This window comes from Salvelinus fontinalis, chromosome 32 (assembly GCF_029448725.1).
Source record: "Salvelinus fontinalis isolate EN_2023a chromosome 32, ASM2944872v1, whole genome shotgun sequence".
NCBI classification, from domain to species: Eukaryota; Metazoa; Chordata; class Actinopteri; order Salmoniformes; family Salmonidae; genus Salvelinus; species Salvelinus fontinalis.
The window spans coordinates 33,956,683-34,028,771 of record NC_074696.1 but is presented as its reverse complement, the minus strand read 5'-3'; the positions used below and the strand labels follow the sequence as shown (position 1 = coordinate 34,028,771).

At 41.2% G+C, this 72,089-nt stretch overlaps 2 protein-coding genes and 1 long non-coding RNA gene across 3 annotated transcripts; 1 reads left to right on the top strand and 2 right to left on the bottom strand.

The window, feature by feature from the left end:
- Positions 1 to 26,087: 26,087 nt before the first annotated feature.
- LOC129831132 (cytosolic non-specific dipeptidase-like) lies at positions 26,088 to 53,048 on the bottom strand. The gene is made up of 11 exons (XM_055894203.1): positions 52,918 to 53,048; positions 50,519 to 50,662; positions 49,445 to 49,607; positions 43,204 to 43,292; positions 42,235 to 42,435; positions 36,382 to 36,466; positions 35,905 to 36,065; positions 35,427 to 35,591; positions 30,558 to 30,699; positions 30,297 to 30,444; positions 26,088 to 26,960 (listed from the first exon to the last, which is right to left on the bottom strand). Exons 1-11 carry the CDS (start codon positions 52,975 to 52,977, stop codon positions 26,894 to 26,896), a joined length of 1,425 nt encoding a protein of 474 aa, XP_055750178.1. The 5' UTR covers positions 52,978 to 53,048; the 3' UTR covers positions 26,088 to 26,893.
- Positions 53,049 to 58,148: 5,100 nt separating this feature from the next.
- Positions 58,149 to 63,248, bottom strand: LOC129830555 (zona pellucida sperm-binding protein 4-like). Its single transcript, XM_055893126.1, has 12 exons — positions 62,737 to 63,248; positions 62,552 to 62,658; positions 62,238 to 62,454; positions 60,725 to 60,847; positions 60,476 to 60,648; positions 60,288 to 60,385; positions 59,802 to 59,950; positions 59,490 to 59,667; positions 58,769 to 58,904; positions 58,547 to 58,626; positions 58,329 to 58,385; positions 58,149 to 58,237 (listed from the first exon to the last, which is right to left on the bottom strand). Exons 1-12 carry the CDS (start codon positions 63,077 to 63,079, stop codon positions 58,228 to 58,230), a joined length of 1,671 nt encoding a protein of 556 aa, XP_055749101.1. The 5' UTR covers positions 63,080 to 63,248; the 3' UTR covers positions 58,149 to 58,227.
- An 822-nt stretch (positions 63,249 to 64,070) lies between these two features.
- Positions 64,071 to 65,096, top strand: LOC129830554 (uncharacterized). Its single transcript, XR_008755550.1, has 3 exons — positions 64,071 to 64,328; positions 64,411 to 64,634; positions 64,752 to 65,096. It is a non-coding gene; the product is annotated as an uncharacterized LOC129830554 (long non-coding RNA).
- Positions 65,097 to 72,089: the final 6,993 nt, after the last annotated feature.

Below are 72,089 nucleotides of genomic sequence, written 5' to 3'. Positions count from 1 at the left end.
CAATTCTGAGGATTTCCTCAGCTCAGAGCCTTACCCCGAACATTGATGAACTTGTGGAAAAGATGGGACACCACCAAGTATCACCCTCAACCTCAAACAAGTGAACATTACTGTGCAATCACATATTTAGAGTTTTTACTCAGTTCAAGTTTAAAAGTTAAAGTTTAATATTTGTTTTCACTGCATGTTACTTCTCCTTAAACAAAGTGTTGTTTTTGATTAATAGATTTTTGCACTTTATTTTATTGTATTTCAATCCAATTATATTTTAAAAATATTTCAGTTGAGTGGATGATAGAAAATTGCTATTATTGTTTTTTTCTTTGAAGTAAATTTAGCCCACTTTTGCTAAAATAGAAAATATAGGCTACTGATGGTGCCTTGAATACCGGTTTCTTTCATTTAATGTTCATGTTATGGGGATTTTTATATAAAGGAAATTTGTCTTTTGTGTCTGTTGAAAATTAAAGATTACTGACAGAGCCATAAGAAAATATTGCTTTATTTATCTGATCATATTGGAATATATTTGTTAGGTTTTCAGTAGGTTCAATTAGGTTCACTAGACTATATGCGTCATTTAAAAAATTTTCAATGAACATTCGAACAGTCCGGCCCTCGGCTTGTAGCTGTCCATTTGACTTTGACACCCCTGCCTTAGATGAACATGGATTTGGGAGGCTCACGGGGATATTGGTATCCACAGTACTCCATTAATTATACTTTTTTTCCAACTCAATTGTTCTTATATTCCCTAAACAGTTGTTTTGAAAATAAATGCACTGTAATTTCAGCTTTAAAATTACAAAATTATCCCTCTGCCCCTTGGCAAAATGTGTAGAATTGCAAAAAAAAAAAAAAAAAAAAAAAGGGCTTTAAAACTGCAAAAATGTTCTCTCTGATGCCAGGAGGGAAGACTTAATGTTCTTTCCCAGGGGCCGAGACTTTATTAGAAGTAAACTGTTTGTATGCTATTTTTAATCGCACTCTAAAGGAGATGTGTTCTAATATTATGAGAGAGGCCCTGATGAATTTTGTATATCACGAAAGGGGCCCCGACATAAAACAGTTTGGGAACCCCTGACTTATTCCTTAGAGCTGGCATAGCTATGACATTACCATGGGACTAAATAACCCTATGAGCTAAAGTCAAACAAGTACAGAAACACATATTATTGACTTGATCTTTACTGATTAGAATTTGATTTAGACCTCCATTACAGACAGTGTACCACACATTCAGGGGTTAACGTTTGGCAAGAGTTTTCTTTCTGTCATTCCATGACTTTAAAAAAAATCTTTAAAATAAATCAACCTTAACTTCTCTTTGTCATCACACACACGTCACGCCCTACCGCTAACCTTCAATTACAATCAGTGAGCTTAGCTGATTCGCTGAGACAACAGTAGTTAGCATGTGCATAGTACAGTATGTGTCCCGTGTAAGAGATGCTTTAATGGCTAATGAAGTGTCTGGAAGATGGTGATTGGCGGCTACCTGTACTATAAGTGCAGCAGGGGGGAAACGAAAGGTGTTTCAATTCTGAAGGAAAGTCTTCTAGGGTGCCCATGCAGGCTTTCAGGAAAGGGAAAATACAGCAGGTTTGGAAAAATAACAGAGTTAGACGATATGAAAGTGAAAATTCTCTCTCTCCAAACTAAATCTGCATTCCATTCCAAGCTTGCAACATTTGGCTCTTGAGGAATCGTACAGAGAGATACAGTCTTTAACAGACAATGTTTAATTGTAACAGAAACTGTTTTATCATTGTGTAAGTTAACCTACTTTCCATGTCATCCTAGGGGGGACACAGACAAGAGCACCAGGGGCTGTGACTTATTGGGATGTCAAACAGTTGAATATAATGGATGCAAGCAGGAAAACCCATATGGTGAGTTATCATTGGAGCAGTTACGAGGGCATAAATTATTACGTGATACACTTTTCTCCCGTTCTCCCAAGAACTGCGATGAATATCAAAGCTACATCAAATTGTTCACACGATATAAGAGAAATGTTCAATGTACTGCTCCAGGGCATAAAGCTGAATTAGGCCAAGGGACAAGTTAAGTGATTGTGAGATAATTTGAATTCTAACAAATCTTGTAGCTCAATCGTATTTCCTCCAATTGGATAATAAGAAGCTGAATAAGACAAATTGAAGGACCTATTTGTATTGCAGCTGGGAGGGGTCTTTTGTAGAGGACCTATCTTAGATAATGCATGCCACAAAGCTTATCATAATTACTTATTTATGTGATCTTCGATCAAATGAGTGTATGGTAAGGCATTCAAAATAGTATTTTGTTTTTATCATATAATGTTTCTCAAACATTAACACACTTACCCAAGTGTCTATCAACTCTTCACAAAATGAAACATATGATACAATATCCCAAGCTGACAAAATATTTGCCCTGTCCTGAAATAACACCATGTTTGGTGCAAGAAAGGGGCACTTTTTCATTACCAAAAGCATGTGTCTCATCTCTCTTTTTAAAAGGCGAGCAAGTGTCGTCTGTTTCGGTCCTAATGAGCAAAAATGAAACGATCCCTTCCAAAGCCAAAAGTTAAAGCTTTATTAAAAACAGACGAGTAGGTTTACTAGTCAGAATGTAACCTCGTTTGTATGGATAAATTAATTATGCAAAAAATGGTCTCATCTCCTTGCTGGTTAAAAGTAAATATTTAATATCTCCTTTAAAATATTCAGCAAAATGTAGCGTTTCCCAAGCCAAGGAAATTTGCTATTTTTAACAATTTGGTTTATGTGCTTGATTGACTTTGGATGCTGTTGACTTTTAAGAATTCTGTGTTCGACAAAAACCTTGCTTGTTGTAATGTAACCCAGAAATAAATTGCTTTCACAATAAGAGGTATTAATAATGCAGTCTGTTTCATATTCATCCTTAAGCAGGATTCCAATGATACCGCTAATGCACATAATGATTAAGTGTAATTCCAATACCGACTGTGTTGTTCAAAATCTAACAGCCAATAATTTGGTCTATTATATTTTGCCATTTAATTGCATGCTACCGACATCCTTTGACACACCATGAGGCCATGATTTACAATTAAATGGGCGCCGAGGATCATTGGAGTGACATTATAATCGTCTAACAGGGCGATTATAATGTAAAAATAGCCAAAAGTAAAAATAGTTTCTGCTGTACTTTTAACTAGATTCCATTTGAGGATTATAAGATGGTACAGTGGAAGGTCCAAACAATATAGGCTGAGTTAAGTGGCGACTGCTCTGGGAGAAGAAGCTAGTGAGATGTGGCCCTTTGCTGTCAGGACTAGGCTTCTCACACAGACACACACACATTACAGACAATGCAGAATTGACGGTTTAATCTGAACAGGGCAAAGAAGGGAGATATCAAATGCAGGCTTGAGTTGAGACGTACATCCTTTAGGCTTTTAAGATGCAGGGATATCACAATACATTTGAGATTAAGAGAAAAAAAAAATACTATAAATTCATACGTTTAGAGAAAGTTTAAGAGTTGCATGAGGTCGTTAAGGCGCCCACAACATCCAACAACTCCCATGTTGGAGAGAGAGAGAGAGAGAGAGAGAGTAGAAGAAGAAGCCAAATGCAAATGAGAACTTCAATGACTCTACGAGGCTGTTTATGTGTGGTGTGTCCGTATTAAACCAATGTTTCACAGAATTTTAAGACCTGATACATAATTTAACGAGTGCAGAGAAACACAGCGATTGAGGAGGATCATTTGGGCTGCTGAGTACTCATGATGGAAGAGAAAAGAAACGCTCTCATTAAGTGGCTTTGGTCCAGTGTGAGTGGCCGTGCACCGTTGGAAGAGCCGTGCAAAAATCACCATGCAGCCTCGTGTTTTCCCCCATTAAAGATGAAGGATTGGGGTATTATTTGCCTGCTGGCAGTTTGCTGTAGGTCGTCCCGCCAACTGTTTCTGCCACTTCTGCAGGTCATGTTGTTTGGAGCAACTTTATGGGCCTTTGATCAGACTCATATTTTGGAGAGAACAAAAAAACAAGAGATTTAATGAAAGGGAGAGTCATTAAATTCAGTGACACAAAATTCACTGGTCGACTTAGCCTTGGCAACCACAGCATTGTCCTGGCATAGCTGTAGCGTGCTGGGCTTCGATGTGTGCTGGTTTTATTCAAGCTACCTGGGGCGGCAGGTAGCCTAGTGGTTAGAGTGTTGGGCCAGTGTTGCTAGATCGAATCCCCGAGCTGACAAGGTAAAAATCTGTTGTTCTGCCCCTGAACAAGGCAGTTAACCCACTGTTCCTTGGCCGTCATTGTAAATAAGAATCTGTTCTTATAACTGAATTGTCTAGTTAAATAAAGGTTAAAAAAAAATACATTTACTGCATTGGTGTCAGAAGTGGAATATACACTACCGGTCAAAAGTTTCAGGACACCTACTTATTCAAGAGTTTTTCTTTATTTTTACTATTTTCTAAATTGTAGAATAATAGTGAAGATATCAAAACTATGAAACAACACACTTGGAACCATGTAGTAACCAAAAAAGTGTTTTTTTATAAATATACACTGCTCAAAAAAATAAAGGGAACACTTAAACAACACAATGTAACTCCAAGTCACATTTGTGGCCTGCTGGAGGTCATTTTCCAGGGCTCTGGCAGTGCACCTCCTTGCACAAAGTCGGAGGTAGCGGTCCTGCTGCTGGGTTGTTGCCCTCCTAAGGCCTCCTCCACGTCTCCTGATGTACTGGCCTGTCTCCTGGTAGCGCCTGCATGCTCTGGACACTACGCTGACAGACACAGCAAACCTTTTTGCCACAGTTCGCATTGATGTGCCATCCTGGATGAACTGCACTACCTGAGCCACTTGTGTGGGTTGTAGACTCCGTCTCATGCTACCACTAGAGTGAGAGCACCGCCAGCATTCAAAAGTGACCAAAACATCAGCCAGGAAGCATAGGAACTGAGAAGTGGTCTGTGATCACCACCTGCAGAATCACTCCTGTTTTGGGGGGTGTCTTGCTAATTGCCTATAATTTCCACCTTTTGTCTATTCCATTTGCACAACAGCATGTGAAATTTATTGTCAATCAGTGTTGCTTCCTAAGTGGACAGTTTGATTTCACAGAAGTGTGATTGACTTGGAGTTACATTGTGTTTTTTAAGTGTTCCCTTTATTTTTTTGAGCAGTGTATTTTATATATTTGAGATTCTTCAAATAACCACCCTTTGCCTTGATGACAGCTTTCCACGCGCTTGGCATTCTCTCAACCAGCTTCCTGAGGTAGTCACCTGGAATGCGTTTCAATTAACAGGTGTACCATGTGAAAAGTTAATTTGTGGAATTTCTTTCCTACTTAATGTGTTTGAGCCAATCAGTTGTGTTGTGACAAGGTAGGGGGGTATACAGAAGATAGTCCTATTTGGTAAAATACCAAGTCCATATTACATCAAGAACAGCTCAAATAAGCAAAGAGAAACGACAGTCCATCATTACTTTAAGACATGAAGGTCTGTTAATATGGAGAATTTCGAGAAGTTTCTTCAAGTGCAGTCGCAAAAACCATCAAGCACTATGATGAAACTGGCTCTCATGAGGACCGCCACAAGAATGGAAGACCCAGTTACCTCTGCTGCAGAGGATAAGTTCATTAGAGTTACCAGCCTCATGAATTGCAGCCCAAATAAATGCTTCACAGAGTTCAAGTAACAGACACATCTCAACATCAACTGTTCAGAGGAGACTGTGTGAATCAGGCCTTCATGGTCGAATTGCTGCAAAGAAATCACTACTAAACGACCCCAATAAGAAGAAGAGACCTACTTGGGCCAAGAAACACGAGCAATGGACATTAGACTCAAGGGCGGTAGGTAGCCTAGTGGTTAGAGCGTTGGGCCAGTAACCAAAAGATTGCTAGATCACATCCCTGAGTCGTTCTGCGCCTGAACAAGGCAGTTAACCCACTGTTCCTAGGCTGTCATTGTAAATAATAATTTGTTCTTAACTGGCTTGCCTAGTTAAAAAAAATATATATATTTTTTTAAATAGACCGGTGGAAAATTGTCTTTTGGTCTGGAGTCCAAATGTGCAATTTTTGGATCTAACCACCGTGTCTTTGTAAGACGCGGTGTGGGTAAACGGATGATCTCCGCGTGTATTTCCCACCGTAAAGCATGGAGGAGGAGGTCAAATCAAATCAAATGTATTTGTCACATACACATGGTTAGCAGATGTTAATGCGAGTGTAGCGAAATGCTTGTGCTTCTAGTTCCGACAATGCAGTAATAACCAACAAGTAATCTAACCTAACAATTCCACAACTACTACCTTATACACACAAGTGTAAAGGGATGCTACGGGGCGGTAGTCGTTTAGCTCAGTTACCTTAGCTTTCTTGGGAACAGGAACAATGGTGGCCCTCTTGAAGCACGTGGGAACAGCAGACTGGGATAAGGATTGATTGAATATGTCCGTAAACACACCAGCCAGCTGGTCTGCGCATGCTCTGAGGACGCGGCTGGGAATGCCGTCTGGGCTTGCAGCCTTGCGAGGGTTAACACGTTTAAATGTTTTACTCACCTCGGCTGCAGTGAAGGAGAGCTCGCAGGTTTTGGTAGCCGGCCGTGTCAGTGGCACTGTACTGTCCTCAAAGCGAGCAAAAAAGTTATTTAGCCTGTCTGGGAGCAAGACATCCTGGTCCGCGACGGGGCTGGTTTTCTTTTTGTAATCCGTGATTGACTCTAGACCCTGCCATATACCTCTCATATCTGAGCTGTTGAATTGCGACTCTATTTTGTCTCTATACTGGGACTTAGCTTGTTTGATTGCCTTGCGGAGAGAATAGCTACACTGTTTGTATTCGGTCATGTTTTCGGTCACCTTGCCCTGGTTAAAAGCAGTGGTTCGCGCTTTCAGTTTCACGCGAATGCTGCCGTCAATCCACGGTTTCTGGTTTGGGAATGTTTTAATCGTTGCTGTGGGTACGACATCGTCAATGCACTTTCTAATGAACTCGCTCACCGAATCAACGTATTTGTCAATATTGTTGTTGGACGCAATGCGGAACATATTCCAATCCACGTGATCGAAGCAGTCTTGAAGCGTGGAATCAGATTGGTCGGACCAGCGTTGAACAGACCAGAGCGAGGGGGCTTGTTGTTTTAGTTTCTGTTTGTAGGCTGGAAGCAACAAAATGGAGTCGTGGTCAGCTTTTCCGAAAGGAGGGCGGGGGAGGGCCTTATATGCGTCGCGGAAGTTAGTATAACAATGATCCAAGGTTTTACCAGCCCTGGTAGCACAATCGATATGCTGATAGAATTTAGGGAGTTTTGTTTTCAGATTAGCCTTGTTAAAATCCCCAGCTACAATGAATGCAGCCTCAGGGTGTGTGGTTTCCAGTTTACAAAGAGTCTGATAAAGTTCGTTCAGGGCCATCGATGTGTCTGCTTGGGGGGGGAATATATACGGCTGTGATTATAATCGAAGAGAATTCCCTTGGTAGATAATGCGGTCGACATTTGATTGTGAGGAATTCTAGATCAGGTGAACAGAATGACTTGAGTTCCTGTATGTTGTTATGATCACACCACGTCTCGTTAATCATAAGGCATACACCCCCGCCCCTCTTCTTACCAGAAAGATGTATGTTTCTGTCGGCGCGATGCGTGAAGAAACCAGCTGGCTGCACCGACTCCGTTAGCGTCTCTTGAGTTAGCCATGTTTCCGTGAAGCAGAGAACGTTACAATCTCTGATGTCTCTCTGGAATGTTACCATTGCTCGGATTTCATCAACCTTATTGTCAAGAGACTGGACATTGGCGAGTGGTATCCTAGGGAGTGGAGCGCGATGTGCCCCTCTCCGAAGCCTGACCAGGAGACCGCTACGTTTGCCCCTTTTACAGCGTCGCATAGGGTCGCCGGCTGGGATCAGATCCATTGTATTGGGTGGAAGGCAAAACACTGGATCCGTTTTGGGAAAGTCATATTCCTGGTCGTAACGATGGTGAGTTGACGTTGCTCTTATATTCAGTAGTTCCTCCCGACTGTATGTAATGAAACCTAAGATTACCTGGGGTACCAATGTAAGGAATAACACATAAAAAAAACAAAATACTGCATATTTTCCAAGGAACGCGAAGTGAGGCGGCCATCTCGGTCGGCGCCGGAAGTAGTGGTGTGATGTTGTGGGAGTGCTTTGTTGGGGACACTGTCTGTGATGCATTTAGACTTCAAGGTACACGTAACCAGCATGGCTACCACAGCATTCTGCAGCGATGCACCATCCCATCTGGTTTGGGCTTAGTGAGACTATCATTTGTTTTTCAACAGGACAATGACCCAAAACACACCTCCAGGCTGTGTAGGGGCTATTTTACCAAGAAGGACAGTGATGGAGTGCTGCATCAGATGACCTGGCCTCCATAATCCCCCGACCTCAACCCAATTGAGATGGTTTGGGATGAGTCGGACCGCAGCGTGAAGGAAAAGCACCAACAAGTGCTCAGCATATGTGGGAACTCCTTCAAGACTGTTGGAAAAGCATTCAAGGTGAAGCTGGTTGAGAGAATGCCAAGAGTGTGCAAAGCTGTCATCAATGCAAAGGGGGGCTATTTGAAGAACCACAAATATAAAATATATTTTTATTTGTTTAACACTTTTTTGGTTACTACATGATTCCATGTGTGTTATTTCATAGTTTTGATGCCTTCACTATTATTCTACAATGTAGAAAATAGTACAAATAAAACTCTTGAATGAGTAGGGGTTCTAAAACTTTTGACCGGTTGTGTATTTAGCCTATTTCCTGCATTATTGTTCGAATTGGAATACTAGAGATTTTTCTACAGTATGTTAGTGTCAGACGTGGGATAGTAAACACTTTTCTACATTGGTATTAGAAATGGGATACTAACGTGGGATCAGAAGCATGCCTAGGAGTGATAGGCTACATCAGATGATGAAATTAAAATGTAAAAGAGTGAAGGGATATGAACAGGTATATTTTATTTAAAGACTTGTCACCTTTTGAATCGCCACACCATCACATGGGGAATGATTGCACCACTCTTGATATTCAACCACAGAAAACAAGAGGCTCAGACGCTGAGAAAAAAAAAATCTAAGAACATGAATTGGGTATATTTGAGTGGATATTAAATATTTTAAGCAGGGGAAAATCTCATGTTTGTATGAAATACATCAGTTTCATTTGAGCCAAAACTTGTCATGACAAGTATTTGTCTACATTGACCTAATTTTACACTAGCACAACATCACTGTTTTCGTATTTCAGTTTCTAAACTATGAGAAATCTGTCATACTCTCTTGATAACCCACGCCAGTTACATTTTTGGCTGTTGTCAAATCCAACCACCATAGATTGTGTTGTGATTAGTGAACAGCTTTATCCCACAGATGGAGTACACTGATAAAGTCAGTCCTAGTCTAATCTGAAGCACCATAAAATGGACACCCATAGTCCTCCTCACTTTGATCTCCATTTTCTCTAGTTCATTAGATGCCAGCTTCTCCAACTCAAGCCTGACCCAAATAAAGACTACGACCTTTATTCTTCTTCACAGTTAATCAGCCACTGGATGCTGCCTTTTATGAGAAGGGGGAGCATATGCCCAGTTATTGCACAAGTGATATGGGTTTGACCAAGCTTCTGTTTCACTGAAACTGGTGGCATTGCTTTCTCTTTTCTAACTTGTGAACATTGTGATTGACTTGCGGAATTTAATTGCGTCTCTTCACCTACTGACACTGTATCTCAACTTAAGTTGTTGTTCAGCTCGTCCTCAATTCGATTCCTAATTATTTGAGTTGGGGGATCTGTCAGCTGCTTTTCAAATCTGATTTAACCATTACTTAAATCTGCACTGCAATAAGAAAGTGAGCACCCTGACACTGATTTGGTAAATAGCTGAAGGATGGGGCTGGAGAAATGTAATGACTCAAACGCATAGACAGTGGATGCAAGGATTGACCATCCCATGAGATCAAAATGATAGTTTTAACCATGTTTTGAGACTATATAGTGTATGTTACAAGTATATTGTTTACAATCAAAGGAGTTAAACAAGACTATATTTTTGGTTCTGATGGGGTAAGACGATTGAACTAGGCTCACTAAGGCATTCATTTATAAGTTCTATTCCCAAAGAATCAATGGCTATATCAACCTGTCAAACTACATTATACAGTACTAATGAAGCAAAAGTAAATATCACACACATTTTGCAGAGTTGAGTGATGTAGTAGGAATAGACTTACAATAACCTCTCAGTTTAAAACTGAAGATAGTGACAATGAACACCCCTTACTCGTAGCGGACGTCTTCAGTGTTCTCCTCCTCTTCTTCTCATCCTCCACCTCTTCTCCGCCTCGCTCTCTAACTCTGCAAAGGCAGAATGCAAAAGGTCAGGATGGTGAGCATTAATCAGGTTTCCCACACCACTCCCCTCCGTAATTAAGACACTAATCACTCTGGTTTGGTTGTAGAGGTTTACGCCTAATTATTGTCATTAATAAATCAGATAGCCGGCGGCCTGTCAGGATGAGAGGGAGTGCGTCCGAGCATGCCATCCATCACCAGGGGCACAGAGACTCATTATCAGGCCACTGTCAGCTATCTGCTACTGGGTTAGCATGGTTAAGGATAAACCACAGGCCTAAGAGTGTCATAGCTGCTAACTAGTGTAGCCTAGCTCCTTGTTATTGGGGTAGTATGGCTAAAGATGAACCAGAGGCCTGAGGGTGTCATTGCTGCTAACTAGCCTGTAGCCCAGCTACTTGCTATTGGGGGTAGCAATGGTAAGAATGAACCACAGGGCTGAGAGGGTCATTGCTGCTTACTAGCAGAAATTCCTCGGACTGTACTAGCTTGGCCTGACTAGACTCAGCTCTTGTCATTAGACTACAGAAACTAATAGGGCTAGGCGGAACTGACAATGTTAGCAAAGCCAGACTAGTCAAGCATTAGCGGGCTATATAGCAAAGCATGATTGGGGCCTGCATAATACCAGTTTAGTTAACCTGTCTAGGACTGGGGTGCCGCCCACCCCCACTGAAAAGGCAGAGCCGCGAAATTCAAAAACATTTTTTTTTTTTAATATTTAACTTTCACACATTAAAGTCCAATACAGCTAATGAAAGACACAGATCTTGTGAATCCAGCCAACATGTCCAATTTTTTAAATGTTTTACAGGGAAGACACAATATGTAAAGATGTAAATCTATTAGCTAAACACATTAGCATAATCCACCATCTTTTCTTTGTCCACCAACACCAGTAGCTATCACCAATTCGGCTAAACTAAGATATTGATAGCCACTAACCAAGAAAAAAGCTCATCAGATGACAGTCTGATAACATATTTATGGTATAGGATAGGTTTTGTTAGAAAAATGTGCATATTTCAAGTAGATGTCATAGTTTACAATTGCACCCACCGTCACAAATGGACTAGAATAAATACAATGAGCAACGTGTTTACCTAACTACTAATCATCAAATATTTCGTAAAAATACACAGCATACACTAATCGAAAGACACAGATCCTGTGAGTACAGACAATATTTCAGATTTTCTAAGTGTCTTAGAGCGAAAACACAATAAATCGTTATATTAGCATAGCACATGTGCAAACATTACACTAGCATTGATTCTAGCCAAAGAGAGCGATAACGTAAACATCGCCAAAATATATTAATTTTTTCACTAACCTTCTCAGAATTCTTCAGATGACACTCCTGTAACATCACATTACAACATACATATACAGTTTGTTCGAAAATGTGCATATTTAGCCACCAAAATCATGGTTAGACAATGAGAAAAGTAGCCCAGCTGGTCAGAAAATGTCCTGCGCCACATTAGACAGTGATCTAGTCGTATACATAAATACTCATGAACGTGACTAAAAAATATAGGGTGGACAGCGATTGATAGACAATTTAATTCTTAATACAATCGCGGATTTACATTTTTTTAATTATCCTTACTTTTCAATACAGTTTGCGCCAAGCGAAGCTACGTCTAGCAAGATGGCGTCATAAGCGATTAACAATTTGACAGAAACACGATTTATCATAATAAATTGTTCCTACTTTGAGCTGTTCTTCCATCAGTATCTTGGGCAAAGAATCCTTTCTTGGGTCTAATCGTCTTTTGGTCGAAAGCTGTCCTCTTGCCATGTAGAAATGTCCATTGCGTTCGGCATGAACTGGAACCGTGCCCAGAGATTCACAGTGTCTCAGAAATAAATGTCCCAAAATCGCACTAAACGGGTATAAATTGCTATACAACGGTTTAAATTAACTACCTTATGATGTTTTTAACTCCTATAACGAGTAGAAACATGACCGGAGAAATATTACTCCCTACACTAATGCTTGGAACAAGTGCGGGTCGGTGGCCACCGCGTGCCTGACGCACCTAGAAAAGAGTTCCTACCTACAGGTTTTTTTCATTTATAGTGGCTGTGATTGGGCAATCGACACCATTCAAATCGTCATCACGTAAAGGCATCCAGGGGAAGACATAAGCAGTGTCTGTATGCCCATAGCAATAACAGTGGCCTTAAAACTGACTCCAGATCAGGGGCCAAAATGTGTGAAATCTGACTCCATGTCAGGGAAATTGCTGTAGAATGAGTTCTGTTCCACTCAGAGACAAAATTCCAACGCCTATAGAAACTATAGACTGTTTTCTATCCAATAATAGTAATAATATGCATATTGTACGATCAAGAATTTAGTAGGAAGCCATTTAAAAAATTACACGATTTACATAAATAGTGACAACAGCACCCCCTAGCCTCAACAGGTTTTAAGGTGCTATACGAAAAGCAAAAAGGTTTTAACAACTACTCAGACAATGCTGGGAGACATGCTGGAAGACAAACTCTTTCTGAGGAGAGCTGCGGGCATAGTGGACTGCTAATACATTTATGTACTGCAAGTACTTACTGCAAGTATGGAATGTGACAAATCAGATCCTGAAGCTCTAACCGAGAATGAATGGCAACTGTTGCCAGGACAACCACCTCTCCCTCAATGTGAGCAAGACAAAGGAGCTAATCGTGGACTACAGGAAAAGGAGGGCCGAACAGGCCTCCATTAATATTGACAGGACTGTCGAGAGTTTCAAGTTCCTTGGTGTCCACATCACCAACAAACTATCATGGTCCAAACATACCAAGACAGTCGTGAAGAGGGCACGACAAAACCTTTTCCCCCTCAGGAGACTGAAAAGATTTGGCATGGGTCCTCGGATCCTCAAAAAGTCCTACAGCTGCACCATCAAGAGCATCCTGACCGGCTGCATCACCGCCTGGTATGGCAACTGCTCGACATCTGACCATAAGGTGCTACAGAGGGTAGTGCGTACGGCCCAGTACATCACTGGGGCCAAGCTTCCTGCCATCTAGGACCTATTTACTACGCTGTGTCAGAGGAAGGCTCCAGTCACCCAAGTCATAGACTGTTTTCTCTGCTACCGCATGGCAGGCAGTACCGGAGCACCAAGTCTAGGACCAAAAGGCTCCTTAACAGCTTTTACCCCTAAGCCATAAGACTGCTGAACAATGAATCAAATGGCCACCCAGACTATTTTATTTACATTGAACCGCCCCTCCCACCCCCCTTTTTTTATACTGCTGCTACTCGCTGTTTATTATCTATACATAGTCACTTTACCCCTACCTACATGTACAAATTACCTCGACTAACCTGTACCCCCGCACATTGACTCGGTATCGGCACCCCCTGTACATAGCCTTGTTATTGTTTTATTGTGTTACAATTAAGAGTATTTTTTACTTTAGTTAATTTAGTAAAAATTTTCTTAACTCTATTTCTTCAACTGCATTGTTGGTTAAGGGCTTGTAAGTAAGCATTTCCCGGTAAGATCTACACCTGTCGTATTCGGGACGTGACAAATAAAATTTGATTTGAAGGGTCTAGAAAACCAGGTGTGTGTTTCACAGTTGAGTGGTGGGATCTGGAATACTGATGTATCTTCATTGTCAGATACTCTGACACACACATGCACACAGGCGCACACACACACAGCGGGTCTAGCCCCCAGCATACGTCCCATGCTGGGACGCCTGCTTTCATTAAACACGCCAAAGGGAGAGAGAGGAAAATAAAGAGAGTAGAGAGAGACATTACAGCTCAGCCATCACATCTCATCAAATTAAGGGACTCCAATCCACTTAAATGAGTTCCGTGAAACTGAAATTGACCATTAATGCAGTGTCATGTTAAATTAATACTGTCATCTAAATTGGTGGTATGAATCTTTTAGGTTTGAAATTAGACCAAGAATGACTTATTCATTGCCTCGATTCCCCTCTGATGTAATCTCCATTAAATATAAGTCCCTGCGTGCCATCTCGCCTACACAGATTGATACTAAGAGTGTTTAGAAGCAGCCAATCCAAGATGTCTGGTGGTTACACACTGAAAGCCCAAACAGTAGATTATGTGAAATAAAAGATCTTTGTGACTTTTTGACCCCTAAAAGAAAAAAAAGAAATGGAGCCTCCAAAAAAACAACCACAAATAGGTACCTCCCCCGCGAACCATAAAGCGCATGCATCTCAGATTTTTATTTTTGCATGTCTGTTGGTATGTGCACATGCTCCAGTCCAGGGAGTAGCTACTAGCTAGCTAGCTAGCTCGCTCTGGTCCACATTAACTAGCTCTGGTCCAGTGCGGACCAGAGCTCCTAACTACACCCTGGACTAGAGCTAGCTAGTGCGGACCAGAGCTAGACCAGAGTTAGTGCGAACCAGAGCTAGTTAGCTTCTAGCTATGCCCTGGACCAGAGTTAGTTCGGGCCAGAGCTACTACCTATGCCCTGGACCAGAGCTAGTGACAGATTCTAGCTCTGGTCCAGGGCATTAGAGCACTGCATGTTGAGTTTGAGTTTATTTTTACACAGACAGTGCACATTAATCAACGTTTCAGTAAAAGTGACGGTTTTAGCCAGCCGGCTAATTTTCAACCGCAGTCCCTGGGCAGGTTATATTCACATACCAACTGTGACGTAAAAATACAGTATGAGACGCATGCGCTTTGAGTTTGGCAGACCAGGTGGCCTTAGCACACAATCTGCAGCTGGATGCTTCTCATTGTTTGTGGTTGTTTTGGAGTGCCCGTTTATGGTTGTTTTGGGGTGCCTGTTTGTAGTTGTTTTGGGGTGCCTGTTTGTGGTACCAGTTTGTGGCTGTTTTTGGTTGGTTGTGTTTGCTTGGGGTAGCTGTTTGGGGTTGTTTGTGGGTGTTTGGGGTGCCTATTTGTGGTTATTTGTGGTCGATTGTTTGGGGATATTAGTAGGACGCATACATTGCAAACGTTTGTTAGCCTAAAACTAAGCATTGTGGTTTAATGTGGAAAGTAATTAAATAACATTATGACATACAGTATGTGTACATAAAATATACAGTCGACCCTCAAGCCAAAATTGCATGTAAATAATTCACCACAAAAATTCCAGTTTGCATTAAAAAAATGTTTTTAAAATAAGCATTTTGGCAACAGTCTGCTAGCCAATGCTCCCTCTATAATGAGGCTTAAGAGGTAAGCTTTCCTATATCAGAGGAAGAATAATGGTGTATGAACACTTAACCTGTCCAAGTGTCTTGAATAGCATCTCTAATTGGCGCAGAGCTATTTTGTTTTAGATCCAACTGAATATATATTTAATGGAAAGCACACACACACACACACACACACAAATTAACCGTACTCAGCCTTCTGCATTGATTATTTAGAATTATTAGACTCTCTTTTGGGGATTTGGTATGCTTTTAGTGAGCTTTAACCCATTTACATGACTTATTGACTATAATTACAGCGAATTCTTCACGTAATGGACACATCAATTACACGTTGAACGTCTTGAGTAGACATTACTTAGGGAATCCTAAATCCCTGACCATTAGTTTGGAAGCATTAATCTAGTTAATTTCCTTTCTTTAACCTTCATAACAAAACACTTTTACTTAAAAATATATACAAATAACTAAATTCTTATCAACAAAGGATATTTTAAACATATCAAGTAAGAATTACATTTTGTAACGAACCTGGCGTTGACAAAACAGACTAAACAGATTACCACTACCCCGCACATTCATTTTTCACATTTATGGGTCAGGCTGCCTTTGTTAAAGGGTAACCATTGTCATTAAAGGAGGGTGATGATGGTACTGGGGGGTTTCTAAACATATTTTAGGAGTTCTCACATGAATTGTTAACATTTTCATGGGAATGGGGGGGACAACTAACTGTAAATATTGGCTACAGAGTAGTTCAATGTTAGAATAAAATGTAGGCCACTTACATCACACGACTATGAATAAAATAGAAACCTTCACAAACAGCTGGCTGATTTAAGGGAAGCAATTTGACAACTTTGGGCAATCCTGCATGACTGATTTGAAATGATGTTAGAAATTCCACAATTTAAATAGCATTGATCTAGATCAGTGGTTCCCAACCTTTTTCGGTTACTGTACCACCAAGTACATTTTGCTTTACCCAGAGTACCCACTCAAGTGCATTTTACCAGTATGCCTATAGTCTCATGAGTCTTCAAGTACTCCCTGTGGATAGGCCAAGATCCCCCAGGGTTCCTAGTACCACTGATCTAGACAAGATTGCCTACTCTGGTAGGCCAATAGCTTTGAACACCAATTGGTATAGCAATACCAATGCAATATTTGTACCAGCGGCCTACTCAAAATATTCCTGGAGTTTATAGTTCAGCTACCGACTGGGCCACAACACAACCCCTGGTGAACTCAAGGAAAATACATGGTTTTGTGTCGCCCTCTGGTGCCCATAATGCAACAAGGTTATCATTCCACAGGGTGAATAGCTGGGTTGTTTTTGCTACCTTACATTTTCCAAATGCATATCCATGATAGTACCATAATTAGCCTACATGGGTCATTTGCAACCAGCGTTGGCCAGTGTACTAACACAAAGTAATCTCTCGTTAAACCATCAATTGCAAACATTATTGACCAATACAATTTCGCAAATACAAATTCTTAGATTCATTCTGGGGATTTTGAGGAAGTGAAATATGCTATAGTGTCTCATGGGGGACAAACATAATTAAACAAATGTGCCTCTTGACTTTTTCCACATGTTGTTGTATTACAGCTTGACTATTGTTACTGGTCTACACACAATACACCATAATATCAAAGTAGAATTATGTTTTTAGACATTTTTACAGTGTTTAACATGGTTTTTGAATGACTACCTCACCTCTGTACCCCACACATACAATTATCTGTAAGCTCCCTCAGTTGAGCAGTGAATTTCAAACACAGATTCGACCACAAAGACCAGGAAGGTTTTCCAATGCCTCACAAAGAAGAACACCTATTTATTGGTAGATGAGTAAATACAGAAAAAAGCAGACATTGAATATCCCTTTGAGAATGGTGAAGTTATTAACTACACTTTGGATTGTGTACAGTATCAATACACCCAATCAATAAAGAGATACAGGCGTGCTTCCTCACACCATGAGGCCAAAGGTGACTTTAAAACAGTCACAGAGTTTAATAGCTGTGATAGGAGAAAACCAAGGTTGAATCAACAACATTGCAGTTACTGCACAATACTAACCTAACTGACAGTGACAAAAAGGAAGCCTGTACAGAATACAAATATTCCAAAACATACATCCTGTTTGCCATAAGGCACTAAAGTAAAACTGCAAGAAATGTGGCAAATAAATGAACTTTATGTCCTGAAAACAAAGCACTATGTTTGGGGGAAATCCAAAACAACACATCACTGAGTACCACTCTTCATATTTTCAAGCATGGTGGTGGCTGGATCATTTTATAGGTATACTCGCCATCAGCAAGGACTAGGGAGTTTAGGACAAAAAGTAACCGAATAGAGCTAAGCACAGGCTAAATCCTGAAGGAAAACCTGGTTTAGTCTGCTTTCCAACAGACACTGGGAGACAAATTCACTTTTCAGCAGGACAAATGCTTACAAAGACAACATTGAATTGTCCTGAGTGGCCTAGTTAGTTTTGACTTAAAATTAGCTTCAAAATCTTTGGCAAGACTTGAAAATGGCTGTCTAGCAATGATCAACAACCAACTTGACAGAGCTTGAAGAATTAAAAAAAATAATGTGCCAATATTGTACAATCCAGGTGTGCAAAGCTCTTAGAGACTTACCCAAAAAGACTCACAGCTGTAATTGCTGCCAAAGGTGATTCTAATGTATTGACTCTAATGTAAATTTCATATTTCTGTATTTCATTTCAACAAATATGCAAAAATGTCTAAAACATGTTTTCATTTTGGGGTATTATAGGCCGTCATTGTAAATAAGAATTTGTTCTTAACTGACTTGCTAGTTAAATAAAGGTTAAATAAAAAAAATGTAAAATGAAAAAAAGTGTGTTTAGATGGGCAAGAAAATAATATATTTAATCAATTTTGAATTCATACTGTAACAACAAAACGTGGAATACGTCAAGGGGTATGAAAACTTTCTGAAGGCGCTGCATTTTATTAATGGAAAACTCATGTTTGTGTAGCCAAATCAGATTACAGCTGGCCTGGAAAGCATGGGGGGATATCCCTGCATTGACCATATTTGAAATGCGTAACTAAATCAACCCAATTGTGAATGAGTTATCTAATTTTTATCAAATGTAGTCTAATAAAAGTTTAAGATTAAACATTTGACTGAAGTATAGGCCTACTACTCATATTCTTATGCTGTATACGTCTACTAGTATTTTACATTCATCAGTTTTGGATGTTCCTGGTAGATTGTCATTTCATTGGGGATGGGAATAGAAAACCTAGATAAATAAAATTGCAGCGGTCTAGTAGCAACATGAGATCAGCTAAATCACTGGTTAAGTCTTCTGGGTTTTACGTTGCAATCAATTGCAATCAACTATTTTAGCACAACGTTCTCTCCCGTTAGTAGTGTTTTAAGAAAACCAGCGCTAACCGCATCCTCATGCTCCGGCCACGTTCAGCTTCTCCGTTGCAAGCGAACACATCTGAATAGTAATGTCTATGGGAATGCCACAAACGCAGGAGACCTTGGGAAAGTGAGGACGGTCTTGTTTTGCACGCTTTGTACAAAATAATAAAACGCAGTACTACAGGATATTTCTTAACATAGCTCTTTATTAGCTAGCTATAACTGGCATGTTAACGTATCGCCAAACAGGATCAAACTGACATGACCTAACCATTTGGGTGGTCTTAACCAATCATAGCACAGTATGATATGGCGGTAAAATGCATCCAATTACAATTCAGTATGTTGACACATATGAATATTACATCCCCGTCTTTTAAAAACAAAAGAAAAATGTTTACATATTCTAAGCGTTTCATTTGAATAAATGCTCTGTAGTTTGAATTTAAGGTAAGTAACCATTTATATTGCATACTATACCAACTGAATCAACATAGACTCTGAAACAATAATCCAACATACTGTTACCTTTCAAACAAGGGATTCTCAGCAACTCAGCTTTCACTGTAGAAATAACATCTTAACATTTCAAACAAATACAATACCAAAGCATTTCAAGTGAACTTTCAATAACAAGTTTACTGTCTGGAACTCTTTTAGGGCAGCGATTCGCCTACACCCTTTGACATTTCACAGGTCTAGGACAGCTCTGGGCTTGACCTCTCTTCCTGACCTTGTGCGATATGATGCTGAGCATGCCTCTGTGTCAGTCAACAGTTCTCGTGGTGATGCAGGTAAGTATGGTGTATGTTGTGCTGTGTGTGTGTTTAGTCCATCACGTTCTCTTTCAGGGGAACAGTTCATCTCATCAGTGTGTTGTTCTTTTGTGTTCAGTAGGTGACGACGATTGCGGCGGTACACTGCTCCTTCTGTGGTGCGGACATGATATGAACGTTCAGTGTCAGCTGGCTGGATGACGACTGCTGGCTTCCAGAGGCCATGCTCCTGGATTCTAACTGACTCTCCGTCAATCAGTGGTGGCAGTGGTCTAGCTGACCTGTCGTAGTATCGCTTTTGTTGTTGTTGTCTCTGTGCACGTTTTTCATGCATTTCCTTGTAGCTGATGACCTCAGGTTGCAGCTGCTGGTTGGTGCTGGGAAGGTTTGAGCGAAGTCTGTGGCTCATCAACAGCTGGGCTGGTGATTTGAAGTTGTCAACTGGAGTGTTGCGGTATTCAAGGAGACTGAGGTAGGGGTCTCTCTTGTCTGCTTTTCCTTTATCCATGAGTGATTTAGCAATCTGCACTGATTTTTCAGCAAGGCCATTACTTTGAGGGTAATGTGGGCTTGTGGTGACATGTGTAACTCCCATGCTTTTGTGAAGGATTCAAACTAATTTGATTTGTAACAGGGCCCATTGTCAGATATTAAAGTCTCTACAATGCCATGCCTGGCAAAGGCTGCTTCCAGCTTGTGTATAACAGCTGCAGATGTGGTGCTGTGAAGCTTGTCGAGTTCGAAGTATCTGCTGTAGTAGTCCACTGTTACGATGTAGTCCTCGTTGTTCCAGGTAAACAGATCGGTTGCCACGACCTGCCAGGGTCGGTCTGGGATACAGTGAGGTCACATTGGCACACAAAATGTCCCGTGCTCTCTGTTTGCACTTTTCCATGCCCATGTGTCCAGCATGGATCTTTGTCAAAATCTCTTCTCTGAGACTGGTAGGAATAATGATTTCCTTTCCTTTGAAAATTATTTCGTTGATCTGTGATAGTTCATCACGATGGTTCCAGAATTCTGAGACGCTCTGAGGGAATTTTTTATCCTCTCCTCAGGCCATCCATCCTGTATGACTTTCATCAGCTGTGCGAGTTGTGAGTCCTTTTCTGTTTCTGCTTGGATCTCCTTCAGTTTTGTGTCACTAACTGGTAAGTTGCTGTACACAGTGTACACTTGCATGTCCATGCCTTCACTGAGGCTGCTGTCCTTATAGGTAAGAAACTTCCTGGAGAGTGTGTCTGCGACAGGGATGTCTTTACCTGGACGGTGAGTGATTGTGAAGTCGTATTTTTGTAGTTGAAGGATCATTCTCTGTAGCCTTGGCGGGGCTGCGGCTAGTGGTTTCCTCATAATTGACTCAAGGGGCTTGTGGTCGGATTCCACAATGACTTGTCGTCCATATATGTCCTGATGGAAACGTTCACATCCGAACAGAATTTGCGTAGAGCTCCTTTTCAATTTGAGCGTAGTTGATTTCACAGTCTGTGAGAGATTTGGAAGCGTAGCCGATGGGCTTTCCTTCTTGCAGTAGCACTGCACCTAGTCCATACTTCGACGCGTCCACTTGGAGTCTGAGCTCTTTGTCGGGGTCGTAGTAGGCAAGGATTGGTCCTGGTTCTCTCGTGATCAAGTCTTTCACATTCTGGAAAGCAATGTTGTGTTGCTTGTCCCAGAGAAACTCACTGGACTGCTTTAGCAGTTGACGCAGGGGTGCATTAGCATTGGAGAGGCTGGGTGCGAACTTGGCTAAGTAGTTGACCATGCCAAGCACTGTTTCCAGCTCTGCACAGTTCTTTGGTGGCTCCATTTCTTTTATGGCTGAGATCTTCTGTGGATCTGGCTTGATTCCAGTCACTGTAAGAAGATGTCCGAAGTAGCTGACCTCTGTAGCGCCGACTGTGCTCTTCTCTGGGTTGAGCCGGACTCCTCTCTCGCGGGACCTTTGCAGCATCGCGCGGAGGTTTCGGTCGTGCTCCTCTTTGGTTCGACCATAGACAAGGATGTCGTCCACAATTGCCACAACTCCGTCGAGGCCTTCGTACACTTTGTCGATCTTTCGCTGAAACTCGTCTTGGGCTGAGATAATCCCAAAAGGCAGGCGACGGAACCTGTAGCGTCCAAACGGTGTGTTGAATGTTGTGAGCTTAGATGACTCTTCTGTGAGCTTGATAGCCCAGTAGCCTGATGTAGCGTCCATGACACTGAAGTAGTGTGCTCCCGCTAGCTTGTGTGTGATGCCATCTAGCGTCGGTAAAGGATAATGGGGGCGTTTGATAGCCTTGTTCAAGTCTCTTGGGTCGAGACATAATCTAAGCTTGCCTGTGCGTGGTTTCTCCACCACCACTAAGGCGTTTACCCAGTCAGTTGGTTCTGTAACCTTGGTGACTATGTCAGATTGCTCCATGCTCTCCAACTCTTTCTTCAGACGGGCACAGAGAGCAAGGGGAATCTTTCTCGGGGGGTAGACCACAGGGATTGCGTCTGGGTCAGGTGAATGGGTCAGGTGAATGGTACATTCTCCTGGGAATAATCCTATTCCTGTAAAAACATCAGCAAACTCCTCCAGTACATTGTCTGTCTCTACTGGTGCTGTCACTGATAAAACTAGCTTGATGAGGTCCATGTCTAAACATGCTTTAAGACCTAGCACTGCAGGTGCTCTAGTGTCAACAACATAAAAGTCCAACATCATGTCACTTTCCTTGTATTTGCATTTGAAAGTACATGTGCCTTTTACTGGGAGCTGTTCAGCACCATAACCAGTCAGTCTGCGTGTGGTGGGCTGTAGCTCGCACTCAGATGTCAAGCTGCAGTACTTATTCAGAGGAATAATGTTTACTTGTGCACTTGTGTCTAATTTGAACTTTAGCTTTGTGCCTTGTGTTCCTATCTCAATGTCAGCAAAGGTTTGCTCTGTCTCTGATATTTGACTTTTTGTGTCATGTTAGGATTTGTGTTTATTGCACTATAACCCAATGCTATATCACATGTGTTTGAATATTAGCAACTGTTGGCCTGGGTGTCTGTGTGTGTGTGCTGGAAGTAACAGTTAGCCCCAGATAAGTGTGCTGGGAAGCTGTGGTTAGCCTTTAGCGAGAACAGTGTGCTTTTGTATACAGGTGCAAATAGTGCAGACAATGTTGCAGAGCTGTCTGACCTCAGTCTCTGGGGTGAGGGAGCGTAATCTACACAGCAACAGCACCGGGACACCAAAGAGCCCAAAGAGGCTAGGACTAGCCTGAGCGACGGCGATAGGCTGAGCAAAGTTTAAACCACGCTCAGCCTCTACTGTGATAGGCCAACAGACGGGTTGGAACTAGTCTGTCACAGTATAAGAACAGCTGTTTACTTACATCCTGCCAGTTCTCTGTTCTGACCTGCGAGGTGATACAGAGAGCCCGTATATACGAAAATTGCATTTACCATTTATCGCTCGAGTTTAATAAAAATACTTAAAGTATATTCGGTGACTCTGAATCACATTTTGTCCTGATACCAGATTTGAATTGAGCAAATCCCTTATAGTCACTGAATCAATAAACAGTTCATCAGCGTTTGACTCTTTGATTGACATTTCATCTTCACTCACTGTGTGTACTGTTTTTCCACGGTAAGCTCTGCACACTTTTGCAAAGTGATTCAATTTTCCACCTTTAGTACACTGTTTGCCTTTAGCTGGGCAATTTCCTTGTTCGCCATGCACTTTGTATCCACAATATCCACATATTTTGAGGCGTTTTGAGTATGTGTCGCTCTGTTCTAAAACGCGCTCTCTGCGCACCGGAGGTGTGCTTTGACGTCTGCCTGACTGCGCGCACTGCTTGTTCACGTGATGCGCTCGTGCTGACGCGCGAAATGGTTTTCATCTGAGCCTGTGCTAGCTCGTGAGATCTGGCTATGCCGATAGTTTTGTCCAGCGTTACCTCAGACCCAACATTCAAAAGTTTCTCTCTCACTCGCGGTGAGTGTATTCCAAATACAATACGGTCCCTGACTATCTCATCCTTGTTTGCATAATCACAGTCTTTCACAAGCAGACTCAGTTCTGTCACAAACTGTTCAAAAGACTGCTAGCTCCCTGTACTTTCTCATGGAATTTGTACCTAGCGAAAATCGTATTGGTCTTCGGCACAACATATGCTTCAAAACGATCGTAGTATGTTTTCAGTACCTTTGATTCAGCCTCGGTAAGTGTCCATGTGTTGTAAATATCTCTCCCTTTTTCACCGATCCAGAGGAGCAGGTAGCTGCACTTTCCCTCTTCTCCTTTGTCCTTCAGAGGACCCGTGAACATCAGTGCCACATGCTGTTTGAACTTACCCCATGCATCAGGTAAGTTTGTAGACTCCCAGTCCATTCGAGGTGAAGGAACTCCAGCAAAATCCATATTTTAAGACCTTTTACTCAGACACCATGTCTTGTTTTGCACGCTTTGTACAAAATAATAAAATGCAATACTACAGGATATTTCTTAGCGTAGCTCTTTATTAGCTAGCTATAAATGGCATGTTAACGTATCGCCAACCAGGATCAAACTGACATGACCTAACCATTTGGGTGGTCTTAACCAATCATAGCACAATATGATATGGCGGTAAAATGCATCCAATTACAATTCAGTATGTTTACACATATGAATATTACAAGGACCTTGGTTCTCTTAGTTATACAAATATCATGACAGGTACTGTCATTTTTCCTCCTTCTAAAACACTTGTTGGTAGAAATTGCCCCAAACCACTGGTCCAGGATCAGATTTTTCTCTACCTCCTAGTGGTCAAGGATGGGATTTGGGGCTGGTCAATCTGATTCTAGATTTTCAGTGGCAACTTCTACTTTAAGCAACAACAAAAAAACACTGGCAGAGATATGAGTCATGCTCATTAGGGCACACACTAGCAAAATGTTTGGTAAATGAAAAACTCTTGTTATTGGACAAATGCAGACTGTATCTCTGCATTTCAGTTGTTCTTCCATTGGGGAGATCAGAATGGATATTCTGTTTTATGTTGATATTGTCAAGTGCTAGCCCGTCTCCAGATCGAACCTGACAGCAGGGTCGTTCTCATTAGGCACCAAACTCCTCTCGCAGTATGGTTTCTGCACCTCTGGGGTGTGGAGGATCCTACTGGGCAAAAACTGTTTGAGTCAACATTGTTTCCACATCATTTCAATAACACACAAAAAAATCTGTGTTATGTTGAATCAATTTGGAAAACTGATTGGATTAACCCAAGTTTTTTTCTTCACCCAACTTTAAACTTAATTCCAAAACTTTCAACCAAATGCAAATCAAAACAAAGACCTTAAAATGACGTCTGTGCCGAGTGGGATGCATCTGACCACCTGTCTACAACAGGACAACTACTGGTTACATGTCATTCCACTGGTCAGACACACACAGTGGTGTAAAGTACTTAAGTAGTACTTTAAAGTATTTTTTACTTAAGTCGTTTTTGGGGGTATCTGTACTTTACTATTAATATTTTTGCAAACTTTTACTTTACTACATTCTTGAAGACAATAATGTACTTGTCCCTGACACCCAAAAGTACTCGTTACATTTTGACAGGAAAATGGTCCAATTCACACACTTATCAAGAGAACATCCATGGTCATCCCTACTGCCTCTGATCTGGAGGACCCACTAAACACAAATGCTTCATTTGTAATTTATGTCTGAGTGTTGGAGTGTACACCTGGCTATCCATCAATAAAAAAAACTGTGCTGTCTGGTTTGCATAATATAAGGAATTGGAAATGGTTTATACTTAAACTTTTGATACTTAAGTACATTTGAGCAATTCCGTTTACTTTTGATACTTAAGTATAAATAAAACCAAATACTTTTAGACTTTTACTGAAGCAGTATTTTACTGGGTGACTTAGGTTAGTAGAAAATGACTCAAGTAAAAGTATCTTTAATCCCTCCACTGTCCTTAGGCCCCTGTTGACTCCCCGTCATGATGACTGTCAAATAAAGGGCCTAAAGGAGGCGGGATCGGTTTGGGATTGAGCCTCAGCCCACTGAACAGACATTTCATTGATATGACGTGGAAACGTTGATTAAAAAAATAACCATCACACTCTCCCTGAAGCTTGGCTAGTGCGTAAAACCTGCAAATTCAGACAAACAAAAAGGTGTATTGGGTTCGCACTCAAAAAACAACATTGATTCAACCAGTGTGCCCAGTGGGAAGGGTCATTGTCACATTACACTTGTAAAACCGTAGAAAATAAAAGGCGAAATCACATTTGAAATGTATTGATTACGTTTTCTTTGGCATGACGTGGGAATTCAAGATATTGGAAGCATGATAAAAGACAGACTGATGTTATGATTTATTGAATATATTGGCTTGTGACAAGGGAGAAAATAGATGCATACACAAGTCAAGTCAAGCTCCAGTTAAGAGAACCTTGAATGGATAAATCAAGAAGCGATATTGTATACTGTAATATTCAACGTAATGCAAAAGTATTGAGTTATTGTCATCACTTCAAATACTTCCATATGCCTCCAATATCTGCAGATGTCTATGGCTATGTCCTCTGTTCTACTCATGTTTTAAGACATACTGCAGTGTTGTGCTTCATAAATGATTACCCATAATATCTAAAACAGGAATAAAATAGTTCAAGATGGTGTGCTTTTTTCCATTACAGTTGGAGGTTTCCCAAACAAGCTAACATCTTAAGATAGAAAATAATCAGGTATAAAATCATCTCAAAGTCCCCCAAATGAAGGAAAGGAGTGTGTATTCTGTAGGTGTACGGTTGTCTGTTAGCACATTCATAAATACACCACAACATAGAAGTGTAATGGGGTATACTGTTCACGCTTCCTTCGAGTTTGGTTTAGATCTAATGTAGAACTCTCCGATTCAGTAGATGACGCTATACGATGGCGCTTCTACAGTACAATACTTTTATATTATTTTCCTCTACTTATCTTCTTGATGGAAGACGAAATTACAAATGACTAACGAAGATCTTCAAGGCTCCATTTTGCTGTACAGCAGCAGCAGTTCAAGGAAAACATTATGAAACTTGCATTGGATAGAAAACTAAACAGTTGGGTCCACAGTTCTGGAGGTGGAAGGACACATCTCACTCAGGTCTGGCTAGTTCATTTACTCCAACTGGGAGACCTCGTGGAAATATGCGCCGAGCATCTTGATGCCCTGGATGTAGTTTGTCCTGAAAGTAAACCATAGACATATATTCATATACACTTACATAAATGTGTACATCACTGAATTAATTAACAAGACGTACCACAGATCCAGTGTTTTCCACAAGCACATGGAGTAGCCAGCCAAATTGAGAATGTATTAAAAAGCTGTGTAATATAATTTAGCAATGCAAGTCATTACTCTATTCTTTAGCATTGCATTGTATTAATTTTTGTTTCTAAAGTATGTCATTGAGAAGATTTGAAAAAAGGACACTGCCCCTTTAAGACAAAAGTTCCAAACGAGACATTGAAATGGCTACAATAGGATAGCTAAGAGGAACGGTAGGTTTCTTTTTGTAGAATATCAACAGTGACCAGCATATTGCTAGTATGTCCACTATTGAAGGTTTACTTTTGTAAATCACTTTACTTGAAAGATAGAAATTCAGTAAGAATATTGATAGGCACTTTTTTTGCTCTGGACAGCTTGTGTATGCTATGGAATGCATCAACTCATGTACTGCTCCAGAAGTTGTGACTTGTGGCAGCATTGTGGTGCTTGAATGTTCTGCCTATCATATTGCTCGAATACAAATAGCATGACATTTACTCATGTAGTCTTCTAATGGTAGACTGCGACAGAGCAGGTAAATGTTAAACTGGAATGCAAAAATGTGCTGAAAAGTTACTGATGAAATTCACTGGCCGGACATGTTTTTGACTGGCCCCAGGCCCGTGCTAATGTGTTGAGTCTGCCGTATTCTTATCAGCCTTGGTTTCTCAAATGACTGCCTCGCCTCGTTCACCAACTACTTCTCAGATAGAGTTCAGTGTGTCAAATCGGAGGGCCTGTTGTCCGGACCTCTGGCAGTCTCTATTGGAGTACCACAAGGTTCAATTCTCGGGCCGACACTATTCTGTATACATCTGGCCCTTCTTTGGACACTGTTAACAAACCTCCAAACGAGTGTCAATGCCATACAACACTCCTTCCGTGGCCTCCAACTGCTCTTAAACGCTAGTAAAACTAAATGCATGCTTTTCAACCGATCGCTGCCCGCACCCACCCGCCCGACTAGCATCACTACTCTGGACGGTTCTGACTTAGAATGTGTGGACAACTACAAATACCTAGGTGTCTGGCTAGACTGTAAACTTTCCTTCCAGACTCATATTAAACATCTCCAATCCAAAATGAAATCTAGAATCAGCTTCCTATTTCGCAACAAAGCCTTCTTCACTCACGCTGCCAAAGACACCCTCGTAAAACTGACTATTCTACCGATCCTTGACTTCAGCAATCTAATTTACAAAGCAGCCTTCAACACTCTACTCAGCAAATTGGATGCAATCTATCACAGTGCCATCCATTTTGTCACCAAAGCCACATATACCACCCACCACTGCGACCTGTATGCTCTCGTCAGCTGGCCCTCGCTACATATTCGTCGCCAGATCCACTGGCTCCAGGTCATCTATAAGTCTTTGCTAGGTAAAGCTCCGCCTGATCTCAGCTCACTTGTCACCATAACAACATCCACCCGTAGCACGCGCTCCAGCAGGTATCTCACTGGTCATACCCAAAGCCAACACCTCCTTTGGCCGCCTTTCCTTCCAGTTCTCTGCTGCCAATGACTGGAACGAATATATCTCCCTCGACTTATATCTCCCTCACTAACTTTAAACATCAACTATCTGAGCAGCTTACCGATCGCTGCAGCTGTACATAGCCCATCTGTAAATAGCCCATCTACCTACCTCATCCCCATATTGTTTTTATTTACTTTTTTGCACACCAGTATTTCTACTTGCACATCATCATCTGCACATCTATCACTCCAGTTAACTTGCTAAATTGTAATTACTTCGCTACTATGGCCTATTGCCTACCTCACACCATTTGCACATACTGTATATAGACTTTTTTCTATTGTGTTATTGACTGTATGTTTGTTTATTCCGTATGTAACTCTGTGTTGTTGTCTGTGTCACACTGCTTTGCTTTATCTTGGCCAGGTTGCAGTTGTAAATGAGAACTTGTTCTCAACTAGCCTACCTGGTTAAATAAAGGTGAAATATATATATATATTTTTTAAAGCAGACTCAAACCAGCAGTGTTGCCCTGTCATCGTTCACTTTGACTGACAAGCACCAGTCCTATCAATAGATCACAAGAAGATGCATATCTTTCATTAAAAAAAATATATATATATTTCACCTTTATTTAACCAGGTTGGCCAGTTGAGAACAAGTTCTCATTTGCAACTGCGACCTGGCCAAGATAAAGCAAAGCAGTTCGACACATACAACAACACGGAGTTACACATGGAATAAACAAACATACAGTCAATAATACAGTAGAAAAAGTCTATATACTGTGAGTGCAAATGAGGTAAGAGAAGGGAGGTAAGGCAATAAATATGCCATGGTGGCGAAGTAATTACAACATACCAATTAAACACTGGAGTGATCGATGTGCAGAAGATGAATGTGCAAGTAGAGATACTGGGGTCTAAAGGTGCAAGATAAATAAATACAGTATGGGGATGAGGTAGTTGGATGGGCTTTTTACAGGTGGGCTATGTACAGGTGCAATGATCTGTGAGCTGCTCTGACAACTGGTGCTTAAAGCTAGTGAGGGAGATATGAGTCTCCAGCTTCAGTGATTTTTGCAGTTGTAGAGGGAGAAGGCTTGGCAGACTTTTGATTAGCGAATTAAAAAGTAGCCCAGTTAATTTAAGTGGATAAAGTACCTGGCTGAAAATGAGTCTGTTAATCGTCTGAATAGCCGACGGTAGTGGAAAACACTGTAGATTACGTGGCAATGCTAATAATAATAATATTTAGATGGGTGCTTATATTTCACACATGTACAAATGTGTATTTTAAATGGGAAATGTGTTTTTTTTGCATATCCCAACTCCCCCTGAGACACCCTCAGAGAGTAGGGTCACGGCCAGGAGCAATTTGGGTTAAGCGCCTTGCTCAAGGGCACGTCGGCAGATGTTTTACCTTTTTGGCTCTGGGATTTGAACTATCGACCTTTTGGTTACTGGCTCAATGCTCTAACCGCTAGGCTACCTGCTGCTTATAGTCCTGATATGTGGTTGTGGTTTATAGAAATGTGTTGTCAATAGAGCAGTGTTCTTAAATACAGTTCCTGGGGGGAATCATCAGGTGAGCAAGTTTGTGTTCCAGCCCAGCGGTGACACACCTGATTTAACTGAGTTAAGTGCTACTTATGGCTCAGAGTCAAGTCCAGGACCTCAGCGTGTGGTGTATGTGTCAAAACTTGTGCGCTGTCCCATGGTAAACATTCCAGACATAGTATAGATAAAAAAACATTTGTGGCAGCCAACCTGTTGAATTTCTCGTTCTGGGAGTGTGCTCCGTCATCAGACGAGCCCATGGGCAGCAGCATGACGTTGCGGCCGATGGCTTCCTGGAAGGTCAGGGTGACTGGGATGCTGCAGCCTTCCCGCGTCAGGTCAGGTTCCACACCGAACACTGTGGAAAAGAGGGAGAGACCGACATTATTGCTCAACATGTTATTATAAATATTTAAGTAAGACCAGTGTGTGTGTGTGAGAGAGAGAGGGTTTGCATGTGTGTCCACACACCGGTCTTCATGGCCTTTCTACCAGCCATGTAATGGGGATGGTTGAAGTCGGACACCCAGGCTTTGGCCCCGTGGCCGATGTGCACCTTGAGCTTGTTGGGACTCTCTAGTTCAGCAAACTTCTTCTCCAGGTGGCCAGTAACCTTGATGGGAGAGGATAATATATATATTTTTAAATATGTTTTGACCTTCATATTAAAGTCACATTGAGATAAAATATTATATAAACAGTAATGAAAAGAAATACACATGTACAAAAGTATGTATATCCACAGTAAAACGAGTTCTATAATCGACAGAACCTGAAAGGTCGCTCAGCAAGAAAGAAGCCACTGCTTCAAAACCGCTATAAAAAAAGCCAGACTACGGTTTGCAACTGCACATGGGGACAAAGATCATACTTTTTGGAGAAATGTCCTCTGGTCTGATGAAACAAAAATAGAACTGTTTGGCCATAATGACCATCGTTATGTTTGGAAGAAAAAGGGGGAGGCTTGCAAGCCGAAGAACACCATCCCAACCGTGAAGCACGGGGGTGGCAGCATCATGTTGTGGGGGTGCTTTAACGCAGGAGGGACTGGGGCACTTCACAAAATAGATGTCATCATGAGGGGGAAAAAATGGTGGATATATTGAAGCAACATCTCAAGACATCAGTCGGGAAGTTAAAGCTTGGTCGCAAATGGGTCTTCCAAATGGACAATGACCACAAGCATACTTCCAAAGTTGTGGCAAAATGGCTTAAGGACAACAAAGTCAAGGTATTGGAGTGGCTATCACAAAGCCCTGACCTCAATCCTATAGAAAATGTGTGGGCAGAACTGAAAAAGCATGTGCGAGCAAGGAGGCTTACAAACCTGACTCAGTTACACCAGCTCTGTCAGGAGGAATGGGCCAAAATGTCCTTATCATGGGAAGCTTGTGGAAGGCTACCCGAAACGTTTGACCCAAGATAAACAATTTAAAGGCAATGCTACCAAACACTAATTGAGTAATATTCTGACCCACTGGGAATGTGATGAAAGAAATAAAAGCTTAAATAAATCCATCATTCTCTCTACTATTATTCTGACATTTCACATTCTTAAAATAAAGTGTTGATCCTAACTGACCTAAGACAGGGAATTTTTACTAGGATTGAATGTCAGGAACTGTGAAAAACTGGGTTTAAATGTATTTGGCTAAGGTGTATGTACTTGCAACTTCAACTGTAGATGTTGTGAAATCTTTTGTGAATGTATTGTAATGTTTAAAAATCTTTTTATAACTGACGTAATTTTGCTGGACCCTAGGAAAAGTAGCAGCAGCTAATGTGGATCCATAATAAATACAAATTTAAAAAAAAATAATAATAATTTAAATCACTAAACCATAATTTATTCACATTACTTTAAAAATATATATATTTCAGTGATTGCATATATTACCTTTGACTCATTCCAAGTAATCATCTCCTCGATAGAGCTGCTGCCTATGCAGTCTGACAAAATAACTATTTTAGTAATTTTAAGAAATTAAGGCATACTTTTAGGACTGCTGAATACCAACTATCAATCACTTAGATAATGTATTTTCACGTACAGATGCCTTGCGAAGCAACTGCTCTCTATTCCTCTCGATCCGATCGCGCATTCTTCTGTCTCTTATGTACCAGGCATAAAACAAACACAGACCAAACAAGTAAGAGAACAATGGATTATGACCATTGTAGTTTTTACCAAGTTTTCTGTGCAAATTATGTAGAATATTGGCCTGTTAACTAAACTCAGCAAGAACAAAAAAATCCTCTCACTGTCAACTGCATTTATTTTCAGCAAACTTAACATGTATAAATATTTATATGAACATAACAAGATTCAACAACTGAGACATAAACTGAACAAGTTCCACAGACAAATGACTAACAGAAATTGAATAATGTGCCCCTGAACAAAGGGGGGGGGGTCAAAATCAAAATTAACAGTCAGTATCTGGTGTGGCCACCAGCTGCATTAAGTACTGCAGTGCCTCTCCTCCTCATTGACTGCACCAGATTTGCCAGTTCTTGCTCTGAGATGTTACCCCACTCTTCCATCAAGGCACCTGCAAGTTCCCGGACATTGCCCTAGCCCTAGCCCTCCGATCCAACAGGTCCCAGATGTGCTCAATGGGATTGAGATCCGGGCTCTTCGCTGTTCATGGCAGAACACTGACATTCCTGTCTTGCAGGAAATCACACAGAACGCGCAATATGGCTGGTGGCCTTGTCATGCTGGAGGGTCATGTCAGGATGAGCCTGCAGGAGGGTACCACATAAGGGAGGAGGATGTCTTCCCTGTAACGCACAGCGTTGGGATTGCCTGTAATGACAACAAGCTCAGTCCAATGATGCTGTGACACACCGCCCCAGACCATGACGGACCCTCCACCTCCAAATCAATCCTGCTCCAGAGTACAGGCCTCGGTGTAACGCTCATTCCTTCGACGATAAACGTAAATCCGACATCACCCCTGGTGAGACAAAACTGCGACTCGTCAGTGAAGAGCACTTTTTGCCAGTCCTGTCTGGTCCAGCGACGGTGGGTTTGTGCCCATAGGCAACGTTGTAGCCGGTGATGTCTGGTGAGGACCTGCCTTACAACAGGCCTACAAGCCCTCAGTCCAGCTTATTACGGACAGTCTGAGCACTGATGGAGGGATTGTGCGTTCCTGGTGTAACTCCTGCAGTTGTTGTTGCCATCCTGTACCTGTCCCGCAGCTGTTGTGTTCGGATGTACCGATCTTGTGCATGTGTTGTTACACGTGGTCTGCCACTTCGAGGACAATCAGCTGTCCATCCTGTCTCCCTGTAGTGCTGTCTTAGGTGTCTCACAGTACGGACATTGCAATTTATTTCCCTGGCAACATCTGCAGTCCTCATGCCTCCTTGCAGCATGCGTAAGGCACGTTCACGCAGATGAGCAGGGACCCTGGGCATCTTTCTTTTGGTGTTTTTCAGAGTCAGTAGAAAGGCTTCTTTAGTGTCCTAAGTTTTCATAACTGTGACCTACCGTCTGTAAGCTGTTAGTGTCTTAACAACCGATCCACAGATGCATGTTCATTAATGGTTTACGGTTCATTGAACAAGCATGGGAAACAGTTTTTAAACCTTTTACAATGAAGATCTGTCAAGTTATTAGAATTTTTACAAATTATCTTTGAAAGACAGGGTTCTGAAAAAGTGACATTTCTTTTTTTGCTGAGTTTACAACTCCCTACTACATTGCACAGTTCGGTCAATTGATCTGACTGAGTCAATTGGTTGTTTAAAAAACGAAAAATAAAATGTCAGCACTACAGGCTAATAGACCAGGGATTCCAAACCAGGGGTACGAGGACCTCTGGGGGTACTTGGCCTATCCACAGGAGGTACTTGAGAAGACTCATGAGACCATAGGCCTACTGGTAAAATGCACATGAGAGGGTACTTCAGGGGTAAACATTTGTTGTTGGTATAGTAACCAAAAAAAAGTTCCCCACCCCGCATGCACCAGGTGGCTTTTTGGTGTCTGTTGCTTTCCGTGCCCAATAAGCAATATCAAATGCGCAAAAATAATTTAAGAAATATGTTAAATTACCAGAGATTATTACATGACCAATTATATTAGGTTATCTGTATTACTGGGCTATATCAGCCAAAATGCTAGATGTAGTTTGAAGAGAGCAGAGTTGGAGACTTGCACTTTCTCTCTACCTTTTAGAATTGTGGAGATTCTCAGATGGAGAAATATAGGTGATCAATATTTATTTCTAGGCAATGTAGTAACCTATAGCCTAATCATATTTAGGAATCAATTTAATTGGATAGACAACTGCCCGTGCTTCTCCGCCCATGCGTAGACTATAGCCTACTCTATTTAATTAAGACCACATGCGCACCTGATCTCACATGTATGAGATCAGATGTTGAAGCAACAAGAATGATGAAAGCGACTGTTGCTACTTTTGCATATAGGACATAGCCTACAGTACCTTTTTAGGGGGGGGGGTGATTTGCAGCCATAGGCAAATAAATGGGTAATCAATACTTATTGAAAATGAAAAGGAATTTTCCTTTACAATGATCAAATTTGTTGATTGCACCTCGACTCACGTTGGTTGAGCGCACTCCACTTCTTTCCATGATCAAGATTTATTTTCTAAAATGGGTAATACTTACTGAAAATAAAAAGGCATTTTCCTTTTCAATTATGATTAAATGTGTTGATTGTACCTCGACTCACGTTGGTTAAGTTAATTTCATATTTAAGTTAACTGCCACATGATTCTCCGCCCATGTAGGCACGCCCACCTAGGAGAAGAGAGGTAAGGCTACTGAAGTTGAAGCAGTGAATTCTAAGTGTGTGAATAATGTGAAAAATATGTTTTAATACAATCGTTAGGCTAAGGCTAACACATACAAATAATATTCGGTAAACAAAGATATGTTCATCCCAAAGTCGTCTGTCTGACCGCAGCATGAAAAATGACGGGAATGCAGCCCTCTATTTGGAACCACTAATAGATGGATCTAATGCTTGAGAATGAATTGAAATGTAAGGAACTGACCACTGGGGTATGATGTTTCTCCACTATTATTTCATCCAACAATGGAGAACATGTAATGTGCTTATTCAATAACACCTTTAATTAAACACGAAATGGCCTAAAGACCTGATCCTAGAAGAATTGAACTTATTTGCTTATCTACCTTTACCACTGTTCATATGTCAGCCTAACTTGCTGAGATGTTAGGATTTGAAGTAGGGGGAACTGATCCTAGATCTGCACTTAAAAAGACGAGTAAAGCAGGAAAGTATCTAAAAACCTGATCATAGAGTTGAGTTCTACCTAAATTCTAGGAGGTTTCTACCTGTTTCTCCACCACTTTGGGGTCCATGTCAGGGACCAGGCGGATGGAGAACTTGCCAATGACCTTGCGGGGAATGACGGTCTTGGCACCCACGTCAGAGAAGGCCCCCTCGATGCCATGCAGAGAGAGGGAGGGGTACCTCCAGCGGTGCATCAGGATAGCCTCCTGCAGACGAGGGTCAAAGGAAAGGGAAAATTACATTATGAACCAGATAATGTTGGGAATGAATCACTTACAAATGACTGAGAATCAACCAGCATTGCTTTTAAATCTAGTTATTTGTAATTTCAGACATTGGCCCCATTTGAATTCTTCAGAAATGCATACATAAGCACATTGGATAAGTGAGAGCATGGTTAGCACCCTATTACTTTCCCCAAACCAACCAATTAAGATCAGTGATTGATTCAAGGGAGGTAGAATATAAAGAGGAATTTTTCATTTCTGTAGTATTCGAACAGGGACATGCTCTCCATACCTTGGTGTCGTGTAGGAGCTTCCCAGCTCCGATGTCCTTGGCGTACTCCACCATGTCAAAGTCGATCTTCTCGTACAGTTTCTTCTCCTCCTCAGTGACATTGGTCACTTCCTCGTACATCCCCGGGACCAGGATCTTCCCCTTCTTGTCCACTAGGGAGCCTGAAGGAGGACACACCAGTGGTCGGATTTCATTTTGTAGCAAGAAAAGAAAACTAATCCCACCCAGTTTCAGTCCGTTTTCTTTTGTTTGGTGCATTATGAACCCCGCAGAGATATCTTATGCCCTGTCCGGAAACAAACCTCAGCCCTACAACCCCCAGTCCCTATAGAACCTCCTAGGCACTTTGTAGACTTCATTCAAGCATTTTATTTGATTCTATCAGAGGGCTACAAACCTATTGTTATACCTATCAAATTATTTCATACCTACATATCTCTATGATAATTCTATTCCAGCACACCTGATTCAACTCACCCAAAAGTGCAATGAGGTCGGTCATGGCTTCATGGACCGAGCCTCCAAACACCCCAGAATGGAGGTCCTTGTCACAGCACTCCATCTGACAAAACAAGGTTATTTCATTTTAAGCAGGAATAGGCCCTCCCCCGCCCTCCTTTCGGCAAATCTGACCACGACACCATTTTGCTCCTCCCTTCCGAGAGGCAGAAACTCAAACAGGAAATACCCGTGCTAAGGACTATTCAACGCTGGTCTGAGAAAAAAAATATATATATTTTTTTTTTTCCGGAATCCACACTTGTTTTGATCACACGGACTGAGATATGTTCTGGGTAGCTTCCGAGAATAATATTGATAAATATACTGATACGGTGAGTGAGTTGCTACGGTGACGGAGTTTATCAGGAAATTATGTTGTACCCACTGACTATTAAAACCTACCCTAACCAGTAACCGTGGATAGATGGCAGCATTCCCACAAAACTTAAAGCGCGAACCACCGCATTTAACCATGGCAAGGTGACTGGGAATATGTCAGAATACACACAGTGTAGTTATTCCCTATGCAAGGCAATCAAACAGGCAAAACGTCAGTATAGAGACAAAGTTGAGTCGCAATTCAACGGCTCAGACATGAGGCGTATGTGGCAGGGTCTACAGACAATCACAGACTACAAAGGGAAAACCAGACATGTCGGGGACACCAACGTCTTGCTTCCGGACAAGCTAAATTCCTTCTTCGCCCGCTTTGAGGATAACACAGTGCCACCGACGCAGCCCGCTACCAAGGACTGTGGGCTCTTCTTCTCCATGGCCGACGTGAGTAAGACATTTAAGCGTGTTAACCCTTGCAAGGCTGCCGGCCCAGACGGCATCCCTAGCTGCGTCCTCAGAGCATGCGCAGGCCAGCTGGCTGGAGTGTTTACGTACATATTCAATCTCTCCCTATCCCAGTCTGCTGTCCCCACATGCTTCAAGATGGCCACCATTGTTCCTGTACCCAAGAAAGCAAAGGTAACTGAACTAAATGACCATCGCCCGTAGCACTCACTTCTGTCATCATGAAGTGCTTTGAGAGACTAGTCAAAGGATCATGTCACCCTAGACCCACTTCAAATTGCTTAACGCCATAATAGATCCACAGACGATGCACTCGCCATCATAATGCACAATGCCCTATCCCATCTGGACAAGAGGAATACCTATGTAAGAATGCTGTTCATTGACTATAGCTCAGCATTCAACATACTAGTACCCTCCAAGCTCATCATTAAACTCGAGGACATTGGTCTGAACCCCGCCCTGTGCAACGGGTCCTGGACTTCCTGACGGGCCGCCCGTAGGTGGTGAAGGTAGAAAACACCTCCTCCACACTGGGGCCCCACAAGGGTGCGTGCTCAGCCCCCTCCTGTACACCCTGTTCACCCATGACTGCGTGGCCAAGCACGCCTCCAACTCAATCATCAAGTTTGCAGACGACACAACAGTAGTAGGCTTGATTACCAACAATAACGAGACAGCCTACAGGGAGGAGGTGAGGGCTCTGGGAGTGTGGTACCAGGAAAATAGCCTCTCACTCAACGTCAACAAAACAAAGGAGATGATCGTTGACTTCAGGGAACAGCAGAGGGAACACCCCCCTATCCACATCAACGAGGCCGTAGTGGAGAAGGTGGAAAGCTTCAAGTTCCTCGCACATCACTGGCAACTGAAATTGTCCACCCACACAGACAGTGTGGTGAAAAATGCACAACAGCGCCTCTTCAACCTCAGGAGACTGAATACATTTGGCTTGGCACTTAAAACTCTCACACACTTTTACAGATGCATAATTGAGAGCATCCTGTCGGGCTGTATCGCCGCCTGGTACGGCAACTGCCCGAAGCATCACCGGGGGAAAACTACCTGCCCTCCAGGACACCTACAGCACCCGATGTCACAGGAAGGCCAAAAAGATCATCAAGGACAACAACCACTCGAGCCACTGCCGGTTCACCCCACTATAATCCAGAAGGTAAGGTCAGTACAGGTGCATTAAAGCTGGGACCGAGAGACTGAAAAACAGCTTCTATCTCAAGGTCATCAGATTGTTAAATAGCCATTACTAGCACATTAGAAGCTGCTGCCTATATACACTGCTCAAAAAAATAAAGGGAACACTAAAATAACAAAAAAAATGCTGACAACAAAATCACACAAATTATCAATGGAAATCAAATTTATCAACCCATGGAGGTCTGGTATGGAGTCACACTCAAAATTAACCTTTTGTCAATAGTGGGGCGCCATTTCGACTTTGTAAAAATTCGTTCCCAAGTTAAACTGCCTCTTACTCAATTCCTGCTCGTACAATATGCATATTATTATTACTATTGGATAGAAAACACTCTAGTTTCTAAAACCGTTTGAATTATTTCTCTGAGTGAAACAGAACTCATTCTGCAGCACACTTCCTGTCAGAAAGTGAGATTTCTGAAATCGAGGTCCCTGTTCTAGGGTCAGTTTATAAGTCCCCATGTAAGCTATGGGGCTACATGCACTGCATACGCCTTCCTCTAGATGTCAGTAAGCGGTGAGAATTTGAATGGAGTGGATTGCACCATCTGGGGCACTTTAAAAGCTCATGGAACGGAAGTACCGTTCTTTTCAACGGGGCGCCTGGTGCAAGAGGGACATCACAATGGCGTCCTGAAAAGCTTTCGTTTTAGCAGTTCTATATCTCCGGCTCTGATTTAATTTGATTTTTTGTCTTAACTTCATAAGGTAGTTAATTTAAACCGACTTATAGCAGTTTATATCAGTTTATTGCGATTTTCTGGAATTTCTTTGTCTTGCGCTATCGCGAGATGGACACCTCTCCGGTGGATGGCTAGCGTTAGCTGCTATTTCTACAGGAGAAGAGGACATCTTTCAACCAAAAGACGATTGTTCTGGAGAAAGGACACCTTGCCCAAGATTCTGATGGAAGCTCAGCAAATAGTAAGCAGTCTTTATGCTGTTAATTCGTATTTATGTTGACAAATGTCAAACAATAATTCCGCCATGAATTTTGGTGCGGTCTCGCTTTAACGCACGCTGTATGCGTAGTAACGTTAATTTTACAAATCTAACACAGCGGTTGCATTAAGAACTAATGTATCTTTCATTTGCTGTCCAACCTGTATTTTTTTTAGTCAAGTTTATGATTACTTATTGATTAGAATAGGTGCCTCTCCAAGATGGCGCCGGACAGATTGCTTGAAGTTTGGCCACTAATCACATTGTATAACCACGATTTGTGCCGCTAAATATGCAAATTTTCGAACAAACCCTATATGCATTGTGTAATATGATGTTACAGGACTGTCATCTGATGAAGAATATCAAGGTTAGTAAAAAATTATATATCTTTTGCCTGTTTGTTACGATCGCTAACCTTTGCTGCTGGTAAATGGCGTGTGTTTCTGGCTATTGTGGTAAGCTAATATAATGCTATATTGTGTTTTCGCTGTAAAACGCTTAGAAAATCTGAAATATTGGCTGGATTCACAAGATGTTTGTCTTTCATTTGCTGTACGCTGTGTATTTTTAAGAAATGTTTTATGATGAGTAATTAGGTAATACACGATGGTCTCTGTAGTTATTCTAGTTGCTTTGGTGAGCGTTGTGATGGTGGCTGCAATGGTAAACTATGATGTATACCTGAAATATGCACATTTTTCTAACAAAACATATTTATTGTATAGCATATGTTATCAGACTGTCATCTGATGAAAGTGTTTCTTGGTTAGTGGCTATTTATATCTTTATTTGGTCGAATTTGTGATAGCTACCTATGCAGGAAAAAAATGGTGGAGTAAAAAAAGTGGTGTCTTTTGCTAACGTGGTTAGCTAATAGATTTACATATTGTGTCTTCCCTGTAAAACATTTTAAAAATCAGAAATGATGGCTGGATTCACAAGATGTGTATCTTTCATCTGGTGTCTTGGACTTGTGATTTAATGATATTTAGATGCTAGTATTTACTTGTGACGCTATGCTAGGCTATGCTAGTCAGCTTTTTTACTGATGGGGGTGCTCCCGGACCCGGGATTGGGAGGAAGTAGAAGTTAAAGTGGAAAACCACACTACAGGCTGATCCAACTTTGATGTAAAGTCCTTAAAACAAGTCGAAATGAGGCTCAGTAGTGTGTGTGGCTTCCACGTGCCTGTATGACCTCCCTACAACGCCTGTGCATGCTCCTGATGAGGTGGCGGATGGTCTCCTGAGGAATCTCCTCCCAGACCTGGACTAAAGCATCCGCCAACTCCTGGACAGTCTGTGGTGCAACGTGGCGTTGGTGGATGGAGCGAGACATGATGTCCCAGATGTGCTCAATTGGATTCAGGTCTGGGGAACGGGCGGGCCAGTCCATAGCATCAATGCCTTCCTCTTGCAGGAACTGCTGACACACTCCAGCCACATGAGGTCTAGCATTGTCTTGCATTAGAAAGAACCCAGGGCCAACCGCACCAGCATATGGTCTCACAAGGGGTCTGAGGATCTCATCTCGGTACCTAATGGCAGTCAGGCTACCTCTGGCGAGCACATGGAGGGCTGTGCGGCCCCCCAAAGAAATGCCACCCCACACCATGACTGACCCACCCCCAAACCGGTCATGCTGGAGGATGTTGCAGGCAGCAGAACGTTCTCCACGGCGTCTCCAGACTGTCACATGTGCTCAGTGTGAACCTGCTTTCTTCTGTGAAGAGCACAGGGCGCCAGTGGCGAATTTGCCAATCTTGGTGTTCTCTGGCAAATGCCAAACGTCCTGCACGGTGTTGGGCTGTAAGCACAACCCCCACCTGTGGACGTCGGGCCCTCATACCACCCTCATGTGGTCTGTTTCTGACCGTTTGAGCAGACACATGCACATTTGTGGCCTGCTGGAGGTCATTTTGCAGGGCTCTGGCAGTGCTCCTCCTGCTCCTCCTTGCACAAAGGCGGAGGTAGCGGTCCTGCTGCTGGGTTGTTGCCCTTCTACGGCCTCCTCCACGTCTCCTGATGTACTGGCCTGTCTCCTGGTAGCGCTTCCATGTTCTGGACACTACGCTGACAGACACAGCAAACCTTCTTGCCACAGCTCGCATTGATGTGCCATCCTGGATGAGCTGCACTACCTGAGCCACTTGTGTGGGTTGTAGACTCCGTCTCATGCTACCACTAGAGTGAAAGCACCGCCAGCATTCAAAAGTGACCAAAACATCAGCCAGGAAGCATAGGAACTGAGAAGTGGTCTGTGGTCACCACCTGCAGAACCACTCCTTTATTGGGGGTGTCTTGCTAATTGCCTATAATTTCCACCTGTTGTCTATTCCATTTGCACAACAGCATGTGAAATTTATTGTCAATCAGTGTTGCTTCCTAAGTGGACAGTTTGATTTCACAGAAGTGTGATTGACTTGGAGTTACATTGTGTTGTTTAAGTGTTCCCTTTATTTTTTTGAGCAGTCTACATAGACTTGAAATTACAGGCCACTTTAATAAATGGAACACTAGTCACTTTAATAATGTTTACATATCTTGAATTACTCATCTCATATGTATATACTGTATTCTATTATATCCTAATGTATCTTATTCTATGCAGCTCTGACATTGGTCATCCATAAATTTATATATTCTTAATTCCATTCTTTTAAATGTGTGGATTAGGTATACGTTGTGAAATTGTTAGATATTACTGCACGGTTGGAGCTAGAAACAGAAGCATTTCGCTACACCCACAATAACATCTGCAAAACACATGTATGTGACCAATAAGATTTGATTTGATTTTATGACCCATGCAATAACTGTTTATTGTGATAATTGCACCCTCTAGATTTTTCTAACTCTATGGGCTCACCTCAATGAAGAAGTAGCAGATCCCTCTCAGTCCATAGGTAATGCAGGGTTTGGTCTTGCCCAGCCAGTAGTTGTCTGAGATGCATACGTAATCCACGTCCTTCAGGAAGGTGTCTTTGCGGGCGAACACCAGCTCGTCCAGGCCCTCCGAGCCTGATTCCTCCATGCCCTCGAAGCAGAACTTGATGTTGATCGGAAGTTCCTGTTTTCATGAGAGGCATGGATGAGTATCTCAGCGGACAAAATACAGCACTATTTTCTGGTTGTAAAATGCTTTGTTGTTGTTGAGAAAACATCACATGACCGATTACAACCAACTGGTCTCCATTACAACCAGGTAGAGATGTCTTTTTCATTTGTTTTCTATTAACCACAAACTATTAAAGCCTCGAAATGAATGTCACTGTTGGGGCTGACAAAAGACTACTTCAACTTCTTCAGTCATGTGCTTAAATTTGAATGACAAATAGAGATCATCAAATCATTCAATTAAAATGTATATAGCCCTAGCTTTCAAACATCATTGTCACAAAGTGCCTACACCCCAAAAAACAATCTAGAGGAGGAATAAGACTCAGAGGGGAGGCCCATCCTCCTCTGGCTGTACCTCAAATAGTTACTATGTCAGGGAGCTAGTATAACATGTAGGTCAGCTCAATCATTAAACGCTGATGACGGGATAAAAATGACTTTAGGACTTTGGACGGCCGTGCTGCTGACAACACTGATGTGATCAACTGTAATCATCGAGACGAAAAGTCTTCAAGCCAAGAGGCTTTTTACCATGGAGCTGACATCATATCAACAAGTCCTTTTAACCTTGCTTGGTTATAGGCTTGTTATTAGGTGCCTAACCAAGAAAAGAGCCCATGTACTAAAACTGTTTTGAAAACACAATACCATGGGTTTTTCTTTGTCCTGGGCAAGCTTGAGTGAGTGGTACTTATCAAGTTGTGGTGCTGTGTCTTACCTGTTGGATCTTTTGGTAGCCCTCAATGCAGTTGAACCAGGCCAACACTGGGCCCTTGTCGTCTGTCGAGCCTCGGCCATAGAGCTTCCCTGCAGCGGATTAAGTTGCTGATTATGTTTTTTATGATGACAATTTACGCAATCTGCAAGCCGTAGGTGTCTTAGTAAAAAAATGACTTCAATCTAAACGCCAATGAATAAAACCATTAAAAAATACACTGCTCAAAAAAATAAAGGGAACACTTAAACAACACAATGTAACTCCAAGTCAATCACACTTCTGTGAAATCAAACTGTCCACTTAGGAAGCAACACTGATTGACAATAAATTTCACATGCTGTTGTGCAAATGGAATAGACAAAAGGTGGAAATTATAGGCAATTAGCAAGACACCCCCCAAAACAGGAGTGATTCTGCAGGTGGTGACCACAGACCACTTCTCAGTTCCTATGCTTCCTGGCTGAGGTTTTGTTGGCATAGAAAAGTCTTCGGCGGTAACAGTCACCTGACAGGGGGGGGGGGGTCATTTTAGGGATAGAAAATGACTGTGTGTAAACTTCAACGACTTAAACCAGATAAAGTATGTAGAAAAGATAATGGACAAAATATTTATTGTTTTTATAAGATCATCTTTGAGAACTAACAATCACCAAAATAGAAACTAGACAGTCAGGGAATCTAACATTTTTGTCATGGCATGGGGCCCCCATTGATAATGTTTGAGTCACTCAGATAACATATGCCATGGCAAAATCTGTAGAATTGCAAGAAATGTGTTTTAAAATAGCTACATTTTGTCACTGCGGCCAGCAGAAAGGCGACCGCAGCATTGGCCTCGCCCATGGCCACGCCCCCACCACCTAAGTCCCATTTTGATCCAGAAAAGTGTGTCGGCGTGAAAGGAAAGTGCTGCTTACACATCTCTGCATTTGACACACTGACATGTATACAGCAACATAGCTGACTGCCACATAGCATAACTGACACACATGTCCTTCCAATGATATGCTAATAAAATGTTGATGTAAAAAAGTCTATAAAAATTCAATGTATCCACACAAATGGCACTTTTCACAATTCAATTCTAACTCAAATGTCACCAGAAAGGCTACCAGGATGTTGTGCAACCACAGGCCAAGACATCAAAACAGAATGATTTGTGTCTCACTTGGACAGACTTGATAGGAACAACACTAGGTTTCCAGTAAGGAATATATATATATATATATATATATATATATATATATATATATATATATATATATATATATATATATATATATTACCTTTTTTTAACTAGGCAAGTCAGTTAAGAACTAATGTATCTTTCATTTGCTGTCCAACCTGTATTTTTTAGTCAAGTTTATGATTAGTTACTGATTAGATTAGGTGCCTCTCCCAAGATTTCTCCCGACATATTGTTGGCAGCTTGGCTACTATTCTCATTGTATAACCACGATTTGTGCCGCTAAATATGCACATTTTCGAACAAACTCTATATGTATTGTGTAATATGATGTTATAGGACTGTCATCTGAAGAAGTTTGAGAAGGTTAGTGAAAAAATTAATATCTTTTGCTGGTTTATTCGTTGTTGGCTTGAATCAATGTTATTGTGTGGTTGGCTATTGTAGTAAGCTAATATAATGCTATATTGTGTTTTCGCTGTAAAACACTTAAAAAATCTGAAATATTGGCTGGATTCACAAGATCTTTGTCTTTCATTTGCTGTACGCTGTGTATTTTTCATAAATGTTTTATGATGAGTATTTAGGTAATTCACGTTGGTCTCTGTAGTTATTCTAGTTGCTTTGGTGAGAGTTGTGATAGTGGCTGCAATGGTAAACTATGATTTATACCTGATATATGCACATTTTTCTAACAAAACATATGCTATACAATAAATATGTTATCAGACTGTCATCTGATGAAGTTGTTTCTTGGTTAGTGGCTATTTATATCTTTATTTGGTCGAAATTGTGATAGCTACCTATGCAGGAAAAAAATGGTGGGAAAAAAAGTTGTGTCTTTTGCTATCGTGGTTAGCTAATAGATTTACATATTGTGTCTTCCCTGTAAAACATTTAAAAAATCAGAAATGATGGCTGGATTCACAAGATGTGTATCTTTCGTCTTGGACTTGTGATTTAATGATATTTAGATGCTAGTATTTACTTGTGACGCTATGCTAGGCTATGCTAGTCAGCTTTTTTACTGATGGGAGTGCTCCCGGATCCGGGATTGTGTGCAAGTAGAAGTTAACCTCTACTCAATAGGGGGAGCTGTTAGCACTTTTTTTTTTTTGACGTTGCCAAATTAAAGTTTCTAAAACCGTTAGAATTATGTCTCTGAGTGAAACAGAACTCATTCTACAGCACTTTTCCTGCCAGGGAGTGAGATTTCAGAAATCTTGGCCTCTGTTCCCAGGTCAGTTTTTAGGTCCCTGTGAATGCTATGGGGCTACAAACACTGCCTACGCCTTCCTCTAGATGTCAGTAAGTGGTGACAATTTGAATGGAGTCGATTGCGCAATCTGGGACTTTATAAAAGACCAAAGGGCGGAAGTATCTTTCTTTTCTTCCCTGCGCTTGACGCACGATGGACGTCGGACTGGCCTCCTTCCAAGCTTTGGTTTAGCCAGTAATATATCTCCGGTCATGTTTTTACTCGTTATAGGTGTTAAAGACATCATAAGGTAGTTAATTTAAACCGTTTTATAGCAACCGTTTTATAGCAATTTATATCCGTTTAGTGCGATTTTCTGGCATTTCTTTGTGACGCACTTCCAATAGTTGGACACTTTTCCAGTACATGCCCAACGTTAGTGGCCATTTCGACAGGACAAGAGGACATCTTTCGACCAAAAGACGATTAGACCGGAGAAAGGATACATTGCCCAAGATTCTGATGGAAGTTCAGCTAATAGTAAGAACTAGTTATGATGATAAATCGTTGTTCTGTTGAAAAATGTTAAACGCATATTCCGCCATTTTCTTTGGGGTAGCTTCGCTTTGGCGCACCCTGTATTGCACAGTAAGGATAATTAAAAAAATGTAATTCAGCGATTGCATTAAGAACTAATTTGTCTTTCAATTGCTGTCCACCCTGTATTTTTTAGTCAAGTTTATGATTATTTATTCATTAGACTAGATCACTGTCCAAGATGGCGCCCGACATTTTCTGGCCAGTTTGGCTACTATTCTCATTGTATAACCACATTTTTTTGTGGATAAATATGGACATTTTCGAACAAACTCTATATGTATGTTGTAATATGATGTTACAGGAGTGTCATCGGAAGAATTCTGAGAAGGTTAGTGAAAAAATTAATATATTTTGGTGGTGATAATGCTATCGCTCTTTTTGCCTTGAATCAATGCTGGGGTAATGTTTGCAAATGTGGTATGCTAATATAACGATTTATTGTGTTTTCGCTGTAAGACACTTAGAAAATCTGAAATATTGTCTGGATTCACAGGATCTGTGTCTTTCAATTACTGTACGCTGTGTATTTTTAAGAAATGTTTTATGATTAGTAATTAGGTAATACACGTTGCTCTCTGTATTTATTCCAGTCGAGTTGTGATGGTGGGTGCAATTGTAAACTATGATTTCTACCTGAAATATGCACATTTTTCTAACAAAACCTATGCTATACAATAAATATGTTATCAGACTGTCATCTGATGAGGTTTTTTCTTGGTTAGTGGCTATCAATATCTTTATTTGGTCGAATTGGTGATAGCTACTGGTGGAGAGAAAAAATGGTGGACCAAAAAAAATGGTGTCTTTTGCTAACGTGGTTAGCTAATAGATTTACATATTGTGTCTTCCCTGTAAAACATTTTAAAAATCAGAAATGATTGCTGGATTCACAAGAAGTGTATCTTTCATCTGGTGTCTTGGACTTGTGATTGAATGATATTTAGATGCTAGTATTTACTTGTGACGCTATGCTAGCTATGCTAGCTATGCTAGTCAGCTTTTTTACTGGTGGGAGTGGTGGGGGGTGCTCCCGGATCCGGGTTTCTGAGGCGGTAGAAGTTAATGCAATCGCTGTGTTAGATTTTTAAAATTAACTTTACTACGACATACAGCGTGCGTTAAAGCGAGACCGCACCGAAATTAATGGCGGAATATGAGTTTTACATTTTTCAACAGAACAACGAATTAACATCATAAATAGTTCTTACTTTTTGATGAGCTCCCATCAGAATCTTGGGCAAGTTGTCCTTTTTCCAAAAGAATCGTTGCTCGGTTGTAGATTGTCACCTTCAACTTTGGAATTAGCAGTAAACATTAGCCATGTGGGCCAGACGTGCCCAACTCACTAGAACGCAGCACAAATAAAATACCCGAAAATCGCAATATACTGATATAACTCCTATAGAGGAAGGACTAAGAACAAACAAGAGAGAACTATTATAAAGTAGACTGTCTGTAAAATGTGTATAAGATGTATAAATTGAAGGTAAAAACAGAAATGTTTATCAGTTTACTCCAATTGGGGGATCGGTGTTAGGGTTTGCAGGGAATAATAATAAAGGTATACTCTTTAAAAAAGGTATGTATGTCTATGTAGGTATGTGTATGTATATATGTGTATATGTATGCATACGTGAATGGATATATATATTTACCCCAAAAAATATGGGGGATTGGAAATGATGCAGACAATTACATTGGAAGCAACATTCTTTCCGCAATATTAAGCTGATCCACCCCCCCCCCCCCAAAAAAAAGAAAAAAAAGAATCGTTGCTCGGTTGTAGATTGTCACCTTCAACTTTGGAATTAGCAGTGAACATTAGCCATGTGGGCCAGACGTGCCCAACTCACTAGAACGCAGCACAAATAAAATACCCGAAAATCGCAATATACTGATATAAACTGATATAACTCGGTTTAAAATAACAACATTATGATGTCTTTAACACCTATATCAAATAAAATCAGAGCCGGAAATATCTAAGGGCTATAACGGGAGCTTTCTAGAACGCCATCCTGAGGTCTGTCTTGCGTCATGGCGAATGAAGGAAAGAGAGGACCCCACGTTGCCAGCCCATTTATAAGGTCTCAGATCTGCCTAGCAACTCCATTCCAATTCTCACTATTTGCGGACATCCAGGGGAAGGCGTATGCAGTGCATCTCAACCAATAGAAGACATGCAAATTAATAAACTGACCTCAGAACAGCCTGCAGATTTCAGATTTCTCACTTCCTCATAGGAAAATTGCTCCAACTCGAGTTCTGTTTTACTCACATATATAATTCAAACGGTTTTAGAAACTAGAGAGTGTTTTCTATCCAATAGTAATAATAATATGCATATTGTACGAGCAATAATTGAGTACGAGGCAGTTTAATTTGGGAACTACATTTTTACAAAGTGCAAACAGCACCCCCTATTGAGAAAAGGTTTTAAGAACAAATTCTTATTTTCAATGCCTAGGAACAGTGGGTTCGACAGATTTGACGGCCTAGGAACTGCCTTAATCGTCAGATTTGTATCTTGTCAGCTCGGGGATTCGAACTTGCAACCTTTCGGCTGCTCGTCCAACACACTAACCACTAGGCTACCCTACCGCCCCATTTTACAGACAGGTGATTGATTGGTGGACCATTGAGGAAAGTTCCTTATCAAACACTAATTTCATGCAATCATTTTAAATCCATTTGAATGAGAGTGACACTGATCACAGCCTTGACTGCCACCCATGTAACCTGTAGTTTGGAGTCTTCAGTTTAATTGGTGCAGGCTTTTGGAAAACATGCAGATAATAGCCAATAGTCCAGGGCATGTCTAAAGGGCTTAAGAACAACATACCACATAGTCAATTATGGGCAAGCCATGCCTTCATAGCTCTTTACACCTTGCATACCGTGTGTCATGCAGCTTTCATAGACTAGCAGCGAAATTATTAAAAGGTGTGCCACATACAACTGCAGTCTTAGCAGATTTTATTTTTGATTCAGTAATCATGCAGCATGATGTCATGTAGGAATGGTTTTTGATAAAAATTAATTATAAAACTAAAACAATGCCATAAGCCTATATTTCACAAGTCAAGAACCAACAGAAATCATGACACCTATAAGCAGATGCAAGGAGAAATGCAAATCAGAAACATATTTCCCCAAAAAAGAGAACACTGAAACATCAAAGTCCAAATCTCAATGTTGGCATGGATTTTGATGTTTCAGCACTGTTCTCTTTTAGGTGCTTTGAAATAGCTGCTCACCATCTTTCTCCACCAGCGTGAAAGGCTCTGTGTCCCAACCGTCGCCGATTGCGGCTGGCTGGACGTCCAGGTGGCCGTAGATGCACACCGTCTTCTTGCTCGGGTCAGAGCCCAAGCAGCCAAGGACGATGGGTGGCAAGGGGATCTCCTCTCCGGAGGGAAGCTGAGGGGGCAAGAGGGGCCAAATATAAAAAGGGTTTCATTCTCAATGGTCTGAAAATCCATATTTTCCTCTTCTCCTTCATTGCACCAACATGAAAGAAATGACCATGTAAAAGAAGAAAAGAAGGAGACAGATTTAAGAACCAGTGATACTGCAAAGCAGTCAGGGTTGAAGGGGGTCTGAGTCCAGTCAGAGGATCGGCAGCAGTGTTCTTTCCTGGAAGCCTCTCATGCTCCACAGGGATGAAGAGGACTAAGTGAGTAAAGACCCTAGGGTAAATGATTTACATCCATGAAAGTCAAGGGAGCAGTTGCATTTCATTTGATGGGTTGCAGTTTAACTCAAAATGTTAGTGCTGTGATAAAGTATTTGCTCCTTTATTCATTCTCTACTTTTGAATATTTTTGATAATGAATGTTAGACCTTCAACCAAAACCTAATATTTGATAAAGGGAACCTGAGTGAACAAATAAGAACAATTACATACTAATTTCATTTATTTCATAAACAAAGTTAGCAAGACGCCATTGAATGTTCCTGAGTGGCCTAGTTACAGTTTTGACTTAAATCCGCTTGAAAATCTCTGGCAAGACTTGGAAATGGCTGTCTAGCGATGATCAACAACATGACAGGGCTTGAAGAACTTTAAAAAGAATAATGCAAATGTTGTACAATCCATTGCTGCCAAATGTGATTATAACATGTATGGACTCTGGGGTGTGGATACTTATGTAAATTGGATATTTCTGTATTTTATTTTCAATAAATTTGCAAACATTTCTAAAAACATGTTTTCACTTTGTCATTATGGGGTATTGAATTCAGGCTGTAACAAGGAAATGTGGAATAAGTCAAGAGGTATGAATGCTTTCTGAATGCACTGTATCAAGGCACATAGTGCAAAGGCCTACCTTTTGTTTGCCAATGTCTACCATTTCCACCGTGCCCCCCAGCTTCTCAATGTCCTTGGCTGCCATCTCCATCATCTTCTTGATCTCCCCTCGCTTCTCCGGCCAGGCGGACACACTCTGCACAGCAACCCATTGGGCAAGACGCTAAATGCAGAGAGGATAGAGATAGCAGGACAGAGAGAGAGAGATGAACATTAGACCCAATTCTGATTGTTTTATAAATGTAGGCTATGCTATGATGAATTGTTCAACATTGTTGCTTACGCAACACACATTTTTGTCATGCCAATATAAATACATTTTCAATTGACAGAGGCTTTCAAGCCAATTTCATACGCACTCAGTTCATGTTAGAGTGGTAATAATCAGGGAACACAGAGAAAAATGACATATTTACCTGATTTGTTTGATATTAATAGTTAACAATTAATACTTTGCAAATAGTAAGACATTTCTGTTCTATTAATGCTGTGAAGGGATGGTTTATATTCCCTGCAGCTAATCTGGGTGTATGCGTCACTAGAGATGGCTTGAGGTGACAAATGAGTTAGACTGCATTCCATAGACAGGATATGGTGGGTGTAACCGAGATAGATAGCCTGGAAGAATTTAGAACAATCCTTCATAGTCTCTAAATCATCCTGGCATCTGGGAAACTAAGACAACAACCCCCGTGCAGAGTGGCTTATGATGCCCCAATCTGCATGGGAGGGGGGGAACCTGCCATGACTAAGAATTCTTAGATCTACTATATAAAAGAACTCTGCATTTCTGTAAATGTTAAGCTCTCGGCAACACACACTTCGGTGTGTGTCGACCAGCTTCATTATTGCAATAATTAAATCGATATTAAATAAAGATTATTGTTTGAAGATGGTTGTCCAGGTCTCTCTCAGCATGAATTTCCACGACAATTTACAGGGGCGGCAGGTAGCCTAGTGGTTAGAGCGTTGGGCCAGTAACCGAAAATATGCTGGATCTAATTCCCAAGCTGAACAAGGCAGTTAACCCACTGTTCCCTGGTAGGCCATCATTATCATCATCACTTTTATCATTAAATAAGAATGTGTTCTTAACTGACTTGCTAGTTAGGTTAAATTAAAAATGTTTAACCAATAGGACACATTCAGATCGGTATTTGTTTAGTGATGGGGGAGGAAATTGTTACATATTGGGATATTATTTTTGCACTAGTTGGCTGTACCTGCAACCAAACGCCAGTATTTTTCCTTCATAGCTGGTTCTCCATATTTTTAAATATGAAGCAAATTTGTTTTCAGCACTTTAAATTTCCATGACTGATCAGAACTAGTTCTCATGGCTCGCTCGTCCCTCTGCAGCAATATGCTTGGAACATCGATTCGCAATAAAAATCACAGTATTGAATAGCAATATATATTGAATTGTGAGAATCGCAATACATATCGTATTGGCACCTAAGTATAGGTATAATATTGTGAGGTCCCTGCTCTATACTTGTTCAAGTGTATTAATAGGAAAACCCACAAGCACATGACTGTTATAGTGGCAAGGAAGTGAATTCTTAGGCACTAAAGCTAATACCCTGGTGTCCTATCTTATGTGCTGGTGTTTTTGCTACCCAGCCTGGTCTAATAGACCAGATGTAGCATAGAAAACGTACATCCGGGACACACAAATTAATATATGTTACGTTTGGTATGGTTAAGGCAAAAACGAAAGTAGGGTGGTTGGTCAGGGAGGATGTATAACGCAAACGTCTAGCAACCCAACATTTGCAAGTTCAAATCTCATCACAGACAACTTTAGCATTTTATCTAATTAGAAACTTTTCAAATACTTACTACTTTTTAGCTACTTTGCAACTACTTGGCATGTTAGCTAACCCTTCCCCTAACCTCAATCCTTTAACCTAACTCCTAAACTTAACCCATAGCCCAGCTAACATTAGCCAGCTGGCTAGAATTTGTAAAATATCATACGTTTAGCAAACTCGTAAAATATACGTTTTGCAAATTCGTAACATATACGAAATGGGTGATGGCCATCCACAAATTAATACATACCATACAAAACGTAACATACCATATCATAAGAAGTCTCGGATTTACGCACAGAATAATATGAAATGCTCTGAGACTAGGTTGTGCTACCATGTCAGTTCTTGCTACTCTTGTGATCTAAAGGGGTTGGAGAAGTGAAATCAATAGCCTAGGCATGCCAGGCTAGGATTTTAATAAGTCCTTCTGATGATTAAGAATTTTGTTAAATAATTTAATATGAGATTCACCTGGAAAGTCATGTTTTGGCTAAAATATTACTATGGCTAGCAAATGCATTACTAAACTCAGTCAAGTCGGAGATAGTAATAACGTTACATGACTAAATGCATTTAAATTCAAGTAGTGAGAAAATCCTACCTCAATGTATAGCTCCTGGTGTTCGTCCACATATTTAAAAAGTGCTTGAAGATGAGCCATCTTTGGCTGAAGAGTTTACTGGAATCTAAGAGCTGTTGGGACAGAGACTATTTCAACTACGAATTAACAGAGCAATGCACATGCCTCAATGTCTTGTAACGTTTTATTGACCATTAGCTCCTCCCAAACTGCTGACTGTGACACTACACACTAGTAGTTGTGATGGCATGGTATTATCTCAGAAACCCCCAACGTTGCAAATAACAATGTGGAATCTTCATACTCATAGGCAAGTGAGTTTCTTGTTGGCAATACTGTTGATACCTTTTCAGAAACATATTATAAAGAAGAGACCGAGGTAAGTCACCTCAGTATGCTTTCAGGATAAGAAAAAGTAATGCACCAATAAAAAAAAGTTGTGTACCGGGTGAAAATTGATTGCATTTGTTTTGTAACCGGCTGCCTCCCGGGCGTGAGCTAGCTGCCCCATTCAAGCCCACGGCTCATCTGGGCTTGTTTTCATAATGTCCGAGTCATTTCTAGAACAGCGAGATGTGCGAGACCTCAGGGTTCGTGAGGCTGAACAATACCATGTTATGTTGCTGTCTTAGGTCTCTATTTAGTGTTGTATCTCTTGTCGTGATGTGTGTTTTGACCTATATATTGTTTTATTTTGTATTTTTAATCCAAGCCCCAGTCCCCACATGAGGCCTTTTGGTAGGCCGTCATTGTAAATAAGAATTTGTTCTTAACTGACTTGCCTAGTTAAATAAAAATACATACAAAGATTATACACTATGACGACTCAGGTGCAGTGGTGACCTGTCATTCAGGGCAGGTGGAGCAGAGCCACACCTGTTTTGAGCCCCACATTTTTTGCTTGCCTGTTTTGCATGATATTTTGGCATTAACGTGTCACATCAGTTTGCAAACAATGTAACAGATTGAGTTAATAAAGCTGCATACCAACATGGTCTCTTTTTTATTTTCTTGAGTAAGGCAGCTCCAAAATGCAGGTGTTTCAGCCTAGCTCAGTGCTTTCTGTGGTGGTGGGGCAAGCCAGCAGAAATTACAGAGCATTGCGCTGTGATTGGCTCAGTGTTCTGTCACTCATGGGGACACTACGTCACCGCCAAGTCTAAGGGGAGAGCTAGAAAATTCTAGCCCCTTGGGTGCTGCCATAGTTACATTAGATGTGCCGACCCAAGAAGGCTCAAGGTCATTGGTCACAGATAAAATGGCGTCAAAACACGTTATATGTACAGTAGCTTTGATTGGACTGATCATTTCAACATCTTGGCTAGCAGTTATCATGAATCAAGTTGACAATCTACTGGCAAATCCTTTTTAATCCTTCTCACACGAAGAGAAATTATAGATAAAACGTATATGTGCCCATCAGCCATTGGACATAAACATTACACAACAAGTTGGGAATTGCAAATTCAACAATGAGTGGTTTGGAAGGAATTAGTGAGTGGCTAACGTTAACTGCAAGCATTTCAAAGCAATCACTAGCCTGCTATTCAGTAGAGTGGCTGTGGGGTCTCAAATCTGGGATTAAGGGGCGCTTTTTCAAGTTTAAATGAGATCCGACTGGGAAACACATTTTGAACCGACTTTTAGCATTTATACTAATGTTATCAACTGTACTGCAGGGATGGAATGTAAATCACAGAAAATGGAGGTTGTGGTGTCAGCTGCAGAGGTATTTGGGTGTGGGAGAAGATTTACAGGGTGTGTTAAGTGGTGATGTCCCATCCTTTCAGGTTGATGGCATGAGGTAGGAATAAACAGCGGAGTAGGGTGGTGTTATTTTTAGTTTTTTGTGAGTGTAGTGTCATATGGTAGGGTATTTGTTTATTTCAAGCATAATATAAGGGAGTTGTTCTCCAGTCTAGTAGGTGGCTGTAATGCAACATATTGGATGCCAACCGCTGTTAAACCTCATCAAAGAACAATTCTTTGGGCAAACCTGAAAGAACTGGCCAGACACAATGGCTTCAAGTGGTTTCTCTCATCGACACAAATTCGATGAAGCATCTATTATCTACATGGTGACAGTCACCCAGACATGTTTCAACCAGAATATAGCCAAGAGGATTCAAAACAAGGAGATGGATTTAGCAAACGTTAGAAGCTCAGCTACAGTTGATGCCAGCATCAAGAGTAAACTTGACACATTACATTTTTAACGCTTTTCTGATACAAACTAGTTCATTGCATCTGCCGTGGAGCCCAGATTCATATTACCATCCGTTTGCCATCATTTTGAAGTTATTGCGAAAAAAAACAGGCCTTATTTTAGGGAATTTTTCACCCTGCCAGCTCCTAGTCGTTCTAAAGAGCACCAACTCGCCTTCCGAACAACATCCTATTCCCAGCCCACTGTGCTACGTCACAATGCCCGCTTCGCTATTGTTGGTAATAAGATATGTCCTCGTTAAACTCCTTTGCTTAACTCAAATAACGTATTAACAAAGTTTCAGCTAGTCGGTGAGCACGCTCACTGTTCGCCTAGGTACACATTTATGACCAATAGTGCTGATGGCTAGCTCATGGCCATTTAAACATTTTCTGGTCATGGTTGACCATATTTACTTTCAGAAAAGGTGTAAACCTAAACAAAACACATGTCCGTGTCCTTTTTCAAGATGTAGCTGATTTAAACTGCCAGATGTTTTTTGTTGTTTTGGACAATTTGATGTTTCTAAAATGGCTGCTGGGTAATTTGATGTGGGTCAAACCCTACAATAGGTATAACCTATTTTAGCCTGAACCCTAACCCTAATTCTTGGGTAGGGTAGCCTAGAACACTTGTTGTAATAATGTTAGTAAATACCATTAGAGTACAAGAGATTTGATTGTTTATCAAAAATGCTTGCATAGGTTAACATGTTAGTTTATAAAGCCACATTTACATTTTTTAAACGTGGTTTGAACTCGGTGTGACCTAGAAACCTATGTGAAAGTTAAGTAGTACCTGTTTTGCAAGTACTACTTAATGATGCTGCCAGTTGAGAATGTGTGAGGCGTCGGTTTTTGGCATTAATACTGGTCACATTAGTTTGTAAACAAAGTAAAATTGTTAAAGCCCCCATACAAACACTTGTTTTCTTGAGTAAGGCAGTAGCCTTCATTTACATTTACATTTAAGTCATTTAGCAGACGCTCTTATCCAGAGCGACTTACAAATTGGAAAGTTCATACATATTCATCCTGGTTCCCCCGTGGGAATTGAACCCACAACCCTGGCGTTGCAAGCGCCATGCTCTACCAACTGAGCCACACGGGACAAGTACAAGAACAAGTAAAGACAACCGAGTTTCAGAAGGTCTTTGTTTCTGGCCATTTTGAGCCTATAATCAAACCCGCACATGCTGATGAGCAACTTGTCTAAAGGCCAGTTTTAGTGCTTCTTTAAATCAGTTTTCAGCTGTGCTAACAATTGCAAAAGGTTTTAATGATCGATTAGCTGATCCAAGTTTAGCATTTTAGAACGCTAACAACTTGCCATGGGCCTCTACGCCCATGTAGATATTCCGTAAAAAAATTCAAAAGCCGTTTCCAGCTACAATAGTAATTTAATATGTCTACACTATTTCTGATCAATGTGATGTTATTTTAATGAACAAGTGCTTTGCTTTCAAAAACAAGGACAATTCTAAGTGACCCCAAACTGAATGGTAATCTACATTTAAAATATTTGGGTTGTTGAGGGGTTAAAGTTACGAGAGAAAAGACTGGATTGAATCAGTTGACAAACGCCACCTCCTAGGGCTCTATATATGCACATGCCTGGCATCTTTTGCTGTTGATACGATTTGGAAATGTGAAACCAAGTCAGTTTCCACAGCCAAAAATGTGCTATTTCATAAAAATGTGCTTTGGTCTTCATTTAAGGTTGTGTTAAGTTAATTTGCTTGAAGAAAATGGGCAGGGTTTGTGACTGATGTAACCTAAATCACCCCATTTGCGGTTTCACAAGCGCCTCTGCCGTATGCACAAATGTCTCAATGCTGAGGGAGTGAAAGTTACCTATGGGCTAAAACACAATGACCAAGCCAGCAGGCTGCAGAACGAAGCGCTATCCACTCACCCCAACATGTTTGTAGTTTGCCAATTTCATACAAAATAATATAAAGGTGTGCATAATTACGACACACGTGTCTGAAACTTCACACAAAACAAATGCTCCCAATTTTAGATTTGTAATTTGTTTATAGCTTGGAAAACAATGGGGGGGGCCATGAATTGCATCATTGAAGACAGTGTTCCCAAGTTCATGGTTTAGTGATCACCGCGCCACTCTGAAAGTCAACTTCGGAATTGTCAGCAACAGATGACAACGGCAATTTGGTAGGGCCTGGTTTGGGATTCATCGTGAGCTTCTTGGTCTATTTGAATTATTGTTTGTGCGCAGGTGTGACACGTCACCAGGGGTAAATGGGGAGGGACCTACCTGGGATGTCTTCCTTTAGACAAATACCATCCCAAAACAAGCATTTACTCAAACTGAAAAAGTAATAACCAGAATTATCTTTTGGACAAAGTCAGGTAGACCCTTCCCCATTTGTTTGCTTCCTAGTGAATACACCCCTGAATGTCCAAAAGATGGTTTTCATTGCTAAATGTTAAACATTGAGTAAATGGTTTGTTGCTAAACATTTCACAACTGTTTGCTAAGATCTTGGTATAATGACTACACCCCGATCCAGCAAGGGCAACAAAACCTTTTCAGGGCTGTCAAAAGCTACTGAAGTCACCTGAACATGAGCTGAAGGGAGGCACTGCCTTGCACAGGTCCCAGTTTCCCAAAAACATCTTAAGGCTAAGTTTATTAGAATCCTATGGTTAATGTGAAATTAGCCTTAAGACGCTTTTGGGAAACCGTATCCAGAGAGTCACCAAGTGCAGAACACCCGACCGGGAATGATTAGCATTGTTGACAGTGCCTTGGTATAATGTCCTCTAAGACAAATCCCTCTAGGCTGCATCAAAACGCACCCAGAAGTCTGTCACCAAACAGCTAAATCACCCACTTCCCCTCAAGACAATTTGTGACACCTCTGCCGTATGCACAATTTACCAAAGCTGACAATGAGGTTGTAGTCGCCCAAGTCAGCTACGCTGCAGAGCAAACCAGTATACCATACACTGCGTTAGAGTTTGTACAATCTCACACAAAAGAAATTAAAAAGCAGACTTAAGTCTCAAAATAATGAATATAACTCAGATAAATACACAAGATTTATTTCAATATTACCACATTTCTTTAGTATGTTCAAGTATCAGATTTGTCACTGTAGATTAGTCAGACCTGGAAAACAAAGGTAGGCGTGAAAGCGAGAAGTGCTCCTACTGAAGCGAGTTACTTTCAAATCTGGGAACAAAAGATAGTCAAGACTCACATTTCATTTAAAGCAGCACTCTTCTCAGTTATTTTATCTAGTGCACATGTAGTAGATCTGGTGGGGAGAAATAAAGTGAGATTAAATACTAACTAAATCATTTTAAAAAAGGGACAAATTGTATAAAATGTAGGCCAACTACAGTTGTGCATCAGTCGCCATGTGACAATACACCAATTCAGGGAATCGAGATGCAAGTCCCCAGTCTTCTTCCTCACCTCCTAGTTGCATCAAAGCAGCGCTCTTCACAAGTTTTTTCTGTGGGCATACACACTTCAGTAGAGCACATGAAGTAGATCTGGTGGGGAGGAATGAAGTGAGAGTCAATACCAACTAAACATGTTAGACTGCAGCAACAAACAAATTGCACACAATAGTGAGCTTTTTTAAAGCCTCATTCACCATGTGACAATACACCAATCCCCATTCTGTTTCCTTACCTCCTCATCCAGATACTTGTTGGTCCGTTGATCCATGAACTGGAATGCTTGGATCATGAAGCGACGCTGGTGGCGGTTCTGCGGCAGGTTGCTGAATTTAAGGATGGAGACATTGGGGTCCTGAGGGTTGGCACATCTAGGTGAGAAATGAATCAAGAGAACTCAATGACAACTTCCTCTTGGCAGTGCAAGGCCCTCAAACTAGAAGGCTCTGGAACTCATAGGGTAAGAGTTGAATACCCTTGGTATAAGGGGTTCTGTCACATAATGGCTGTCATGCTTTGGCTACGGAAAGGGCTACACATTGGATGGGGCAGTTTATCGACATAAAGGGATCCTTCAGGATTATGGCAATGAGGCCCTTTACTTTTGAGTCAGATGAACTTGGATACCATTTGTCTGCCCCTATGGCCAATATGAAGGAAGTGATCGGTAGTGTCATTAGCCAAAGCTAGCAGATACCTATAAACTTCATTGTGCCAACGCTAGTTCGAAACTTCCTTCAACTGCATACACAGACAAACAGAGCCATAAGTTGACCTGACTCGTTAAGTACATAAAGGGACTCATTGCCAAAATTAAGAGAACATTGGAGTCCAGCCCAACCCGAGTTTCAGCCTCTGGTAAAAGCCAATGGCTGTTCAAGAGCAAGGTAGCCCACCAATACGCAATCTACAGTACGTTACGCAAATCAGTCACACCATGTCATTGCAGTGCTTACCCTTCGTGAATGAGCACCAGAACATTCTTGGCAGAGCGGGGGTAAGCCAGACAGTAGTTGACCAAAAGTGTCGCCTGTGGATTTGGAGAAGTCAGACGAACTTCTAGATACACAAGTTTACCCAGGAAGAGATGCAGGGGCTGATGGTGCCGCTTGAGGTACTTAGTATAGGTTTTGTCTGGTGTGGGGGGGGGGGGGGGGGGTAAAAGAGCAATTTAAGTGTTGGGTTTGTCAGCAATGTAAAGTATTCACAACAATGGGACAGTAACCATTATGTTCTGGCCATTGCGTGTTTACATGTCAGCCAGATACCTTCAGCAATCCTGAGTTCGACACCAAACAGTCCCTTGGATGTCACCTTTGAAGGGAATGTTACACTGGGGCTTTTCACCATGTAGCCCACACTCGCCTCTGTTGGCAGGGTACCCAGAGCTTTAGGGTAGCGGCACTCAACCATGACTCTAGAGACAAACATGGGGAGGGGGGGGGGGTACTAGTCAATCTCAGCAGGTGCATTTAACAATTCCTCAATTAGTGAGATTAAATTACATTCTGAAAGTGCCAAGAGGCAAGTATTCGTGGCATTTGCAGCAGCAATATTTGAAGTTATACACTTTGAGTTACTTAACTGGTGAATCAGCTCAATATATAGGAATACTAGGACAGAGGCATATAGCATAAACTGAAATCTAGAAAAAGGTGTAGACATTGAGATGTTCATTAAACACCAAACTGAAGAAAATGTCCAATAAGCAATGCCCATTTTGTTTGTTGCAAAATGTGTGACATCTGGATAACCTGAGGGGGTTGTCTCTGGATATTATGCCAAACTTCAGGTTAAGGGTTCGGACAGCCGTCTGTACCTCTGCTGTGTAGATCACGGTACCTCCAATTTCCTAATTAAGATCAAAACAATAGTCATTGTGTGGATCATCAAGAACCACACCAGGAGGGTTCCAGAGGGCATAATATTCTTGTCCACTTACATATGAGCGAGTTCCACATTCAGTGACTGAGAACTTGAAGACCACAAACTTATCATTGACAATGACTGGGCCACAGCGAGACTTCCCAGCAACCACAAGTTTGGTGGGAGTCACAGGGAAAGTGGTGATGTCATGGTGAACAGCAAAGATAAACTGTTTGTCTGCAGTGCACTCTGGGGAGGGAGAGCGGTACACATCAGTCCTCACTACTCAGTCAAACATGATCTTGCCCTGTGAAACAATATTTACCATCCATTGGGTAGAAGCAGGTGGAAGTTGCCGAATCCACACAGCAACCCATCACCAAACACTGGGAGGACGAGATTCCAGTGGAACCACAAGCCAAGTGCTGGTTCTGGGGAATACTGCAGCCTGAAATACAAAAAACATTGGAAGTAGGAGTGAAGATCAGTAGCCAACTAATTATACTGAATTTAAAAAAAGTATAGTGTCAGTCCCATGTTTCATGAGCTGTAAGAGCACATAAGTGTTCCATTTGTAAAGAAAGCTAATTTCTAGCACAAATGTGTTTACATCCCTGTTAGTCATTTATTCTTTGCCAAGATACTCCATCCACCTGAGGCATAGCAAGAAGCTTATTAAGTAGCATGATATTTACACAGGTGCACTGGGTACAATAAAGTGTGCAGTTGTGTCACGACACAATGCCACAGATGTCTCAAGTTGAGGGAGCATGCAATTGGCATGCTGACTGCAGGAATGTTCATTTCCCTACCATAGGCCACCTCCATTTTAAAGAATTAGGCAGTGTCCAATCAGGCCTCAACCACAGACCAGGTTTAACCATGCCAGCCCAGGACCTCCACATCCGGCTTCTTTACCTGTGGGATCGTATGAGACCAGCCACCCGGACAGCTGATGAAACTAAGGAGTATTTGTAATAAAGCCCTGGTGGGGAAAAACCTCACTCAGAATGGCTGGGCCTGGCTACCCAGTGAGTGGGCCTATACCCTCCCATGGCTACACCCCTGCCCAGTCATGTGCAATCCATAGATTAGGACCTAAATTAAATGCATTTCAATTGACTTATTTCCATATGAACTGTAACTCTCAACTGTAAAATCGTTGCATTTATGTTTGTTCAGTAATAGCTGTAAACTCAATGACCAGTGGATAGAAGTCCAGCTGAGGCACTGGAGTAGATATACCAGTTTCAATAGCACCTCTTAACTGGTCAAAATGACCAGGTTTCCAAAAGGCATTTTAAGGCCAAGTTAGTTAAAATTCTTAGGAGCATTGTTAAAAAAATAAATTGAGCCATTTCACAAATGCTCCTTTACTGACTGCCTCAGACCACTAAACCACCAAATATTGAGGTGGCTTATTCTAATGCTTAGCCAAAGAAAATAAACTTCGCACACCATAGGCTACACATGAAATATATTGAGACAAATTACAGACAGTAGCAAAACTCAATTGAACATTAAAAAGCTGTTCAATAGGTTTAGCCTACATTTTAATGCAGTCATCTCAATTTGAAACATCTAGGTCACTTGTTTGTATCACTTGCAAAGACGTCGCAAATTTGTTCTAAAGTTATCTGCAGTCACAAAGAACCAGAAAGCATGCGATTCTGTGTTCAGCGGGGAGATCTGTGTATAAAGTAATGCAGGAGGGGGGAGAAGCATCCAACGCATTTACCTATTCTAGTGGACTGAGGCAGGCATTCAATTATGAACTCATTGAAGTGAAACCTTAACGATGGTTTTTGGAAACCAGGCCCGGAACATTCATAACTCACCAGGAGACTTGGTGGGATTTTGAGGGCTGGGATTGCGAGGGGTGGGATTTAAACACTTTGAAGGAGGCCCACCATGGGCATTGCGAAGACCATTAGAGGGGGGCAGGTGTACGGTCGAGGACAAAGAGGATTTGGGGCTAGCCGCACAGGACACTGTAGAAACATCCATTATGCCAGCTTCATTGACAAACAACACCATCAAGCTGTACCGCCCAGCCTGCAGAGAGTCAGTGTGGCAATAAATGTACAATCATTCCAATGACATTTACAACATTAAATGTATAATTTAAACCGTGGAAAGGAAAAAACCCTACCTGACGCCTAATGAGGCAGCCTGAAAAGCTGACAGTTAAGACGTTCTGATATAAGGAATATCCACAGGATTCTGGGGCTTCAAGAACAGAGAGCATACTGTTGGGTCCTGTAGGGAAAGTTAAGAATGAGCAAAGTGGCCAAGTTGCATTTGATGATCTTTAAACCTATAAATAAAATAACTTACCCAAAATCTTGACTTCACTCATTGGACCAGCTGGAAGTGTTACTTTAAACTCCTCCTCACCGCACAGAACCGCTAAACTGACTGGGGCAGCTTCGGTAACGGATACCCACTTGTTTGCATCTGACTCCTCGAATTGCGCCTGGAATCCACGGTCGGCGTTAAGATTGACATTGGCGGGGTCTCCAAATTGCACTACAGCCTTGTCTTTGGTATTATTCTCCTCTGTGTCAAGGTTGTGGTGGGAAAGGGTTGCCTCTTCGGAAACGCGCTCCCATCCCGCTGCAGGCAATGCAAAGCAAAGCCAAGCCGGAAAAAAAAGCAGCGCGCTCCTTTGCCAAGCCATGGTTTCATACAATGCCTCACCGAATGCTGAAAACGATATGACAGTTCATGTCTCTCCTAGGTATATTTATTTGCAATTGGCTGCAGCTTTCTACCAATTGGAACGACGTTACTGTATCAGAATATACGTTCTCACAAGATAAACGGTAACATCTGGAGTTAATAATCTATTACGCGCCACTATGTTTGCGTTTACACAGGCAGCTCATATCTGATATTTTTTTCCACTGATCACATTAGATCTTTTCAAATCAGATCTTCTTCAGAGCTGATCTGATTGGTCAAAATATCAATTAGTTTAAAAAAAGATCAGAATTGGGCTGCATGTCTAAACGCAGCCTATGATTGGATGTTGTCTAGGGCTAGGCTATCAAATTAGAGCCCAGTTCGAATATTAGGTTTGAGTGCTTTAAAGCGGCATTCTTTCTTCCTCCCTCTGAATAGTAATAATAAACAATAATCCTAACGTGATTAGACAGGTGTTTGCAAGGGATAGCTTCACCACAAAACTTTCGCTGTCCAGTATTGTCAAATCGGGGATTATTGACAGGAAGCGTGAAGGAAATGGGACACGTTAGTATTCCAGCAGTGCCCTGGACTCAGCTCAAATATATTAGTTATGTACTTCCTTCCTGATCATGTTTTTTATACACAATCCATTTTAATCAGATGTAAATTGGTTGGTGATGTGACATTACTTTATTTTAAAAAAGTAGTACTTGTGCACACATTTTGTATGTGTTTGATACAGATAGATATGAGGCTGGTTTCACAGACAGGGCTTAGATTAAGTCAGAAGTAGGCCTTAATGTGTACTAGTTAAACTAGGACATGTAAGTAGCTTTCATGAACGTGGCTTAAATTTGGCTTAGTTAGTCAGCGACTGTAGAGTCCTGGAGTAAGGTAAGTAAGCCTAAATGAGAACACCTGTGTTAAGCCTGATTAGGTTAAGTATGAGCACATCCTGTTGGTCTAATGGTGCTCACAAAAAAACCAGAATGGAATAGAAAACACCATTACTGGAATTAATATAGAGATGAACCAATTACAGAGGCAAAAATAATTAGTTCAAAAAACTTTTGTGAATTTGAAAAAATGCTACAAAAGCATTTTTGTCAAACCATCCAGTTGTTGAAAGTAAAAACCATACTTCTGCTACTGAGCAAAAGAAAAAGAGTGGTTGGGCTGCAATTTGCAGTGAATTCAATGCAAATGAAAATGTAACCACAAGAATAGTACAACAACTTCAGGTGAGATATCTTCATTATCAGGATTTCTCATATTCATATTATTGTGACATCACGTATATTGAATGATGTCTGCCTTTTATAGACTCTGTGGAAGAACCTTAAACTGGCTTTAAAGAGAGAGACTGCAGAGATCAGAAGAGAGCGATTTTCTCCTGGTGGTGGACCACCAAGACAAGACGGAAGAATTGAGTGACTTGCTGTCTGGAATAATAGAGCACTAGCAACCTCTGGATTGTATACCAGACGATGACCATTAGGACAGTTCAGATGACAACCTGAGCACAAATGACACATATACCAAAGAAAGTAAGTTGGTTACTTCCTTTGGTAAATATATTCCACTGTCTGTGTCGATCGTTATTCTTCTCTCATTCTAAGGACCATATGAGTTTATTTGTACTTCTAACAGTGTTCTTTTTCCAGAGGAAAGCAATCTGAACAGGTTGGAAGAGCCTGTGCACAGTGAGTGTACCCTCCATCTGCTATAGCATCCATGAGAGAAGATGCTGCCACCACCTTTCAGAAGATAACCAAAAAAGATGACCATGCATGAAAAGTTAGCCAGAGGATTACATGAGCATAAAATGAAATCTCTGAAGGAAGAACATAACAGGATAATTCTACAGGTTGATTTGGATATGAAGTTAGAAGAGAGGTATGATCCCAAAAATATACAGTAATGAGACCATTTTGATTACCAGCCATGGTGAACAATATATGTAAAAAATGTTTTGTAATTTGGATATTCATGAGTGTGTATTTAAATCACCATAAACTACATTTTAAACCAGCCTTGGTTTAGTCACTCATTTAATTTTGCTGCAAACTTTTTGAATTTTGTACAGAACAAACATTGTCAAATCATTGCTGAAATAAGCCATAATGATTACATGTCATATTTAAATGCATCTCATCTAGTTGAAGTGCTGCAATGTGAAAGCAACTCTTTGTGCAAGTCCTCGTTGGTCATTGCCTGCCTCAGCCATGTGCACATCTGCGTGATCCTGATCTTCCATTAGAGGATCAGGACAGCAATGCTGCTTCAGGTAGTTGTGCAGCACAGCTGTAGCAATGATCACCTTGCAGGATCTTCTTGGCTTGAAACGAAGTGTATTGTGTAAACACTGGAATCAATATATGTATTTTTTTCCATACTCCAAACATGCACTCGACCATCCCTCTCATGCGGACATGAGCTCTGTATCTTTGCTGCTCAGCTGTTGTGGGATTTATGTATGGAGCAACTAAAAAGTTACTGACCATATCCACTGTCACCAAGTAGTAGTCCACTATGTTGTCCTCTCTGAAACAGAGCACACAATGAAGAGTTGAGAAAAATCCTTTAATCGTGAGTTGCACCTTTCCAACGGGCAACAATGTTTGAAAACTCTAAATTAGGAGTGCATACACCCTGAACATAGAAAACCAGTTCTTACGGTTCCTGTACTCCTCAGCATCTGGAGTTGATGGGAACATGACATCCATCTATACAGCCAATCACTCCTGGGAAGTGGCCATATTCATAGAATTGCACTTTATAGTTGGCTTGGCCAGCAGCACCAGGAAACTTGATGTAAAGACTCCTCAGTTCACAAATGGCCCTGCAGACTTTATAGTTGGCTTGGCCAGCAGCACCAGGAAACTTGATGTAAAGACTCCTCAGTTCACAAATGGCCCTGCAGACTTTATAGTTGGCTTGGCCAGCAGCACCAGGAAACTTGATGTAAAGACTCCTCAGTTCACAAATGGCCCTGCAGACTTTATAGTTGGCTTGGTCAGCAGCATTGGGAAACTTGATGTAAAGACTCCTCAGTTCACAAATGGCCCTGCAGACTTTATAGTTGGCTTGGCCAGCAGCACCGGGAAACTTGATGTAAAGACTCCTCAGTTCACAAATGGCCCTGCAGACTTTATAGTTGGCTTGGCCAGCAGCACCAGGGAACTTGATGTAAAGACTCCTCAGTTCACAAATGGCCCTGCAGACTTTATAGTTGGCTTGGCCAGCAGCACCAGGGAACTTGATGTAAAGACTCCTCAGTTCACAAATGGCCCTGCAGACTTTGAACTATTCTACACACAGTTGCTTCCCTGGCACCACACAAATCACAAGATTCCAGATGCCAAAAACTTTGGGATTTGGGTAAAGGCCTTCCTCTTTGAGACAGAGAGGAAAGTCTAGGCTCAAGCAAAGATCATCTCCAATGCAGTTTCTTTGTACATACAAAAGCGGTCTCGAAAAGCTATTTCGTCAAAGTAATTTAATGGATTACTCCTATCCACAAGTACTCATCTGGCTGGCCTCTGTAGTGCATGTTGGTCTTCATTTAGATATTCCAACTAGTCCATGCTCCCTCACAAACAGTACTAAACAGAAGTTAAACATGCCTCTTCGAAGGATTCATTTAAGATTCCATTTAGTCCTAGAGTAGCTCTAATCGTCCCTCTTGCAATCGTCTTTGTTTATTCCAGAACAGGCTAAATCTATTATTTTAAGATAAATCTGTGCAAGTTGTTTTGCGTTAAGACAGCTCAAACAGGCATTTTAGTCTGGGACTAGGCTTAAGCCTTGTCTGTGAAACTGGCCCTTGGTGTCTTCAAACTTCTTGAAGCTGTAGGTTTAACAGATTAATGCAATTATGTTGACGGTAATAGAGGTTTCCTTGCCTGACGAAACATACGTTTGTGGTGACATCAAAATGAGGGGTGTTGTACAAAACAAAGTAATCAGCGATTGGATCATCTCTAACCAATGAGAGTAGATATAAAATATAATTTTAAATAAATTGTCATTTTCATATAAAACAGAGTTTGGAACCTGAGTTGCGTCACTATGAGTAAATTTAAGGTTGGGATTGTTTTGGAATTATATCAACAATTCATTCCCCCTTTTGCCAAGCACAGATTCAACCACAAAGACCAGGGAGGTTTTTCAATGCTTTGCAAAGAAGGGCACCGATTTGGTAGAAAAAAAGCAATCACTGAATATCCCTTTGAACATGGTGAAATTATTAATTGGGCTTGGGATGGTGTATCAATACACCCAGTCACTACAAAGATACAGGCGTCCTTCCTAACACAGTTGCTGGAGAGGATGGAAACTGCTTAGGGATTTCACTATCAATGGTGATTTTAAAATTGTTTGAGAAAACAGGATGGATCAACAACATTGTAGTTACTCCTCAATACCAACTGAAAAGATAGAAACGTGTACAAAATATAAATACTTGTCACGTCCGTCAAAGGGGGAGACCAAGGTGCAGCGTGATTGGAATACATTCTTTTATTCAAACTAACAAAACAAACGTGAAGCTATAAACAAGTAGTGCTGACATGCAGTTACACATAGACAACTACCCACAAATACAGGTGGGAAAAGGAAACCTAAGTATGGTTCTCAATCAGAGACAAAGATAGACAGCTGCCTCTGATTGAGAACCACACCCGGCCAAACACACAGAAATACAAATCATAGAAAAAGGAACATAGAATGCCCACCCAAATCACACCCTGACCACACCAAAATAGAGACATAAAAAGCTCTCTATGGTCAGAGCGTGACAATATTCCAAAACATGCATCCTGTTTGCAACAAGGCACTTAAGTAATACTGCAAAAAATGTGACAAAGTAATAAACGTTTTGTCCTGAATACAAAACGTTACGTTTGGGCCAAATCCAACACAACACATCACTGAGTACCACTCTTCATTTTTTTTAAGCATGGTATGGGTATGCTTGTCATCAGTGGCGGATTTAGGTATAGACGACATGGGCAGCCGCCCAGGGCGGCATCTTGCCGTGGGCGGCACGGGGCACCCGCACACAAATATTCTGAATGGTGACATTTGCGCAATCAGTTTTCTATTGCTGATTTGCACATCACGTCAATGATATCATGTCACCGTGTGGGACTGTGGGTCAATTAACCTTGTCGGAGTGGGCGCCCTGATTCTAAACTCAGCAAAAAAAAGAAACGGACCTTTTTCAGGGCCCTGTCTTTAAAAGATAATTCATAAAAATCCAAATAACTTCACCGATCTTCATTGTAAAGGGTTTAAACACTGTTTCCCATGCTTGTTCAATGAACCATAAACAATTAATGAACATGCACCTGTGGAACGGTCGTTAAGACACTAACAGCTTACAGACGGTAGGCAATTAAAGTCACAGTTATGAAAACTTAGGGCACTAAAGAGGCCTTTCTACTGACTCAGAAACAGCAAAAGAAAGATGCCCAGGGTCCCTGTTCATCTGCGTGAATGTGCCTTAGCCATGCTGAAAGGTTGCATGAGGACTGCCGATGTGACAAGGGAAATAAATTGCAATGTCCGTACTGTGAGACGCCTAAGACAGCGCTACAGGGAGACATGACGGACAGCTGTTCGTCCTCGCAGTGGCAGACCACATGTAACAACACCTGCACAGGATCGGTACATCCGAACAACACACCTGCGGGACAGGTACATGATGGCAACAACAACAACTGCCCGAGTTACACCAGGAACGCACAATCCCTCCATCAGTGCTCAGACTGTCCGCAATAGGCTGAAAGAGGCTGGACTGAAGGCTTGTAGGCCTGTTGTAAGGCAGGTCCTCACCAGACATCACCGGCAACAACGTCGCCTATGGGCACAAACCCACTGTCGCTGGACCAGACAGAACTGGCGAAAAGTGCTATTCACTGACGAGTCGCGATTATGTCTCACCAGGGGTGATGTCGGATTCACATTTATCGTCGAAGGAATGAGCACTACACCGAGGCCTGTACTCTGGAGCGGGATCGATTTGAGCACGTCTGGGACCTGTTGGATCGGAGGTTGAGGGCTAGGGCCATTTCCCCCAGAAATGTCCGGGAACTTGCAGGTGCCTTGGTGGAAGAGTGGGGTAACATCTCACAGCAAGAACTGGCAAATTGGGTGCAGTCCATAAGGAGGAGATGCACTGCAGTACTTAATGCAGTTGGTGGCCACACCAGATATTGACTGTTACTTTTGATTTTGACCCCCCCCTTTGTTCAGGGACACATTATTCCATTTCTGTTAGTCACATGTCTGTAGAACCTGTTCAGTTTTGTCTCAGATGTTGAATCTTGTTATGTTCTTACAAATATTTACACATGTTACGTTTGCTGAAAATTTATGCAGTTGACAGTGAGAGGATGTTTATTTTTTTGCTGAGTTCAGTTTGTGAGCTAGGCAGGCTACTGCCTGGGAAGGTCTATCAAATAGCGCACCTCTAACTTTGTACAGTACTAATGCAATTAGTAAAATCAGTCACACTACGAAATGCTACCAAATAAACCACAATTCATTCATAATACTGTGAATATATAGTTTCACAGACATATTGTTGCATTTTTTTCTGGTTTGTGCGAAATCATTAACAATAATGTAAAACCAGCCTGCACACCACCAAGATGAATTGGTTTAGTCTTGATTCTTGGTTGACAGTGTTGGGGATGGGTAATGTATTGATGCTCGAGTGCCAAATCAACACATTTGTTTCTATTTGTCTTTGTTACTTATTTTTGATATTTATGAGTCTTATTTTTGTACATATTTGTATATTTATGTAGTTTTAAATGTTATGATTATTTATTTGTGTTGTTCCAAATGTCAGAAATAAAATCACAGTTAATGCAGATTTGTGCTTTTTTTTTGTTGGCGGCGGCAGTGGGCGCTGAAGGGGGGGTTCTCCCAGGGAGCCATACATGCTAGAACCGCCAGTGCTTGTCATCGACAAGGACTAAGGAGCTTTTTGGGGGGATAAAACAAAACGGAATACAGCTATAAGCACAGGCAAAATCCTAGAGGAAAACCTATTACAGTCTGCTTTCCAACAGATACAGGGAGACGAATTCACCTTTCAGAAGGACAAGAACCTAAAACACAAGGTCAAATCTAAACTGGAGTTGCTTACCAAGACGACATTGAATGTACCTAAGTGGCCGAGTTACAGTTTTGGCTTAAAGTGGCTTGAAAATCTATGATCAACAATCAACTTGACAGAGCTTAAAAGAATAATGGGCAAATACTGTACAATCCAGGTGTGCAAATCTCTTAGAGACTTACCCAAAAAGACTCACAGCTGTAATCGCCACCAAAAGTGCTTCTACAAAGTATTAACTCAGGGGTGTGAATGCTTATGTAAATTATATATTTCTGTATTTAATTTTCAATAAATTGCAAAAATTTCTAAAAACATGTTTTTGCTTTGTCATTATGGGGTATTGTGTGTAGATGGGTGAGAAAATATATTTAATCGATTTTCAATTCAGGCTGTAACACAACAAAATGTGGAATAAGTCAAGGGGTATGAATACTTTCTGAAGGCACTGTATATATATTTTGTTGTGTTACAGCCTGAATTTAAAAGTACTTCAAATGAGATTGTGTGTCACTGGCCTACACATAATACCCCATAATGTCAAAGTGGAAAGACGTTTTTCTGAATTTAATTTTTTTAAATTAAAAATTAAAAGCTGAAATGTCTTGATTTAATAAGTATTAAACCCCTTTTTTAATGGCAAACCTAAAGAAATTCAGGAGTAAAAATTGTCTTAACAAGTAACATAAGTTACTTGTACCCCACATATAAAATTATCTGTAAGATCTCTCAGTCGAGCAGTGAATTTCAAACACAGATTCAACCATATACAGTGCCATGCAGTTTTTTGATATTGAATGTTATCAGATCTTCAACCAAAACCTAATATTAGATAAAGGGAACCTGATGGAAAAAATAACACAACAATTACATACTTATTTCATTTATTTCCTAAACGAAGTTATGCAACACCCAACGCCCCTGTGTGAAAAAGTAATTGCACTCAATAACTGGTTGTGCCCCACCTTCAGCTGGAATGACTCCAACAAAACGCTTCCTTTAGTTGTTGATCAGTCTCTCACGTCGCTTTCTGTTGTTTTGGTAGTAGAAACTATGGTAGAGGTTGTTGTAGTGGGAGCTGCAGTCATTGTTGTGGTAGTAGAAGCTGCAGTTGTTGTCATACTAGGAGCTGTGGTTGTGGTAGTAGAGGCTGCAGTTGTAATTGTCGTAGTAGGCGCTGAAGTTGTGGTGGTCGTAATAGGAGCTGCAGTAGTTGTTATCGGTGATGGCTAGAAGGCCGGTGACGTTGACCGCCGAACGCCGCCCGAACAAGGAGGGGGACCGACTTCGCTGGAAGTCGTGACAATTCTTGATGCTCTAGAACAGGGGTGTCAAAGTCAAATGGACGGAGGGCCAAATAAAAAATTTAGCTACAAGCCGAGGGCCGGACTGTTCGAATGTTCATTGAAAAAATTTTAAATGACGCATATAGTCTAGTGAACCTAATTGAACCTACTGAAAACCTAACAAATATATTCCAATATGATCAGATAAATAAAGCAATATTTTCTTATGGCTCTGTCAGTAATCTTTAATTTTCAACAGACACAAAAGACAAATTTCCTTTATATAAAAATCCCCATAACATGAACATTAAATGAAAGAAACCGGTATTCAAGGCACCATCAGTAGCCTATATTTTCTATTTTAGCAAAAGTGGGCTAAATTTACTTCAAAGAAAAAAACAATAATAGCAATTTTCTATCATCCACTCAACTGAAATATTTTTAAAATATAATTGGATTGAAATACAATAAAATAAAGTGCAAAAATCTATTAATCAAAAACAACACTTTGTTTAAGGAGAAGTAACATGCAGTGAAAACAAATATTAAACTTTAACTTTTAAACTTGAACTGAGTAAAAACTCTAAATA

Coding starts and splice junctions, on each gene's coding strand:
- LOC129831132 (XM_055894203.1), bottom strand. CDS start 52,977: ATGGCTCATCTTCAAGCACTTTTTAAATATGTGGACGAACACCAGGAG. Junction 49,608..50,518: donor TAGACATTGGCAAACAAAAG/GTAGGCCTTTGC, acceptor TTGCCCCCTCAG/CTTCCCTCCGGAGAGGAGAT. Junction 26,961..30,296: donor CAGAACGAGAAATTCAACAG/GTTGGCTGCCAC, acceptor GTTTACTTTCAG/GACAAACTACATCCAGGGCA.
- LOC129830555 (XM_055893126.1), bottom strand. CDS start 63,079: ATGGCTTGGCAAAGGAGCGCGCTGCTTTTTTTTCCGGCTTGGCTTTGC. Junction 59,668..59,801: donor CGAACTCAGGATTGCTGAAG/GTATCTGGCTGA, acceptor CCCCCACACCAG/ACAAAACCTATACTAAGTAC. Junction 58,627..58,768: donor ACAAGTATCTGGATGAGGAG/GTAAGGAAACAG, acceptor CCTCCCCACCAG/ATCTACTTCATGTGCTCTAC.